A 70,439-nucleotide genomic window follows, 5' to 3' on the forward strand; every position below is an offset into this window, starting at 1 on the left:
AGCCCCGGCGAAAACGTGCAGCGCAGTGACAGTGTGGATCCGATCAATGAGCAACACTGCCGCCATGCTCAGACTCTGTCAGAACTGGCCAGCTCTGGCATCAGTCATTACATTACATTATTGTCATTTAGCAGATGCTCTGATCCAGAGCGACCTACATAAGTTACAATTTTTTTTCCACATTATTCATTTAAACAGCTGGATATTTACTGAGCCAACTGTGGGTTAAGTACCTTGCCCAGGGGTACAGCAGCAGTGCCCCAGCGGTGAATCGAACCAGCAACCTTTTGGGTACAAGTCCTGCTCCCTACCACTTTGCTTCACTGCCGCCCCATCAGTTAGAGATCCTAAATGAAGGGGATGTCCCCCGAGTCAGTCAGAGGATTTACAGGGACACCGAGACGATCTGCCGAGCGCTCTGCTGTGATCTGAGCCTCTGGTTATTTCCGGCAGGGACACCTGCCGGTGGGGCTCAGAGAGGCAGGCGGAAGAGCGGGGGACCAGATGACGGTCCCCTGTCAGCACCCTGTTCATCTCAGCGGCTCAGAGTAACAGAATCAGGCCTGCGAGACCCAGAACCACATCCTCACACTGTGCAGAGAGAGCATCTCACACTGAGCCTGGCTTATGAGACAGGCTCCCACACGCTGGCCAGCCACCCAGGCACCAGGGCACAAGGCTGTGCTACAAATACCACCGCATTGGGCTATCCTAAAGATACCAAGGCATCACGGTACTGTACAGATACGAGCACATTACATTGTCATTTAGCAGAAGCTCTTATCCATACCAGCTTATACAGTCCACAGCTTTTACATGTTAGCCATTTATACAGCTGGATGTTTACTGGGGCAATTCTGGGTTAAGTACCTTGCCCAGGGATACGGTAGCAGTGCCCCAGCGGGGAATGGAACTGGCTATCTTTCAGTTACGAACCCTGCTCCTTACCACTATGCTACACTGCTTCCACAGAGGACATAGGGCTACCCTGTAGGCATCAGGACATAGGGCTATCCCAAAGGCACCATGGCATAACATTACCCCAGAGACATCAGTGTATAGGACTATCCCACAGGTACTAGGGCATAGGGATATCCTAGAAGATATCAGGGTATAACGCTACACTAAAGATACCAGGACACAGGGCTGTCTTACAGACATCAGCAGGCAATAGGCAATATCAAGCCCTTCCAGACTGACTGACTCACACCTCAGTCTCTTGGCCTGGGTCACAGTCCCAGGGTGAATACATAAATATCATCCGAGGTCTCATGCTGTAGGAGTGTCATCACTGCAGGTCTGAGCAGGGAGGTGGTCTGGGTTCAGGATACCAGATTCCCATCTATAATCATGGGTTATTTAATCACACAGCCCTCAACACTCACCTGTCAACTAAACTGTTACCACGCGATATAACTCCGGCCTGACATTTATGAAAGCTACAGGGTAGCCAGCTACACTGCACATGGGGACTCTGGTTTTACACGGGCAGCTGGCCTATTCTGTTTCATGCACACGTCTTCAAAAGCTAACTCGCCAGCTACAATCTGTTTATCTGACGACATCAGGAGAGATTAACAGCAACTATCTTTAAATCCTTTTTTTTAAAATATCACAGCTAATAAATCCAGAAAAACTGGGTGAACAAAAAAGAGAAAGAAACATAAAGACTTCTGTCTGTTGAGTCACAACCTGTTATTGCAATCAGCCACTGTTTTCCACAGGGAGTTCGCTCTCACCTGCGCAAAATCAAAATGAAAAACAGAGCCCAGTCTGGTGACGTATTCACATTCTGAAAGGGCTTCAGCGCCACGTACACGGCCAGACTGAGAGAGAGAGAGAGAGTGAGGTCATCGAATACCCCAGATCGCAGCGCAACAGCAGGCGTGCATACCGAGCGAGTGAGAGTGTGAATGCATGTACCTGCTCTGTGACTGACGCTGGCGGCCCTCTGCTCAGGGACAGCACCTCCTCCTACAGCAGCCCCCGGGGGCGCTGCCAGAGGGGCCAGAGCTGTGCCGCTTCCCCCTGCCCCGTTAGGGCTGTGCAGATAGGACTGGGAAGCAGCGGAGATGGGGTGCATTACATCATGTTACATTATTGCCATTTAGCAGACGCTCTTATTCAGAGCGACTTACATCACATCGTTTTTTTTTTTTTGTCAACGTTTATACAGCTGGATATTTATTGAGGCAACTGTGGGTTAAGTACCTTGCCCACGGGTTCAGCAGCAATGCCCCGGCGAGGAATCGAACCGGCAACCTTTTGGTTACGAGTTCTGCGCCTTAACCATTATGCTACACCGCACTACCCTCAGACAGGGCTAGGGTGCAGTGGAGCCGGGGTGCTGACAGGGGGAGGCCCACCTCTTCATATCCTTATCCCACCTCCTCACTGACCCATCACACCTCCCCACCACCCCGAAACCAGCCCCCGCACCGGCTGAGCAGAGAGGGTCCAGGGCAGTCCTGCCTTTCAACACCCTAATGCCGGGGGGGGGGGGTCCAGGCACATCTCACTGTGGCAGACTGACAGACTCCTGAGCACAAATCCGCAGAAGCGCCGACTACCTACAGATAACCTCTCAAACAGAATTATCTACACACTCCACTCGACCCGCCGCACTCCGACCGAGTCATTCCGCTTGGCCCAGACTGACTCAAAGAGCTTGACCGCACATAACCAGGCAGTCACTCACCCCAAAGACTCCCTTCGATGACTTTTTAAGGGTATGATTTACAGTCATTACAGACCTACAGTTGCACCACTGAAATTCCCACAACATTGGGGCTGAAGACAGAATTGAGGGGATCTTGGCTGAGGGCATATTGCTATAAAAGATAAAAAAGAGAAATTAAGCATAGTTTTCTCTTTGTTTGACCAGTTCTGTTCTCTTTACCATGATTTACCTGGATTAAACGTGTTCAAACGTGTTCGAGCCATGCAAGATAACCCACCAATCCCAGATCAGGTCACTACACTCTATCCAAGGCCTGGCCCCTACTCCCAGAGTCCCTCTCTCCCAGCCTGCTGGGAGGGGGCGGGGCCTTGGAGAGTCCCGAAATCCAGTCTCCTCCCTGGAGGTTAAATATAAACAGCCTTCTCCCTGTCCGCAGTTCACCCTTCTCACCAAACAAGGAGCCCCTCTGCGGTCCCCTCCCCCTCTCTCTCTCCCTCCCTCTCCCTCTCCCTCTCCCTCTCCCCCTCCCCTCTCTCTCTCTCTCCCCCTCCCCCTCTCCCTCTTTCTGTGAGTGCGCTTTATTTATACTTGAACTCAGGATTCTTGTGTGCATCTTCCATTTCCTCTCCACTGGCACAACCAGCACTGTGGCCATCCCTTTCTCACACTCCCTCTAACTACCGGCACTCCCACAGACCACACACATGCGTGCGCGCACACACGCGCACACAGGCACACACACAAACTCACGTGGACACACACACACGCGGACACACACGCACATGCACACACACTCAAATAGAACACACGTGGACACACACAAGCACATACACATGCATGCACATACATAAACACACAGACATACACAAAAAAACAAATATACAAACACAGCCGAAACAACATGGGAATCGGAGACTGGCTCAATAACTGAAGTCTACAGTAGCCCCTTATCTAATGCTTTTTTTAGGTTTAGGTTACAGTACAACTCTAAGTAAACAGGATATCTCAAAATATTAGAGAGAGGATACCAGCCCTTTCCCAAGGACATCTTAAAATCACATTCATTTTCAGTTTCAAAAGCAAGATGCACATGTTTCATCTCACACCTCAAAAGACATTAACTGAAGGCTATCAGGACGGAGCTAACAGATTAGCAGCATACTCTCTCTCATGGAGCAGAGGGCTATGCTGGCACTGTCTGCATTTCTTAATGTCTCTCATTTCGTTAGGCCTGTTATCGAACGCGCCATCGTCAGGAGGAAGCCGAGAGGAAATGAGAGCTGCTATCGACGACCACAGGGGGATGGTCAAAGGAAACGCGAGGAATTACCAGGAGAAAACGATACTGCTGTAGTGTCCCCTTATGCGTTCCCTCAAAAAATACCCTAACGTGTCCTCTGTCTGTCTGTCTGTCTGTCAGTCTCTCTCTCTCTCTCTCTCTCACTCACTCACACACACACACACACACACAGAATCTGGCCTCTGTTTCAGCCCTCTCCCCCCCGCTCTCTTTCTCTCTCTCTACACACACACACACACACACACACACACACACACACACACACACACACGCAGTCCGCCCTCTGATCCACCCCTCTCTCCCCTCCCTCTGACTCTTGTGAGACGCAGACGGTTCCCCTGAGGTTTGCATGTTATTCCATGTAAGGAGATTTTCAATTCAGACACCGCTCTCTGTGTTCCGCATTCATACGTACACAGAAACACTGGCAGAAATATGTACTCACACTGACACGTGCTTTCACTAGCGGGGGGGATAGCATGGCTATTAAACCCATAACTAATCAAAGGGATTGGAGGAGCTGCATGAATGGATGTGTTTCTCCCATTGGCAAAACACTCAATTACAATGGGAAGGATGGCAGGCAATCAGCTAATGGACTACACAGCTGTGCTTATGTGGATACACACACGCAACACACACACGTCCACACACATACACCAATCACCAATCAAAGCAAATGCACTCTTACCACCTGTGTTCATATGCTTGAATTACTTAACAGGCTTACTGAGGTACTAGCAGTGCAGAAACCAACACCAGCCACATGCACAACACACTCTGCCACACCGAGCCAATGCACTGCCCCACAGATCCACACGATTGAGCCCACATTCCAATAAACCAGAGGGGAACTGTTCATAAATCGTCCTGTTTCTTTCAAACAGCAGGAGTACGCAGTACGCCTGGGCTGCCAGCACGGTTCAGTCGTTATTTACACCGCGTGCTTATCCTTCCCTATACGGTGGGCCTAATCTTAGGGCAGAGGGGACGAGAGAACGACTTCCTGCAGAAAGGCCAGGCACATCCATCTCCAGCAGACAGGCCCTCTGCCCTGCCCGGGTCTGAGAGTCACACAGGGTTATGGCAGGGAGATGCGTCTAACACACGCTGGTGCTTTATAATGCTCAAAAACACAGCCCCAGGTCTCCTAAAACAGCAGTCTAACATGACAATACACAACTCTAAATATCCAAAGGAACAGGACTGCAGACTGGGGGGTGGTTAAAAACACAGACAGACACACAGACAAAGACACAGACACACACAGGCAGACACACATACACACGCACGCACGCACACAGAGACGTAGACACACACAGACACACACAGACACACACTTCTGCAGTAGGGTAATTCAGGTCAGTTTCTTGTTGCAAATTACGTAATTGAGAAGGAAAACAAAAAGTGGAAGTGTGTGGCAAGGCAGGCACACGTGTGCTGGTTGCAGAGGAGGTGCAATGTGGAAACCATTTGTCCTCACTTCACCAGAACAAGCTCCTGGCTCCTCAGACAGCCCTTCTGCAACAGCCGCATGGCCCCCTAAACTACGCTGTACTCCCAGGAAACCAGACCACCACCCCTGCTCTGCCATCTGCCACCTTCACCCCCAAACAGCAGTGCAGCATAGTGTTAAGTAGCAGGGCTCGTAACCAAAAGGTTCTATTCCCCGCTGGGGCACTGTCACGGTAGCCTTGGGCAAGGTATTTAACTGTCAATGTAAATATCCAACGGTATAAACTGATGTAAAAATTGTAACCTCTGTAAGTCGCCCTGGATAAGAGCCAAACCAAACCCTTAACGGACACAAGCCAGTGCAAACTGACAGTGTAAATGTACTGACCATGGTTAACACAAACGGCAAAGTTCAAATCACAGCTCACTGGTCACATGACAACAATAGGGTAGCTTCTAATCTCATGACACCACTAATCTGACCAAACCTCTGGGAATTCAGAGTTCACGCTACACGGCTTTCCACTGCAGGTACAAATCCAAGTTCACGGGTCAGGCAACCCGAAGGAAACGGGTTCAAGTCCCAGCTGGAGATGACACAGGCAGCGCTTAATGCAGTAAATGACAGAGAGGAAAAAGGTGGTGTTAATCTGCTCCAGCGTGTGTCAGCCGCTTGTGATTACAGGGTCAGCCGCAGAAGATACATATTCTCGCGCTGGCCACGGAAAAGCCACACAGAGAGGCTCTGGCTCTCTCTGGAAGCTTCTCTGCACCCGCTTCAGCTGTCTGGAACCAATTATCCCACAGGAGACTCCGGGCTGACAACTCACAGTGGCTTGGCAGAGAGCGGAGGGCCAAAAGTATAAATAACCTTCATACATGTAATCGTGTGTGACTGAGGTGGCCATCCCCGCGGCCACAAAGCAAAGCCAAACTGGCTTTATTTTCCTCCATGCAGCTGTGCTTGTTCTGCCAGTCGTGTCTCAGTGTGCATCTGTCTTTTGCCAATTCATTGATGAGTATGAGTATGTTTGCACAAGGGCTGAATTGCCACTCAACAGTCTCCGGAGAGCCCTTTAAGTAGGCTGACGTATGGAACAACCTCTTTTGCCTGCAACAGGTGACAGAAACTCTCAGCTGTTTCCCTAGTTCTAATCATACTGAGGTGACATCATGCCTTTACACACTGTTGCTGCAAAGCAAGCTGGGGACTAAGCGTCACACCTCTACTGACTTCTCACTTGCATTTTAGCATACAATTCATTCTCCTATTACTTTCAAGGTAGTGTTAGAGTTCCGAGTTGTCTGCGTTTGAAAATTTATAACAGTAGTCATTTCCAACAAAGGCAAAGTTAATATCTTGCTCCCTTCCTTTGCTGGGTAAATTTCCAATTCCTTCCAATGCCTTTAAGAGCAAAAGAACCACTTACGTGTTTGCAGCACAACTTTAAACAAATCCTGCGTCAATAAGACCGTTGGAGTGCTGAAGGGCTCCAGCGAGAACCGGGTCTTGCTCTGCTGGAGCCCTTAACCACCTGATTCAACTAATCATCATCGTGACTGAGCCAATTTAAACTGCCGCAACGGCTCCAAGGCCACATAAACACACTTAAAATGGTCTGGGGTCAACCCTTTCACACATATTAGCGCTAAGTACGGCTTTATCCACATTAGCTCATTTCCCGGCCTTGGCTACCTCCTCGGAGCAATAAGCAAATAAAAAAAAAAAAAAAAAAAAACTTTAATACAGCTTGCTTTGTTTGGCTCTTGTGCTCATTTGTCAGCGACCAGACTCTACCGGACAGCTATAGGGAAAGCTGCTCCAGACCACACAAATATGCTGCCACAGCAAAATACCAGCTCACCTCTCCTCTAATACTAAGACTATACAGAGAGATGCAAAGGAGAATCTTTCCCCTGCACGTTTAAACTCCACTCATTAACTTCCACCAGCCTCTGGGTTACAGTTTAGGACACCTGCGTGGTTTGTTTGGTTTTCACATTAAAAAACAAAACACTAAGCAAACACATACGTTGTACCGGCACAACACTTTTGGTCGAAAATATTAAGCATATGGACATATTTGCTATTACGCTGGTGACAAAAAAGGAACTTTGAATTCATATCAGCTGCTTTAAATGGCAGTCCTGAAAGGTGGCCCTTACTTCGAAAGCTCCCAAAAAATGGCAGTAAACATACCAGTTGAACAACATGCTGGCCCTCTCCCTCTGGGTATCCCTGCTCCTCAATAAAATAAAAATAAATTAAAAAAAAAAAAAGACATGCATGAAGCTCACCCCTGGTTGAGGTCGTTCTCCGTGTTGTCCAGCCACAGACGGACAGCGACCGCGTTGCCTTCCCGACATTGTGTGAAGATGTCATCCATTATGGCACCCCTCTGGTTTCTACTAACTGAAGCCTGGGTCACTGGAGGCCGGCGTGGTACTGGAGCAGGAAGGCTGGGATGAGCGTGGCAGGCGGAGAGCGAAGTTCCGGAGGGCTCTGGAGAGCATTCGTCCACAGGAAGTGACAGGAGGGAGGGGAAGAGGCCACAGGGGGAGAGACGCTCAGAATTGGGACTAGAGGGACTGTGTCTCTGTCTCTCTCCTATCTGTCTCTCTCTCTTGCCACAATGCTGAAAGACAAACGTGAGGATGGTTAAGCAGAAGCAGCAGGACAAGCGGAACTGCATTTAGCATCTTCAATTCACCTACAGCTGTGTCCTTATGTGGCCATATCATTCCCATCTGACTTCACAACTTGAGACTGCAGCAGACGTTCAATCCATTTGAGCTGGTAGAAGGTGGTGAAGAAGGCTGTGTGGATAGATTACAACCCCAAACACTGGTCCTGGGTCAGTGTTAGCTTATTCTCCACTTAATTGCTAGGGTAACAATTAAAGCTGTGCTTTGATGAACTGATGACAGATCAGTTACTGACCACCTATAAAAGACAGGCACAATAGGCCTGTGTTAAGTGCGATCAACACACCACACCATATGTTCCTTAAATAGACAAGCGCACTACTGAGGCCAAACCATCCGCCACACTGCTCTTGCACACAGTGGTGCCTAATGACCAAATTAAAGCCTGCAGGTGAAGTTCACAGCCCCGAACACTGCAAGCCTGTGTGAGCGTCAGCAAGCCGGAGGGACGTACCCATGTTGGGCAATCTTCAGTACTGGCGTCTGCACACACAGGCTGGCCGTGACTCACCCCCGAAGCCTGGGCTGTGCCTCATTGATGACAAACTCTCTCCGCCTGGCCCGGGCCTCTAAAAAAGCCAAGCCTCGCCAAACAAGGTTGGAACCCTGTCAATTGTATTTTTTTTTTTTTTTTGTGGATCTGCCACAAGGCTCTCTACTACCTTTAAAGCAAGTCTGAGGCACATCTCCCTATGAGATCAATCAGGGAGTGTGCTGTCCATTTCTGATCAAGGATATTTACTGCCTTGAGGGTTTTAGAGATGCCATTCAACCATCTGATTCTTAATTTAAGTTCCCTTCCAATCAATAACTCCAGTGTCAACACCAAGACCTGCTTTGTAGTGAAGATTGTAAATCCATACATGTCCAACAGACAAGACTGTTCCCGAAGTTACACCGCCTACTTACTAAACACCAACAAGGAGGAGTAATCTGTGTACAGAATTAACAATTTGCGGAATGCCGCGGAGTTCACGCCGAGTGCAGTAAGGGGGGGGGGGGGGGGGGGGGGGGGCTTTGTGCAGATATGCCGGTGGATCCTGTCGGGATCAGCAGTGCAGACGTAAGAAAGCAGCCACAGTTCTGCTTTCAGAGGCATGACATAATTGGATTGACTCCCTAGGAGTCCTTCCCTGTCCTCTTTAACCCCATCGTGCCCCAAAAACTCTTTCACCAAATACCAGAGACACCATCTACGAGGGCAGTAGTCATTGCGCACAAACTGAATCTCGAGCAGGACAAGAAACTGAATAAACCGAAACTGAGGTCCTACGGGTTTCGTTAAACATTCATGCTGGGAGTCAGAAATAGCTATAGAGCAAGCAGGTGATACCCAAACACACACTAACACAAGCTATGTGGCTACACAGGCCAAAAATACCGTGGTTAACTGGTGGGAATGTAGTTAGTTCGCAAACTTTGTTGCAAAATACAAGCAAGTTTCAAAACTAGAACGTGCTACATAGCGCAGCCCAAAGCTCTACATGAGGCTATGGTGCAAAAGCAAGCATTAAACGTGTATATTTTTAAAGCAATCGTTACTTTTCAAGATCAAACTGATGAAAATATCTATCACGACTGTGGTCACTTGTGAGTGAAGAGCGACAGGAAGGTATCATAGTAAACCCCTGTGCTGTCATCAAGACCCAGCACAGCTAGCTAAGAAGCTTCTGATATTTACAGAATACCGTCTATTACAGTCCAGCGGGCTAGCAACCCAGCAAGTTACAGAATGCAGCTGGACTAACACTGGGACACGTCGTTAATGTCGACATCCTAAAAGTAGCTACCTAGCCTGGGAGCACAGCAGACAGCAGACCTGATCCGGCCACATTGGTTATATTGGTTTACGTGGTTATATTTGGCAAGCAAGCTAATTACCTGTGGTTTCCTTTGAGTTAGTTAGCTTACTAGCTATGAAGCCAACTCAAAGCAAAATCATGCAACTTGCACGACTAACATAATATGAACCAGCGGAAAAAACGTTTAACTAGCTATCATGGATAGACTACCTTTGCGATCGCGCTTTTAACTGGTCAGCTCCTAACATTTCCAAACCATCTGTAACTATACCTCTACGACGGCCAATTAAATTTATCTATCTAGCTGCAGGTGTTATCTGATATAAATTAGCTGACGGTTATGTATCAGATAAGTTGCGCTTTAATGGAAATGAGACAGACCGTTTTCGAGGTACGAGTGTTACCAGTAACTATAGTCTCTTTAGTTAGCTATGTACTGATTATCCATTTACCTAGCTAACATTAGCTAATTCCCCGCCGCAAACTTCCAACAAACCAGGCAACTTAGATAAGATAGCTAAAGAACTGCTCTAATAAGCTAGTCTATCTAACAAGTTAAAACTTGAAACCAAACTCTGCGAACTAGCTGGCTCAAATGCCCGATGTTACTGTTGAATTTACATTTATTTTAACCACCCAGCGAACCGGACGAGCGTAAGAATATCTACCCGAAGTTCGCTTTGCTCGAAGGAGGAAAATCTGAACACTCAGTCCCCGTCTCTCCTGAACCGGACGCAAATACTTAGCTAGCCTGTTAGCTCGGTAGCACATTTTATTTAGATCAAAAATAAAGGAAAAATGAAGGAAAACGCTGAAAACTAAATACAAGTTTGGGTTATCAAATGTGATCGCTTACCTGTGGATTCGAGCTATTTTTTCAGTTTAGATTTCTCCGAAATATTTAAGTGCAGATCGCCCAAATACGTCCCCTGATGTCCACACCCTCGCTGAGGCGAAATTTCTGTCCGTGGGGGAGGAATATTTTCTCCGTCCCTCCCGAGTGAGTTCTCCGTCACAGCGCCCCCTGTCGGTGAACAGGCCGCTGTGTTCCTCGCAAACCTCGCCGGGGATTTTTTTTTTCATTCTTCCCCAAGAACGCAGTGTTTTTTGTCTTTGCGAAAACTACTACACTGCGCCTCCGGACGTGTTTTTTCAGCTGTGAAATCTGAGATCTAAGGTAACGTCACCGCTGAAGACGTGCTTGAGTTCAACAGACATCGAGTTTGCGTTTGGTAAACGAATAAGTTAAATAAATGCAAAGTAAAATGCATTGATAAATACATAGATCCGCTCAGAGGGAAATAAAATAAATCCTTCTTACTATGCAGATATTTTAATAGTAATGGTAAGGTATTTTTTTTACCATAACAACCATGGGCAACCCATATGATATGCATTCTTGTCCTCATGAAAGATGAACGATATAGGGGAAAAACAGGTGGGAAGTAAAAGGTTGTAAATGGGGTTTGCTTTCACATGCAATCAGCCATAAATAACCCGCTCCGTTCTTAGGTATGTCGGCACACACAACATAAACTGTTCAATTACATTTCAATGTCAGAGCCAAGTCCAACCTGTACTTGTTTTAGTCCATGTTTCTTTTTTGACAGAGTAAACATAATATCTGGGGATATACCTGTACTGAAGTATTAATTGGTGTTGGAAGATATTTTATTATTTGTACATTTGAAAGCAGACGAATCAGAATATATTGCAGCCTTACTGGGTTTTGCTTAAATACTTCAGTGACTGCTGGCAGAAAAGTCAATATGAGTGATCTTCTAGCAGCCCTTTATTAGATTTGTTTATTTAGAGGAGCTCCATAAAACAGCACTACCCACAATTTACTCAAAATGTGGCAGAGAAGTGCAAAAAATACCAAATGACAAAAGATGCAGTCGTAAAATCATTTAATTGTAGTGATGTATAGGACATTTACACTTACATTTTCAGACAAGTCCTGAAAATGGAAACGCAGGTAATGTAGTTTTGACAATCATGACGGATTTCCAGCATATACTTGTATCTCATCATTCCACATTAGCTGCAATGTTGTATCCAAAATGTGTTACAATTTTTTATCATTTCATATGAGGCAAACAAATATCAAATATGTCAAGTTGCTGTCTGTGTGCATTTGTGAATGCATAATGGAATTATGTGTGTGTACTGCAGAATATTTCATCTGAAACTATGACCTAAGGTCTGTGCTGTGATGCTTATACCCGTGTGATAGTGATTAATCACACTGATTGGCATCTATAATGCGTCACCACTCTAGGGTGCTCTGCTCTAAAAGTGCCTAGCAACGTATTGTATTTGTTTAGATTATTTTTAGTAGTAGGTATAGTATTAGTAGTAGTCACACCTAATAGTATTACTATTTTAGGTCCTTCCATAATATTGACTTGTTAATTGAAGCGTGCACATGCGTCTGTGAATTTGCTATTTTTTAAGAAAGCTTTTCTTGTGATGAAAGTATTGGCCAAGAGTTAACTGTAACCGCGAGTAGAGTGCATATCCCCAGACTTCCAACCAGTGTTGGGTTAATGGACGACGTCATTGACATGCGCCAGCCGCTTCCTGCAGCTGGTCCTTCCGAAAAACATGTGCAGGCTCAAGTCGAACGAGGCTGTCTGCTGTTCTTGCAGAACCTCCACACGTGTTATGATCATTTAGAAAATAAATCTTAACTAATTGTTTCTGACTTTACGTCTGGGCTAGTGGTATATCAGGTAAGACGATTCCTTGTCAAAAAAACCAACCTGGCGACGTAAAACTTACTGTATTGCACTACTAACTGTGCGATTCGGGGTATAAGTCTCTCTAGTTCTGGCTATAAATTATCGAGTCTAGCTATAATTGTCACGAAATCACTAGGGCGCACACCAGCTAGCCAGTCTGATTCTTGTTACTGGTTGATGCAACTAGTTAATGTTTTTCATTGGTAGCTAGTTACATAGCTTCTAATTTAGCAAACGTGATTACTTAGCTGTTCTGTCGTCTTAAATGTTCTTTACATGCAAGAGTTGAATGATTGCTTTATCATTAAACCTTTAAGGTAGCCGGCAAGCCAGTTGGTTGATGCTTAATTATAACAAAGGTGGCTAACCGTAAGTATCGCAGGACATTGCGAGTCCAAGCGGGATCAGGCGCCCGGTGCGTACCTACTTGCATTGCTGTGTTGTTTTCGCTAGGGAAAGACATGTTTGCCGAGGAGGACGAATGGAACGATGACCAAGAGGCTAAAGCTCTGACGCGCGCCGTCATCCATGGCACCGAACAGTCGGACAGCACAAACGTCACGGTCGGTTTTCAGTAAATCTGATTGTTTTCAAGTGAAAAACAAACACGAAAAGCATAAAATAATCACATTACTGACTAACCGTGATATTCTGCAGTGTATTCGCCAGATACTGCATCTCTTTATCAGTTAAAGAGATGACTAGGCAAAGGGGATTAGGTGAGCTATCTTCAGATGACAAGCAAGTCAGTACACGTTCTTGTCATTTTTTGCTGCTCATTGCTGCTACTCTTTACCAGCTTTTACTGAGTGCATACATTCATAGGTCAACACGTAATATCGGACTCTTCTAGTACAGTTTACAGTGTCACTGATATTTGTCCCAGTGTAATACAGCGAGTCACACAGCAAATCCGTTCAGGTACAGATGAGTTTCTGCAAATAGGAACTCTAGTTGTAACCATTCTGAAGTCACCAGTTTCTTGGACAAAGAAGAGTAACCATTGCTCATCACTTTCTCGAAAACTGTAGTGTAATGTAGCTGAATAGTGTTACTGAAATCACAGATTTAGAATGCTCAGATGCTAACAGAGCACATGATAAACTGGTGTGAATGCACCTTTGTGTCTTACTGGGACTCTCTTCTACTGAATAGCAAAAGGGGGTTGGCAAGAAGAAGAGCCTTTTGCGAACTCTTCAGACTCTGGGGTCGATTCCAAACTGGGACAATGAGGCCCAGCGTGGGGGCAGCGACAGCGACACCGAGGGGGTCCCCTCTCACACCAAGAGGAAGAAGAAGAGGTGCAAGAAACGAAAGAGAGGTCACGCAGCCGGGACTGAGGCCGAGGCGACGGCGAAGCAGCAAACCACGGAGGAACATTCGGGGACTGCTGTGAAGAAAAAGAAGAAATCTAAAGAAGCAAGTGAGTGCTCATGTGGAACCTGTTATTGCTGACTATTTGCTGAGTTTACAAGGAGGCTATAAATTACTGATATGGAAGGGTGTGACAGACAGATATGTTGTATTCTGTGTTGTGTCATGGTCTAGGTACAACATGTTTATGTATATTTTTCCTGTTTCTTGTGGGTGGAAAGAGCCAGGCAAACCAGAGCTTGCAAGGGACAGGCAAAGAAAAGATTCACAACCAGAGAAGGAGAAGGAGGAGGAGAAGGAGAAGGACAAAGCAGAAGGTGGGGAGAAGCTGAGCAGACAGCAGTGGAAAAACAAGATGAAGAATAAGAGGAAGTGCCATAACAAGTACCGGCAACAGGGGCAAGCGACGCCAAACGCCCCCAAGGCAGAGACCAAACTGCAGGAACCAGGGGGCGGGAAGCAGGCACCTCCTGTCCTAAATGGTGAGAAGGAAGCTGTATTGGCACAGACTCCTAAACAAGAAACAAAAGCGCAAAAGCAGAAGAAGCTGAAACCAAAGAAGAGGAAAAGGCCTGAGGAGGGGGAAGAGGAGACCAACTCCAGCCCCAGCTCTGGGAACACTGAGTCAGTCATACCCAAAAAAGACCTGGCAAATAAAGAACCCAAGCTGAGAGGTGAAACAGAAAGAACTGCTGAATCTGCTACAAAAGATTCCGTTCCCGAGGAAAAGATTGTCCAGACAGAGAAAACGGAGAAGGACCCTGAGGTCAGCGCGAAGAGGAAATGGCGGGAGAGCAAAGAGAAGAGAATCCGGGCCGAGAAGCTTCGGCGGATGTTGAACAGCGAGGGCTTGGACAGCAAGGAGAGGTCCACCGAGGAGGAGGAGGAGAAGGAGGTGGAGGAAGACACCCCCAGCGGAGCAGGGGAGGAGGGGGTCGTCCCGGATCGCTCGGCCGCCCTGAGGTCCCGCATGGAGCAGCGGCTGGAGTCGGCCCGCTTCCGCTACATCAACGAGCAGCTGTACACCTCGTCCAGCGGCGAGGCCCGGCGTATGTTCCGGCAGGACCCCCAGGCCAGGGGCATCTACCACCGCGGCTACACTGCACAGGTCCAGCGCTGGCCAGCTAATCCTGTGGATGCCATCATCTCCTTCATCAGGAACAAGTGAGTTACATGATCCACACAAAGATCAAAACAGTAATCTGACCGACAGCTTAAAAGCTGATACTGAATATTTGGTCAAGAAGCAGGTTCTAACTGGGCAAGAGAGGAAAAAGTCTTTGGCTGGTTGTGTGTGTGTGTGTGTGAGTGTGAGTGTGAGTGTGAGTGTGAGTGTGAGTGTGAGTGAGCACACTCGGTCATCTGTTTTGTAATCAAAGGGAGTGTCATTGTTTTCACCATTAACTTTGTAAACCTTTTAAACTTCACAGTGCTCTACTTTAAGATCCAGACATTTGTATTATCCTCGGCAGTCAGAATTGTAATCTTCTGCTTTCAGTGTTAATGAAGTTAGTGGCACACATAAATGCATTGGTGTAGTTTTTGTTAAAAAGTTTTACAAGTTGAGACTTCAGCTCCCTGCATGGAAAAGGTCCTAAAACTTTGAGGTGTTAGACTGTAGGCATGGTAAAACTAAAATGTGTGAATGCTGACATCATCCTGGAAAAAGCAAGTTTGTGTAACTGGATGAATCTGTGTGGACATGCCCTCATTTAACACACCAGATAAAGTCAATGACAGATGGTGTTAAAAGGACAACTCCCTCCTTAAGCTTTAATATTCCTAAGGTGTGGATCATCTTTCAGGTTGTCCTGTATCCCTTTTTCAGTTGTTTGAGTAAAATCTCCGTGCTCAGTTTTACCCGTTGACTGCAGCGTTTTACAGATGTGTGTGCAGCAGTTAAGCAGTGAGACATTTGCTCTCGGCTCCTTTTGGCTTTTAGGCCTGCCTCTTTGGTGGTGGCAGACTTCGGCTGCGGAGACTGCAAGATTGCGCGCAGCGTCAAGAACAAGGTGCACAGCTTCGACCTGGCGCCCGTCTGTGACCTCGTCACCGTCTGCGACATGGCTGATGTGAGTCTGCGTGTTTTTTATGTTCTGTGAGTTTTTATAATCACACATTTATGATCACACCCGAACAAGCACTGGCTACAGTTTAAAGGGCACAGGCAGAACACTGTAAACCCCACTCTCATACTGCTCCTGTGATCATTGGTCTTTCTCGCCGTCTCCCTCCATTTCTGGACAGGTACCGCTGCGCGACGCTTCTGTGGACATCGCTGTGTTCTGTCTCTCCCTCATGGGGACCAACCTCCGGGACTTCCTGGTGGAGGCCAACCGTGTGCTGGTGATGGGGTGAGAGACTGGGTATAGCGTCTCTGAGTGCTGGAAAGAAAACCTTTACATCGTCACTGCTTTATCACTGTTTAAAGCATCTGTCTTATGAAATGGAACATATTAGAATATAATTTTAGATCTGTAATATAAAAAAAAGATAAGGTAACGTTGTATGGTTAGCTCTGACTTACAATCCTGTGCACTCTGATATTTTAATGAGTTTTCAAAGTCATCCATGAAATAAGTTTGAAGAAGTTAAAATTTAGGACATGTTCTAGGAGTGGCACCACAGAAACCATAGTGTATAACAGTACTTACTGAGATCTTCCAGAAGAGTGATGTCTCAAGGATGTCATTCAACTGCTTTTCCATCTTTGTGAAGATCACATAAGACAGTCAAAGACATCAGTGCTATTGAATTGTTTACCTGTAACTGAACATTCATGAACGTGAACATTTGAGTTGAACATTTATGAACATTAATGAGGAAGAGGAATAGGAGCATATTTATGGGGGGTTTGACCACTCTTTGGCATAAACGTCATGGTTTCTGAAGGCTCTTCAGTGTTGACCTGCCACTCTCTCTCCTCCTCTGTTTCTCAGGGGAGTGCTGAAGATTGCGGAGGTGGCCAGCAGGTTTGAGAACGTGCGCAGCTTCGTCAGCGCCCTGTCCGGTTTGGGCTTCAAGCTGGTCTCAAAGGTACGTGAAAATTGAGGCTGCATGCTGATTGGTCTGTATACGGGGTTTCTGTAGTGCCTTCTACGGTTTCCCTTTCACCATCACTTGAGCTTGTGCGTTGCCTCCTCAGGACACAGAAAACACCCACTTCTACTCGTTTGAGTTTGTGAAGACGGGAGATGCGCCGGAGAGCTACAAGAAATCCGGGCTGGAGCTGAAACCTTGCGTGTACAAGAAACGATGAGAGAAGCGACGAGCAGTGGGACGTGTTTAGCATGGCAGAGGTGAGACAGAGAATGATGGGAAATGAAGTTCTCTGAAGACCACTCCCAGCAGTGCCTCCCAAAACCAGAGAAGAATCTCAGAGGTTTTTACTCAGTCCTGGGCCTGAACTTAGTCAAAGTTTCATGTGACAAACTCTGATGCAAACTTTGATGCTGAAAGTTGAGTTGAGACTGGTTTGTTCTTAGAAACACCTCTTGTTTCTCACAAACTGAAACATGTTCACTGATTTCTCTCATGGTATTTTTTTTTAATAATATTGTTATTGTGATTTTATATATACAGTTCATATGGTAAAAAAAACTGTTCTTGAAATTATTTTCTGTTATACAAAAGAAGTGTATAATGTTGTGTAATTGACAGCCACGAGTCAATTAGACACAAATTATGTTATGTATATGTACAAAACATTTTGGTGTTAAAAAGAAACATCAGAAAACATCAGCCAAAAGTCTGCTTAAATTGTCTGTTGATCCACAACAGCTATGAAGCTGTAATTGTGTCCAGTGTTTCTATCAAAGTGCCCAGCCAAATGGCATCAGTTTTTCCTCAGTAGTGCATTAGTACAGGAAAATGTATCCCATTACTGGAGCACTGAGCATTGTGGTCGATCTTGCAGAGAACTGACCAGCCTCACTCTCCTCAGTGAACACAGCACAGGATCCAGTTTGGCTGTCAGGGGCACACGGGTGACAATGTGACCCTCTCCCAAACCCCAGTCACCCTCCCCAGACTCCGCCTCCAGGTAGAGGGGGCAGTAGTAGAGGGGCAGAGAGGTGGAGGAACATGCAGGACCCTCTGGGGCTTTTACCTGTGCTGTGACCCAGATGAGGGGGAAGGGGCAGGGCCGGGGAGACAGGGTGTCCTGCAGGGCACCCAGTCTCGTGTCCCACAGCGCCCCCTGCAGCTCCAGGCCACACAGGTACGCCCCGTGTGGAGGCAGGGAATCGGGCAAGGCCGCAACGCTCAGCACCTGGGAAGAGGAGGGCACGCTTTTAACACTTCAGTTTAATGTGTCCACCGCAGCTTGGTGACCTGGGATCTTTTTTTCCTCCTGTAGCCCAATTGAAAGCCTGTAATCAGGCCACAGTTCAGTTAACCACAGTTCAGCTTTTTTCCTTCCTCCTTACCTGTACCAGTGATGCAAAAAAATTCTAAACTGTAGTTAGCCCCAGGTGTCAGAGTGGTAATGAATGAGCAAGTTAACACTAAGCTAGGGCTTAAATAGTGTTACGCTCACACTCATTGGTCTGGGAGTTTTGTTAGCCTGGTCTGACACCGTTGCTCATTCAGCTTGAATGGATGCACTTCTGTTCTTTTGTGCTGGAAGTCGCTCTGGATAAGAGCGCCTGCTAAATGAATGCAATGTAATGACAGACCTTGTGAGTCGCAGGTGATCATTCGGCTCGTGTGTAAACACCTGCGGCTGAAAGCTGATGAAATAGCGGAAGGGGACTGCGACAGCGGCTGTACCTGGAAGTGGAGGCGGGCGTCACTGACGTCCCCCTGTTCGGTCAGGGCAGTCTCCCTCAGCAGGGCGGACAGGAAGCCGCGGGGGTTGTGGAAGGCGGAGAGCTGGTAGGCATAGGGTGGAGCGTCAGGGCCGTCTCTCCGCAGGTATGCCTGCAGCAGCTCCGCCCGCCTCTCCAGCCGGGAGAGGGCTGAGAGAGTGGGGAGAGGGGAGGTGGAGAGGGTGGGCCTGCTGCTTCTGATTGGTCGAGTGAGATTCTCAAGAAGGAAGGACAGTGTCTGGACCAGGCCGTCCCACTCCTGCTGGAGGAAGTGGCACAGAGGGGTTTGGGACATGGTGCCCTCCCCCACGAGGCTGCGGCCTTCCTTCTGTCCCAGGCTGTCCCACAGAGCCTGCAGCCTGTCATGGATCCGTGCGAGGTCACCCTGTCCCTCCACGCTCTCCCCCACCCCCACCCCCGCCGCGGGACTCTGGGACTGCCGCAGCAGGAGGTCCAGGTTTCGGCTGCGCATTCTCACCAGCTCCCCCTCCATCCCAGCGCCGAGGCCCAGCAGCAAGGGGTCACCGCTGTGGGACAGGGTCCAAACGCGGTACTCCAGTTTCGGCAGCAGGTCCCCTGAGCCTGGGGACACACACCAGAGAACAGTCTGTATGCAAACACAAGAGTACAGATAAAAGAAGATAAAAAATTTGAGCAAACGATAGACGTGAAGTGCATGCGAGGGAGGACAGGAGAGTGGGAAAAGGTGTATCAGTACGAACAAACAGAGGAAGAGCTGTGTTGCAGTTCTCTAACATTTCAAGGTTAAATTTGTAAAAAAAATTATATCAGAACATCTGAATTAAAAACAAAAAACATGTAGAGAGTCTTGTCTGGCATTCTCTTAGCACATCGATGCACTGACATTTCCAGCTGGAAGGGTCAGCAGTATTGTGCTACCATACCAAAGTGCCCATGGATGATGAGAGCAGAGAGGGTGTGTGGTCCACGCCCCCACGTAGGAGGCGGTGGTCTGAGGCAGGCTGTGGCCACGCCCCTCACTGTCTCCAAGTCTGCGGAGTCCTCCACATGACCACCGTACACCAAGGAGGCTGTGGAAGGGAGAGGACGTTAAAGAGTTAACGGGGCAGGCAGGAAGGGAAAATACAGGAGAAAAGCCACACTTCCACAGACACATCTTACCGGTTTGAGCCAATCCTGCAGGGAAGCTTGTCAAGAAGATTTTAAAAAATGATTTGTCATTGTTATTTCAAGGAATAAAGATGAGTTACAGAATCAAACATTGTATTTGAACAGACATAAATCGGTGGATATTTGGCTTCAGTATTTGATTCCCCTGGAAGCAGGCAGTATTACCTGCTATGTACTCCAGTGCTCCAGCTGGGTCATCACACAGACTGCCTATCCGCACATGGGCCTCCACCAGAGCCTGCAGATCTTCCTGGGTCCTGCAGACAGGAGCCAATCAGAACCTCAGGTACAATCTGAGCAGGTTTAATGGAAGAGCTGTCTAGAGCAAATGGTTTCCAGAGGTCAGGACATGTGGTACACACTGTGGGACCACTGACTGCCCTGCATAAACGGGCTCGACAGTATGTCTATACTGCTCTGTAGGAACCCTATCCCAGATAGCTTTAACCTTTTCCCTGGTGATAATAATGTCCACTGAGACACTGTATTGTATGCCTAGAAGGCAGACATTGTCTGAAGACTGAGAGAGTCTTCAGAGTCTACAATGTGTAATGAGACCCAGAGATGCCTTCCAAAAACAGGTTTTGCTGGTTTTTATGAAAGAAAAATATACAGTTGCAGTTAATTATAGTCAGTGATGTTTTCTACAGAGCCCCTGCTGTTACCACATGACATTTTCCCCTTTGGCGATCACCCAGCTTGGTGCAACTTCTGTCGTATCAGGATTACGGCAGAATCTACCAGGCAGAAATTGACTTGCAAATCAACCCACTGGTATGGAAACGCAATGCGACCATCATAGGTCGCATAAATGAATTGCAGCATGTGAATTTCAGTTAGGGAGGCATGTGACTGACTCGGCCAAGCGATGGGGGGAGTTTTTGGGAAGCGCTGGCCCTCACCAGCTGTAGAGGTTCCCCTGTCCTAGGTGCCTATATGCTCCTCTCTGCAGTAGGACAGAGTGCAGGACGGCACAGCACAGGAGCCCTGTGGTTTCGGGGGTGCAGGGGCCCCCGCCAGGAACAGCATGCGACAGAACCTGGCGCAGAGAGCCGCACAGCGCCTCCCTAAGGTCCCAGGGGGAATCGCATACCAGACGGAGGGCAGACGCTCTCACCGCCGCTGCAGGACGGGAAAAGGAAAAACAGGAAAGAAGAGAATGAAAGGAATGGCTTTTCATAAGAACCAGTTCCATTCCAAACGGGACGCTGCCCCTCGAGGAATTTGTGGAAGGTCTGTGTTTGGTTAAACATGACACTAGTGTGTCGTCATGGAATATAATTAAATTTCTTTAACCACCACAATTCTTTCCACATTTGAAGTTCATTTTTTTTGTTTTTGTTTTGATGTTAAAAATGTCTCCATCTGGTTAGTGAACTTGCATGCAGCCTGCAAAGCTGACTCAAAAGTGAACTGATAGCAGTATTGTCGGTGTGCTGAGCTGGTTTAGGATACACAGCACAGGTATGTGTGTGGGGTACCTGGGACGGACAGCGGTGAGGGGGCTCGGGTGACAAACCACAGCCTGAAGCAGGGGTGCACCTGTCTCCCCTCACACACCCCAGCGGCGATAAGGCCTTCCTCTGTCTCCGCATCTGTCAGCTGACCTGAGGGTCACAGCAGAAAGAAGAGTCTGTCTCTTTACGCACAACTTTATGACCCTCAGAATGTGGGAACATGCCAACAGCAGCACTTTGCCAGACAGCAAGTGAAATATAACTCCTCTCCTGTAACCCCTCTTTTGCTACTGTTGTTTGTCTAGTTTTGGTGCTATTGCTTGTAACACATTAAAGTCATTCTCTGCTATATTTTAATGTAAGCTTTTAAAAATTGGATGTAATTTTATTTGTTTCATGATAACCAGTATGGCACCAACATCTAAAAACTACACCTCAGTTTTAACAATTAAATGTAATGAATCCTTTGTGTTTTTTATGCTGAGGTGATAGAAGAGAAGCCAAGGTTAGTATCTTATGTCTCAAAATTCCTTATGGCAACTAGCATTGTGACTCACCTCTAGCTGTGCAGGACATTAACTGAGTCACCTGACACAACACCTCCTCATCCCATTGGTCCAAAAGATGACAGTTATTAAAGACTAGCCAATGGCCTTCCTGGACAGCCAGGTCCAACGCTGCAAGCACCTCCTCCTTCTGACACTCGGCCCCAAAGGAAATGACTTTCACCTTCACCTGGAAATGGTATCAACATTGTCATCACTGTGGCTGTTTCTGCAAATCAGACTGATAAGAGTGAAAAGGAAGCTGAGCCTAGCTGACCCCACTCAAGAGCATAACAAATCCAATCAGTACAAGTGAAATCTATCCCTGTTTTATCTGCTCCTGTCATATTGCCACATTCTCCTCCAGCCCAGCTCACCGCTGCCGTGTCCTTTGTGCTTTGGGCAGCCTGTTTCAGCCAGTGCAGTGGGTGGACCGACAGCGGTCCTGGTTGCTTTGGACCCGGGAGGAGAAGAATAACAGGTCCCTCAGTTTTGGCAAGGATTCCGGTGAGTTCCTCTGGGTTACCGGATCCGGCGGCCACCGGCGTCCATCTCAGACACCCCAGCTGACAGGCGGCCAGGTCGTCGGCCACGGCAGCCAGCCAATGGGGGAGCAGTGTCCTCCAGAGCAGGGCGCGCTGCAGCATGGAGAGGTGGGAGTGGGATGGGCAGGGCACGGGGCCCACCACCGTGGAGGAGGGAAATCGCAGGTACTCCCGCCACTGCTCCGGGCAGGACCCCAGCGACGCTACCAGGCCCCCGAAGGGCGGGAGGCTCTGCAGGCGGAGGACCTCACTCCGGGCGTGCACGGGAACCCAGCTGGGCAGCTCCGGGAGGGGGGCGTGGGGGTCAGAGCGTGGGGCCCTGGGGAAGCCCTCGTCCCCGAGCCCCCGGAGGAAGGCGACCCTCTCGGCCTCCCCGCACACCTCATCGCGCTGACACAGGGCCACCGACACCAGCAGCTGCAGCACGGGGGCGTGGCTCTGGAACAGGCAGGGCTGGTAGCGAGCCATCAGGTGGGACACGAGGGCCTCCTCCATGACTGTGCCAGCCACCTCCTCCCCGCTGCACCCAACATCCGGGAGCCCCTGCAGCGCGAGGGCCTCCCGGACCACCTGCAGGTACCGGTGAAGGGGGAAGAGGTAGAGAGGACAGAGACGGGCGACGTCCTGCAGGGCCTGGTAGAAGGCCGAGGCCAGCTCTGCCACCTTGTGGAAGCCAGCCAGCAGAGGACTGTGGCGGTCCAGCTCCTGGTCCAGCTCCAGCAGCTCTGCCTGCAGGCTGGAGACGGCCTCCTGACAAGCAGACACGCGCGGGAGGAAATGGGGGTCCTCCAGGACAGGGGTGCAGGACTGGAGAACGTACTCCATCAGGGAGACCTAAAAAAAAATAGTGAGTTGGACAAATTACACCGTACACATCCGACCAACACCTTTAATGTATTGACTGAATTGCAAGAGTGTGGCAGCAGTGTAGCAGAGTGGTAAGGAGCAGGGCTTGTAACCGAAACCAAAAGGTTGCTGGTTCGACTCCCTGCTGGGGCACTGCTGTTGTACGCTAGGGCAAGGCACACAGAATAGCCTCAGTACGTATCCACCTGTATAAATGGGTAACGTGAAAACTGTAACCTATGTAAGTTGCTTTGGATAAGAGCATCTGCTAACTGACAAAAAGGTAATGTAATGTAACAGAGAGACAGGACAATGGATCATTCCAGGGGCCACTCCTTGTCCTTCCTCCTTACTTCCTCCTGCTGCAGTCTGTCCAGAAGCTTCTGTCTGTTTGTCTTCAGAAGGCAGCGCTGCCCCCACAGTTTTGGGCACTTAGCCTGCACCATCTCTGCCAGCATTAGCTCCTGCATCTCTGCTGCACTCCAAGAGAGGTCGATCACCTGCACCTCCGCCAGGATCAAAGGGTGGATCTCTACAGGAAAGTGGGGTAAACAGGGAAACAGCCCACAACATTTTTAACAATTTATTAAGGCATTTGTTTTATTTAAGACTAAGTGAAGAATTGAGGAATGCACAGCATTCTCCAGAGCTTAACTGGAGGGGCATTTCAGACGTTTGTGAGGATATTTGCATTAGGATGTTTTCCACACTCTGTCTCTCTCACCTTCGAGCAGTTTCCTGACAGGCAGAGGGGTACTGAGGAACAGGCGAAAGTCAGGGTGACCAGCCGGTCTGCGTTCTGCCAAACCCTGTATGCTGGTCCCTGCCTGGCGTGTCAGCAGCTCCAGAAACTCTGGGCTCAGCCTCACTCGCTCCACATGTGTCACCAGGACTTTGAGGCCTGTGGACACCAGGAGGAGGGTGGCATAGGGTACATACATCATCATCAGAGCAAAGCGATCAGAATGGGGTTATATGCTGCAGCGTGAGCCAGAATGGAAATACAGCGGAATCAGCAACTGAGAAAAATGTCCAGTAGGCAACAGAATGGAATGTGGTGCTACAAGGACAACTGTGAGGATCGTATCTAGTCAGGACAACAGTGAAGCACACAGTGAGCTGACAGAGCACCCTCTCACCTCTTTCCACCCCCTGTCTCAATCTGACCAGCAGGGCGGGGTCATCAGCACAGACCACGAGGTCATACTCATCCTCCTCTTGGGATTTCTCCTCTTGCACCAGGGGTTGGCCTGCTAATGACACGTAAGTATGATGATGATGAGGATTATTATTATTTTAGTTAACATACACCTTTCCATAGAGTGATTTATGAGGCATAGGTCTCAATGTGGTGTATTATCATTTTAACTATGGCCTCCCATTGGGTGATAATCCAGTCAGTGAAAAACAACAAAGAAGAAGAAAGTAGAGAAGTCTGAGAGCTGCAGCACGAGAAGCTCACCTGACAAAAGTCTGGTACAAAGCCTTCTTTCTTCGCGCTGCTGTGAGTCTACCAGCAGAGGGCACTGTCGAGCCCTTGGGCATCTGCACCCCCACAGAAGCAGCTTCAGCAACAGCTGGGGAGCCACGCCCTGGGGCGTGTCCTGAACCCTGCCCACCACCCGGGCCAGGGGAATCCCCAGCTCCTCACTCATGGGGATGGGGAGGAAGGGAGAGGTCGGGGGAGGGACGGAGGGAGGGGCAGAGAGGAACTCTGCTCTGGGGTCCGTGGGGTCCATGTCGATCTGTCCCGTCAGACACAGCTTACGCCACTTGGCCAGCAGCTCGGATCGCACGTCGGGCCCAAACGGGCCCAGGTAAGTGAGGGCGGCGGCCAGAATGAGAGTGTCCCCTGGGATTGCCCGAGTGCTGGTCACTGTCTCCTGCAGACAACAACAGGAGGATATTTTAACATGTTATCACATTATATTATAGTACATTATTGTCGTTTGGCAGATGCTCTTATCCACAGTGATTTACACAGTGCATCTAGTGAACTGGCATGAAGTGTTACCTGAGCAGGGCACCACCAATCATGTAGGCGCAAAGCAATATGGACAACTTAGAGACTTTCTCATTCCAAATACAATGTGTATAATAACACATGGATACACACATCCAAGTAAGCCTGCACGTGTCCAAATACATAAAACTCTGGAAGAAACATACTTCCACACATATAATTGCACGCAAGAGAGATAAAAAGTCATGTTTGAGCAGGGGGGGGTTCAGATGTACCCTGACGGAATACCTTTACAGTACGTCAACATTCAGCAAGCAACTACAGGAACTATAGCCACGCTTACACTTGCGTAAGTGGTCTGGTTGGTTAATGTTCTATATATATATTCACATTGATGCATCTCTCAAGTACACTACAGTAGAATACCTGAGTGCAGGACAAAGTGCATCTTCAGCTGGAACGTATCATTTTGTCAAAAAAACTGTATGAAAGACCATGGTTCAGAGTGTGAGAGGTGCCTGAATGTGGGTGAACCAGTCTTCATCTCTACCTGCGCTGCGGTGTTCCAGTCAGCGACGTGCTGCGCCACCTGGTGGACAGCAGCGGCGGCGCCTCTCTCCCTTGCCTCGGCCTGCCGCAGCTGCCCCTCCAGCTCCTCCACGCTGCGCCGGACCCTCCGCAGCTCCGTAACCGTACCCTCCAGCCAATCGCGCGCCTCCTCCTCCTGCAGCCGAGCCTCCCGCAGGCGGGCGCGGCTCTCGGCCGCCCGCTCCTCCAGCTGGCACCGCCAGGCCTCCCGCGGGGCCAGGCGGTGCCACACGCTGGCGTAGCGGTGCACCGCCTGCACCCAGCGGCACAGCGACTCGCAGGCCCGGCTCGCCTCCCGCACCGCCTCCGGCTGCAGCTCCGGCCGCCGTACCGCCGTGGTCAGCGCGTCGAACAGAGCGCCCCGCACCAGCGAGCGGTCATAGAAGCCCAGCTCCTGGGACACGAGGAGACAGACACAATGAGACAGACACAGTGAGACGGACACAGTGAGACGGACACAGGGAAACAGACACGGTCACTTCATTTTAATGCACATTGGGGGTACAGTGTGTCCACATTGGGGTCAGGGGTCACTTTAGTTCAGCTTCAGTTCTTCAAACAGAGCAATTCATTCAATTCTGGCTTTTCAATTCCACATGCAAAGTTATCAATCCAAATTTATTACCAGTTTATTTTCCACAGACGTATACTCTTTGGTGGGAATATTGCTACAGAAATTCAAATGTTTTTGTTTTTGCCTTAATCCTTTCGCATAAACACATTAAAGGCCATTACGTTACATTTATCTTTGAATTATTTTGCAGATATGGGACCCTGAGAGCAGTCAAAATTGTATTGGATGTTTTGTAAATTATTAACAAATCATTACCTCACACCTGTGAAAAATGCAGTTATTTATGACTGCATAGACAGTGAAATCCATTTTTATTAGTAAGATTTTTTGAAAGTACTGAATCAATTTAGCCTTCCCACAATGCCCTTCTGTCTCAGGCTGGAAGCATACTATCGGCCTCTGAGAGTTTTGGTGTCTCACCTGCAAGAAGTTGGGCAGCCCCAGCAGCTGTTTGGCGCTTTCCCAGTTGCATGGGCGGTTGAACAGCATGCAGATGGTGTCCATGACAACCATAATGCCCTCAGGGGGGCGTCTGTAGCGCCGCACCTCGTCTAGGTCCGATTGGCTGAGCGACTGCACCGCTTCCAGGGCTGCCTGGTAGAGAGGGCTGACCTTGGGGTGAGGGGAGGGACATTAACAGCGTGAGACGGTGTACACTGTGATGCAGTGAGGCAAAACTAGTCTGAAAGGATTCATTATAAAGTGTCATTATTAATTACTATCATCATTACCAAATGAACATTAATCAACACTCAGACAATAATAACGATAAGCAGCCCGTTCAATTTAAAGTTTGCTTTTACACCCAGCAAATATTAAAAATTAAGGTGAAAGTAAAGAAACAGGGGAATAACTGTAGTAATTAAGACAGTTTGAGAGCAGGGGGTTGAGAGTTTGATTCCCAGGTGAGGGAGTAGGGCGGCCGCTGTAAGGCGAGACAGGTCCTTCAGTAACAGGTTGTGAAAAAGAGTTGCGTGAGAGGATGATCTGGATGAGGGGCGTCCGACCTGCTGAAAGGCTTCATGGGATTCCTTCTGTGCCTGCTGCACCTCCTCCTCCAGCTGAGCGAGCCGGTTCTCCTCCTGAAGGCAGTGCTGCCGAGCTCGGTCGCACAACGTACGCCGAACGTCCACCTCCTGCTGCAGCCGAAGCAGATGCTGCAGGAGACACGGCGGAGTTACTGTGCGTACACACAGGGCAATGCACTCACAGACACACTTCCATGTCACTCAGAAGAGACTTGCTGTGCACACCAAGTCACAGCACACATGAACTGGAGGCCCACACGATTAGTTCTACACTGGTCAGATTTACCTGCTGCATTTCAGTCAACTTGGTCCTCAGGCTCAACACTTCCTGGCTGTATTGGTCAGCCTTATCAGTCAGCTCCTTCATCCGGCCCAAGACAGTCATGTCCCTACACAGAAATTAGAAAGCTACGGGAATGTTTTCATTCCTCAATTATATCTTTGGCTGTTCTCCCATCAGTTTATTTTCATGCTTCAAAGAACTGCTTGATTACATTGAAATGCACCACTTGTGATTATGTTTGTCTTCTGACCTCCGGCTTTCAATTACTTTGCATTCAAACACAATTATGTTTCTTTTAAACAAATAACACTGAGTACAACAGCATCATTCCAATGCAATCTAATTAATCCCAGAATGCTCCAGGCCATCATTTTCAAAGTTAAACTCAATCACTTGCATCACACACCAAACAAACCCCCCCCCACCCCGCCACCTCCCCACCCACCTACCTACCTGTTGGCCTGACACCTGCTCTGATCACACAGGTGTGCGCACAGGTAGAGGAAGTGCGTCACAAAATCTGCATAGGACTGGGGACCGAAGGGGTGCAGGTCTGGAAGGAGGACGGAGGCGTATCTCCATGACGACCGGTGAATCCCGGCCATGGCTTGGGAAATACTGACCTCAAGGTCAGCCCGGTCCACTGGGGGAGAATAACATAACAATAAAGAACAACATACACTGTGATTAGACACAGGAAGATATAAAATTTTATACATAAAATTGGATCAAAACACATCATATCACCAAAGATATTAGTCAGAATGTGTGTGAATACATATCTGTTTTGTGTGTGTGAGTGTGTGTGTGTGTGTGTGTGTGTGTGTGTGTATGTACTGTATATACAGCATGGCATTATGATACAGTAACCTCTTATATCCAGGTCAGACTGATGGAGATAGTCTTTCAGGTAGTAAGTGGCCACGTCAACCAGGGACTCTGTATCCCAGGGCTGGTACACCTCCACACAGCAGCAGAGACTCAGGACCCTGGCCATACTCCCGGCTGCCCCCGGGCTCTCTCCCGTCTGCGTGCCGCAGCCTGGAGTCAGGGGCAGCAGCAGGAACACGTGCACGTTCCTCTGGATCTGCTGGAAGTACCTGAGACACAGAGCCGGGTCATGCTCATGACCTCTCTAACGGGTCACGGTACCATGTGCTGTCAATCACAAAAAACTACATTTGTGCCATGTTACATGGCAAAAAAATGTAACATCTGAGTAAATTAAGTAAAAATAACAGAAATTAAATTAGAATTTCTGTCACACTGATGTACAGACAATGTTAATTATTATATACATACATATTGTATTATACAGCTAGATATTTACTTTACTGGATATTTACTTTTCTGGTGTGTTCCTTACCTCTCTGGCCCACGATCATTCTTAACGTGTTTGCTAGAGTTCTTCACCAGGGCGTTGATCCTCTGTATCACGGTTTTCCACTCCTTGGCGGAGTAGAGCCCTGGGTACGTCCTGTTGGCCATGGCAACCACCAGCTCCTCTCTGACCGCCTGGCTGGTGCTCTCATGCACCAGCACCACCAAATTCCCTCCCTGCACCCCTGCCTGGGCGGCCTCTTCCTTCAGGACCTCCCACACGGTCTGCTCATTCCCAGAATGCACCTCCAGCAGCCGGTACCCCATCAGGTTGGCTGCCAGGCGCAACGTGGTCTTCCGGCCTGTGCCCTTCCCCGCCCCAAACAGGGCCCCGTGCCCGCCGGGTATGAGCAGAGCGCGGAGAACGTGTGCCAGCTGACGCACCCCCTGCCTGTGCACCCCGTACCCGCGGGTAAAACTGTCGGCTTCTTGCGCCCGCTCTCCGCGCTTCATCGTGGAAGCCAGCTCCTGCACCAGCACCCTCAGGTCCTGCTTCTGGTAGCGGGGGTTGCACCCGAGGCTGCGGATTGGCTCAGACAGGTCTGGGCTGAAGACCACATCACAGAGGGTGGCCTTCATATTTTGCAAGACATGGAGGGGTGTGGTGGTGCTGGCTGTGCGCTCCTCTGCCTGGACAGTTGGCTCAGAACTGGTGCATTGTGGGAGCTGGGCAGCCAGCCTCCCACTCCTCTTCCTCTCTGGCTTTTCTGCAGGCTTGGCCTCTTTTGGGGGAGAGGGCCACAAGGCTGAAGGAGTCCTGGTGGTGTCAGATACAGAGTCTGGGCTGGACAGAGACTCGGTCAGCTCGGGGGTATGAAGTTCGACCTCTTCTTCCCTTTGGGTTAGAGCGTCCTTGTCGTGCTCTTCCGAGGGAACGTCACTCAGTGGGTCCTCGTCGCTAGTGCTGTCCCAGACACTGGAGTCTGAACAGCTCCCCCCATGAGAGGACTCCCCAAGCCCACCACCCTCTGTGTGATCCTCACTCTCAACCCCCAAGGTGAGCACGGTGGACTGGGCCCCGGATTGGCCCCTCTCCATTCCCTCTCTGCTCACTGGAGCTGTCGAGTGGCGCTCGCTCTCCTTAAGGGATCTCGCTGTAGCCGCAGCTGATCTGGCAGTCCGGGACTCATCCTCCCCTCTGTCCATCAGGGGCCTGGAGCACAACCTGCTTCCAAAGTTCCCCTCTGCCACCTGGGACAGCAGGGTCAGCAGCGCCTGGCTCTCCTCCTCGGCGCACAGACGGTCCCCGAAGGTGTGCAGGCACTCGTGCATCCAGAGGAGGGCGATGTTGAGCACGCTGGTAACTGAGCTGAGGGTGGCGGGAGCGCAGGCAGGCAGGCCGGAGGGGGCGTGCGAATCTCGGCGGATTCCGCGGCTGTTGCCTCTCCACGGTCTCCACATACACACGCCCTGGAAGACCTTCCGCAGGTCGTGCGCCGAGTACAGGAAGTGGGGCCTGTCCGGACGGGGCGGGAACTTCGCCCGCACGGCACGGTACAGGTCAAAGGTCGCGGCGATGATGCAGCCGGCCATGTCGGCGTGCTGGGGTAGGGAGGGAAGCCGTCCCAGCCACAGCTGCAGCCTGGGGGCGTGAATGGAGAACAGTAGCTCCTCCGACAGGCTGGGCAGCACCAGGACGGAGAAGAGGCGGAGGAGGCGGGGGGAGAGCCCTGCCCAGCCGGAGCCTCCCTCTCCAGGTGTGTCACAGGTGGCCAGGAAGCTGACCGCCCCAGAGCTGAGGAGCTTAAAGCGGCAGCCGTCGGAGGTGGGCAGGCTGCCTCTGGACATGCACTGGCGCAGGGTCTCGAGAGCCATGGAGGTCTTCCCAAAATCTGGGAGGAATGACACCAATGTCCAAGACTAGCTGTGTTATTAATTACATACTTAAATAAACATGAAATGAAAATGTCAGTTATGAGGATTAAATCTTAAGGCTACTTGTATTACTTGCTGTCTATTTTAGGTGGAGTGTCCTGATGCCACGGATACACTTGTGTTCTTTTGTGCTGGAAGTCGCTCTGGATAAGAGCGTCTGCTAAATGACCCTGAGTTTCACTGGAGGGTATCATATATCACGTACCAACTGGATGTTCAACAGTCACGCTTGTTTCACACTTTAAGTCCTTATAGGGGCAATTGACTCTCACCACAGGGGGCGTGATGTAGGTCATCCAGGAACAGCAGCAGCCCCGGTTGCCTGGCGACGGTTCCCACGGCACCCGCTCCTGTCGCCTGGCAGCCCACGCTTCCCAGCAGGTCCCGCAGGTCGGCAGCCCGCAGACGTGAGCTGGCCGGGAGGCGCAGGTGAGGCTGTTTCGGGCCCAGCAACGACTGGCACAGCGTGGTCTTCCCCGAACCCGACTCCCCCGCCACCAGTGCCGGCTGGCGAGCCTTCAGCATCGAGCGCAGCAGGTATGCGTGCGTCTCGTACTGTATGGAGACGGACAGGTCTGCAAGAGGTCACTCGGGGACAGTGGGATGAGGTCACAATGCATGCAGGGGAACTGCATTAGCTGTTTGGTAAGAGGGATTGATGGCAATAACAAACAAGGTGCAGGCGGAATGATAGAAACCAGTCTGACATAAGCGTTGCTGAAATAGTGATACGATCTTGTTCAGCTATGGGGTTTGTGTTCTGAAACGATCTCGCTAGTTCCTGCACTTTCCAGCACAGAGGCAACGACAGTGACAGTGACAAACCTAATGGGGAGAAGCCTGTTTTAACACATACTTCATAGTTTACCATGAGGCTGTTAGGCTTGGGGAACACAGACCTGTGGGATGGTGGTGTAGGACACCTGGAGACCCCCATTCTGAAGCCTGTTATTGGTTCCGCTACACGTGTCCCCCAGTGGCCCCTCGCTGAGATGGACGAGGTGCTCAAACACTAAGCCTTCTGCCGGCAGCACCACCCTGTAACGGCTCTCGTGCAGCGCTTTGCGGGCGAACCCGTCAAACTGCGGCCAGTGCCTGAAGGGAGCCCACAGAGCAGCATTAAACCCTGCCGAAGCTCTGAATGAACCTCTGAACCCTACCCATCATAAAATTTGTTAAATCATGTAAAACAAATTAAAAATAGGTTCAGGAAAATTAATTAAGTTTAAAGGTGGGTTCGCCCCATTTTTGCATCATGTGTTTGCATCATCACTCTTTTGATGAGAAACACTGAAATAAATATTAATAATAATAATAATAATAATAATAATATAATAAATATCCCTTCCATGTGAATTCTGCTTATTTGTACAGTGCTTTGGGGGTATTTAGGGACACTGGGAATTACAGGGATATTAATGTCCTGGGTTTTGTTTTTCTAGTTTCCAAAAAAGTATTCTTATCAAACACAAACCCAGTGGAGAAACAACAGGTTACAGTGTATAGAAGCATTTTCCTCATATCAAACAGGAAACCATTCAGAACTGAATAGATGATACAGCACCTAGTGAAACAAACCTCTACAGAAGTCAGAATCCCTGACAGTACCTGGGATGCAGGTGTCCACCAAAGCCCCAGATGTAAGCCATCACAAATACATTCCTAGCACGTTGCTCCTGCAGGGCTGAGGGGATCAAGGGGTCCAAAGGGGGGTGCTGACAGACACTGGGGGTCCCCTCTGTTAGCACAAGGTGAGAATAACAGGAAGTGGTAATAACTAGGATTCAGTGATACACTGACACTGTACTTACATGCTCTACTTCAAAACCTTGTATTTTTCCACTCCCCTAGCCACTCCCACTATGACTCTGTTATTGTCCACCCGTCCACAACTCCCCTCTGATGTTCCATGGTTATAACCTTTACTGGTAAAATCAGGGAGGTGAAATTACAATATACTAATGGACACTGGTTCATCAATCCTTATTGAAATTTATACCTACAAGTATTTTTTCAGAGACCCTGAGACTTCGATACAGAAAGAAAAAACAAACAAGCCAGACAAAATGTAGACACTGGGCTAACTAGGGTCATTATCCATTCATAATAATTCAGTAGTACTAATTACAAATATAACTGGAGTTACCCGTTTTGTCAGTGTGCTTAGGTGAGGCTTTCAGCTTGCTCTTCCCAAACTGTTCTAGCAGAGCATGGAAGATCCTGATGAATGACATTACTTCCTGAACCCCGTATGAGACCTCATCGGTTGATTGGCTGGCTCTTGCCCCTCTCTGGGGAAGGACGGGGCTGAGCATATTCTGCCTGAGGAAAGTTAGGGTGCTGGGAAACAGGTCCTCTGCCAGCCGGCTCCACAGATTCAGGGGCCACTGGTCCAATGCTGGATCCCTGCTCAGGGTTCCCAGCTCCGCTTTCCAAACATCACTCCACAGCTCCTTCACAGAGTGGTACACCAGGCCACAGCGTGTGACTACTGATGGGGATGCGTCCTCCAGGTCGACCGCCTCGATCAAAATTTTCAGCTCTCTGCCCCACAGGTGCACTTTTTCCCCAGTGGGGAGACACAGGGATGGGTCCTCAGGGTTACAGAGGGTACTGAGGCGGTCCAGCCAGCTGGGTCGACCCAAGGGCTCCCCGTCCAGCACCAGCCACTTCATCTTTGACATCTGACGATTCCTCTTCTGCCTCTGGGAGGAGTCTGGGATGGAGGAGTTGTTGGTGGAGCAATCAGAGGTGGAGGACTCAGAGGTAGCGATGTCATGGGGCTCTGAGTCTCTCAGTACTTTTGTTAGGGCTCCATCCCACCAGGAACTCGGCTGCCCATGGTAGCTGCCCCAGAGTTCTTCATCTGACAAGGTGTTGGGGAAAATCACCACTGTGTCAACTGAGCTCCAGGTGAGGACTGGAGAGAGGGTGTCCCTGTCTGTGCCTTTATCCATACTACAGGGAGGCTGGACAAACCCGTCCTCCACAGCCCTGGATGCCAGCTTCCTGAGCGCTCCAGCCAGAGCTTGGTGGCAGGCTGTCTTTCCACTCCCTGCAGGTCCGATCAGAACCACGGCTCGGGAAAGCTTCATTGAGTGGTACAGCGACAGAGCACTGGAAAGCATGCAAGGATTAGGGTGGAGCCCAGTCTCCTGGAGCTCCTCCACCATGGCTTCCTTCAGGGTGGCCTCTTCTACCTCCTCTCCTCCTTGCAGGGCATAAGGAGTGCAGCGGGCAGCCTGAAAGACTTCCTCAAAGATGGCTTGGAAGTGGCTGGCCTTGCTGTGGTTGGTGATGGCTGACAGTACAACCGACGTCACACCTTTGATGATCGCTTGCTCCTCAGCTATTGCTTGCAGAATGGCAGCACACTGATTGGTGCGTTTGAAGCAGTCTGACCGGACGCCTTGAGCTCCACCCTCTGATCCCTCGGGTGCTCTCAGAACCATATCGAGCAGCTGCCTCTGTCTCTCCAGATCCCCCTTCACCACCTTGTCCTTGCCAGCTGGTTCTCCTCTATGTGTGTGGTGCAGGTACATCCTAGCAGCAGCAATTAGTTTGTTCAGAAACACTAGCCATGAAGTTGAGCCACCGCTAACACATTCAGGGAGGCAGCCTGAATCCTTGGCCAAGCTGAAGAGAGAGAGTAAGCGGTGGCTCACAGAGCCGGCCTCTGAGAAGCCCAGGGCAGTCAGGGTTACCTCAGCCATGACCTTGTAGTCAGGCTGGACCAGTGATATGGGCCTGGTGGCAACCCGCAGGTTCTCTGGTACCTCAGCTGTGTACCCAGCCGATGATATAAGTATGCAACCATAGCCAGATTTGGCCATAATTGTTTTCCCGGCCAACGATATCTGCACCTTGTCAAATTTTGTGCAACCTTTGTTGCTGCCTTTGGGTGTAGACATAAAATCATCATTTTGAGAGGATAAATGAGTACAATGCTTGGTCTGGAGCTCGCCACCTTGCCGTTGGGGTTGGATAACATTGAGTAGAGAGGAGAGGGAGTGATGAATTTCAGAGAGGTGCTGTCCCAGGAGAGACAGTGCTCCCTGGGTCATGGAGTTCACAGAGTCTAAAACCAGCCACACTCCAGTCTGCAGGGCACCAACCAACATCTGCAGTACAATGCTGGGGCTCATCTCTCGGCAACAGTGCAGGGTTACTACCTGTCGGCCAAGGGCTTGCCCTAGGTATACCACAGTCTTCCCTTTTCCAGACATACATGGCCCCCTGACGAAACCGCACCTGTAACAGGTGAGAGCCAGGAGGATCCCAAGAATCGCTCGATCTGAGGAGGGAGTGTTGACCATCATCCAGTGCTCTGGTCCTAAGTATTCATAACCATAAGGCAAATGGGAGCCCAGGATGTCAACAAAGCAGGAGGGGTCATTACTTTCAGAAACTGCAGTCAGGTGGCTATGACCACTTTGGTCATTAATGCTCAAGTGGTACTTCATCATCCGGTGCCACTCAAAAGAGGACTCCAGGTCACCCTTCACTTCCATGAGCCCAGAGAACTGATGCATGTGCTTGATGGAGAGCAGCACCATAGCATGCAGCACAGTCACTGTATGATGGGACTCCAGCGACTGCCCTCTGCAGCCCATAGACTGCTCCTGGACCAGCTGGCACAGGGTCTGGAGCTTGGTGGCGTAGTGCTCTTTTAGACAGACCCGCTTAGCCGGTACTGGGTCCAGGAAAGCCTGTTGGACTTCTCTGCACCACTGAGCCTCTTCTACCACCAGGAGGCACTGTAGAGGGAAACCAGAAATGTAGCTCCATGAAGAAGGTGGCTCTTCTACCTCCCTCACATCCTTTACACCATCCACCTCACTGGAGCATGAAGGAGACAAGGGGCACTGGGGGGTGTCCTCGATCTTTTCATCTTGGTCCTGGTTCTGGGTCTGGGTCTGGTCCAGACTTTGGTTCTGGTTCTCCTTCTGGCCCTGGGCGAGCTGTCGGGCTACAGCACATTCTTTCATGAGCCGCAACATGGCAGAGTGGAGCCGCTGCTCCAGCTGCTTCAGCCAGGCCAGGGAGTCAGAGCTGGGCTCCAGGGGGCAAAGGAAGGGGATCTTTTCCCCAAGGCCCCCCACCACACCGCACACCCTCTGCTGAGCATCAGAGAGGTCAGTTTCATCAAGGTCAGGGGACTTGTTTCTGTCGCTGTCGATGTCTAGCCGATGCACCCCCCGGAAGCACTTTCGCACTGTCCGCAGCAGGTCAGAGGGTGTGGGGTTAAGAGAGAGGAGCTCCGTGACCTCCCTGTCACTGAGGAAGCAGAGCCGGGGGAATTCCCTGCGAGGGGAGTCCAGGAGGTGCAGCAGCTGTTCGGATATGCCCTCCATGGTGGACAGCCCCTCACTAAGGAGGACATGTAGACTCCGCCCGTGGACACGGCCGTGCGTCTCCTCGCTCTCTCCCAGCTGCACAAAGTTCAGAACACGTGGGTCGCCTTTCATAGCCTGAACCACCTCCCGGTACGTCTCATCCACCGGACAGAATGTCTGGAACTGTAAGGGAAGAACATCACAGACAAGCCTGCTTATCCTGTGAGCTATGGATGACGCCTGGGACCATGCAACTATTCAGTCAATATTTCAGCCACTGGTTTGAGCATGCCGCTCCAGGCAATACAAATATTCCAAGTACAGCTAAACACAAAAGGTTCACCGCATGAAAGATTATTTTTAACTACATCTTCAACATTAATAACTAAATATAATGAAAATAAAGTGAAGAATATAAATGAAAAAAGTGAAAAAGCCGCCTGTCCAATTTCAACAGTACAAAGAAAATGGTCCAAATTCCCTCAAATGGCTGATAAAGAAGAGAACAATCACACAGATACATTTTTAATGGCCAGTTATAACTCACCAGCTCTGGTTTCTGAATCATGACTCCTGACTCATGAAACACCTTGCTCAGAAAGACCCATTTCAGCTGGTACCTTTGCCAGAAGCCCAGCAGTTTCTCTGCATGGTTCAGAAAGAAAAACTGAATATGTCAAATCAACACAAAATTATGATTAAAAGAAATGTTTATGCAAAGCACAACAAGGTCTTCAGGATAGGTATGGAAAGCTGCAACTGCTTCTATATGATGCAGTTGTCTTCAGACAATCTGTGAGCTCTCCATTGTAACATAAATGGAAGTAAACATAGCTTGGATATATACACTAGCCATGAAATCCACCCAGGCTACATTTCACAAAACTCATAACAAGCGTCAGAATATTATATAAATATACAGATGCCAGATTGTGTACACAAATATAGATCTACTGCTTTATTTTGCCGTTTTCATTGGGTATTAAAAAATAGCGGCCTGATATTTAATTATGCTCTCTCCAGACATACAATACATGGTCATATATTTTTGCAACCACAGAAACCAGGGCATTGCATCCCTCCTGATTTAAAGTATCTCACTATAAATCTAGGCTGTAAAGCCTATCCAAGCTACACCCCCAAGTCACCATAAAATTTCAGCAACTCCTCGTGAATTGTCCGTTAGTCTACAGTATACAGTACCGAGCTCCTGGATCCGCTGAACCCAGTGCTCCACCTCCTGTCTAAGCTCAGTCACATGGGGTGATGACAGCAGGCTGGAGAGGGTCATTACGCTGTCCTCTGTCTGAGCCTGTAGGGTCTCCAGCCCTGGGAGATGAAGAGAGTAAGTGTAAAGAGAGAGGATCACTACTGCTGTTATTCCTGTACCTATAATAAAACCATACAGACATATACATAAATTATGAGAGAAGTGCGAAATATGAAGTGGACACTAATATAAACTCTAAATATAATATGGCATTAAAATACCTTGTCTTATATGTGGATCAAATGTGATGAAGTACATTTGATTCATGGTTGGGACCCCTATGCCCCCCTCCGCCCCCACGTCCTCCTCACCAATGACAGTGAAGGTGCCACTGTCACGAGAACGCTGCACACGGGCACTGCGCTTCCTCACATGGCCACTGGAGGGAGCCCTCCTGTACGCTGACCCCGGCTGCAGGCTCTCATCCTGCCACACGGTCAGGATGAAGTTTGCCAGGCGGAAAAGTGTCCCTTCCCAGATGAGCTGCAGCTTTCGGAACGCCTGCTCCACATCTGCCTCGGACTTCGCCTCCTGGCAGACCTGCAGAGGAATGTATGACGTCATGTCGCCTACGGTGTTTTGGTAAGGTGTGAAGCACAATGTATCTCTTTGGTGGAGTTTAACATTTAATGCAATGCTGTTCAAATGAGAGAAAATCATGGAAACTGGTAGCACAATAAGAAAAGATAAAAAGGAGAGAAGGAACTCAGCTGGTCTTAATGGGTAGCACTACTCAGATAGAAGAAATGTTGAATTGGGGTTTAAAGAGCTCTCCAGCATCAGAACACTAGGACTGGACTGTGAACCCTGCTCTTCTCCTTACATTACAGTATATTATTGCCATTTAGCAGATGCTCTAATCCAGGGCGACTTACATAGATTACAAATTTAAATGTTACCCATTTATACAGTTGGATATTTACTGAGGCAACTCTTGGTTAAATACTTTGCCCAAGGGTAGCAGCGGCCCAGCAGGGAATCAAACCAGCAACCTTTTGGTTATGAGCCCTGCTCCTTGCCACTATGCTGTACTGCCGCCCAATGCTACTCTCACCTTGCTTATCATGTTCCAGTGGTCCGGTAGTTTTTTGGATATAAGGTCTGCGACAGTAAGGTTCCACTCTGGGGCGTACGACAGCCCCATGCCTGCAGAGAGAAGATGAGGGAAGCATGGAGAGGCTGTGTGGAGGGGTTGGGGGCTCTGTGTTCATGACAGAAGCATTAAGGGGGTAAACATGGACAGGACACTGCGACTGAACCCCAAAGTTAAGTACTGCAAATACACTTCTGTACTGAACATATAAAACAACATGCCTGGAAAGTAAAAATGTCTTTAAGGCAAAATGACTAGCCCTGGAAATATATGCAGGCTATAAAAACTAGACTATACTATACTATAAAACAAAAAATAATGTAATTAATAGATGCAGTGTGTGAGATGTTTCCACACCTATGCATGTTGCCCTTACCCGTACCTTGTCCGTGTGCCAGTGTCTGCGAGTGTGTCTATACTTGTCTCACTAGTGTGATCGTTTGGTCACCCTGACTGCACTCTGACCTTTGAAGATGGCCCTCCAGTGCTTGTGTCTGAGCAGAGGGCTGCTGAGTTCAGCCAGCAGAGGCAGCTGCTGACTGAAGCCCTCCAGCAGCTGCAGGGTCTGCTTCAGAACTGCGTCACATGGAAGGAGGGTCCTTTCCAGCACCACAGCCTGCTGCAGCCACTCAGCCATTTTCTCCTGAGCGTGGAGCACCACAAACTACCACCAGGGGGCAGAAGTCAGCGATCCAATGTCTTGAGACAAATGTCTTGAGATTTTTACATTTAACACTGAATACGGCATACACTGATATTCTATTTAATCAACAAATTATTTGTGAACTTACTGTCAGACTAAAGAAAAGAGCAGTATGTGTGTTTATCACTAAAATATTGTCAACAATTACATGTAACCTTTTTCACTTTTGCTTACATATTGCTCACTATTAATAATTTGATCAGTTTGTTTTAACACTTGCTTCCTACTACATTATATTATCGTCAGTAATAAACAATACGATTGCCCCTTTTGGTAAATCTGTGTAGGGTACTTTCTTATCATTTTCAATGTTACTCACAATATGAAAGCCCTGTATTTGTTCTTGTATGAGTTTGCTGCTGGACGTGATTTCTTGTACCCCATCCTCACCTTGCTGAAAGACAGCTGACTCCACTCCTGGATCTGAGTGGTGGACACACTTAACAGCTCCCATAATCCTTTGCGAGCTTCCAGCTTCTGCCTCTCTTCATCCACTAATGACAAATCCAGGCCCTTTCCTAAGGAGACAGAGGAGGTATTAGGTACACAACATGTACACACTTTCTGTCATCTTAACATGACAAAATAAATACAAATCAAAATGGATCCAATTAGTTTTTAGAAGAAAGACAGAGCTTCAAGAATGCCTTCTGTCTGTGTGTCACCATCTTATCTCTGCAGAGGTGGGCTCTACTTTAGGCTTTGACTGCAAAACCCTATTAAAACAATCCATAGAAAACCTTACCATACATTGTCAAAATTCTAAAGGGCTTCATGTGAGGACCATCATGACTCAGACATTTAAGCTTTAGTTTTAGTATTAGCTTTAATGCTAAATCAGTTTATATTCAGTCTATTTTTGTCACATTCACACGTGGGCAGCGTTCACCGCTGCTAATGAAAGATCCCTGTGTAGTAAGAGATGTAAACAAGGCTATCCTTCTATGACCCTCAGGACTCATTTCTTGTTGCCTTTACTGAGCTGCCTCTTCCTCTGCATCACATCTCAGAGTTAACACAGCTCTGATGATGCAGTCAGCTAAATAAAACAAAACATTTTTAGTAAGCAGCCAGCTGGGTGTAACTCTTCTGTTATTTTGCTGTATTTTTTTTTGATTAATTAGCTAATTTAGTCTGATATGCACATTTTTCTCAGTTTCTGATGCGCTGCTGAAATAATTGGCTATGTCATTGTCCAAAATCAAACAAAACTGCAAACAGAATTTCAAACAGCATTCAGCCTCAAAGTAACTGTGAAAGCACATATAGCTCCATGCTAAAGCTAACGCTCCTGGCTAACACTACAGCCCTCTCTGGTCCACCCAGGCAACGCAGCCCCCACCTTTCTGACCTCTTAGATTTGCGCTAATTCCGCTCAGCTCCTCCAGCTGTGCAGCGGTCTTCCTGAACTTCCCGCACATGGACGTGAGCTGGGCCACCGTGAGGGTGGCCTTCTGGGAAGGGTCCACATAGGGGCCGGAGGTGGCCTTGGACACCAGGCCCCGCAGCTCCTGGACCAGAGAGGAGAAGGTACTCTCCAGGGTGTCCACCATAGAGGGCAGCCGCTGGCTAACCGTCTCCCCAGCTCTCCTCAGCAGTGGCACAAAGTGGTCCCAGAGGTTCACCACCTGTGTGTGTACAGACAAATCACGTACAACTTCACCACAGCAGTACAGACACACACAAACAGGCGTTATGCAGAGGGACAAAGCAAGCAAAGAGCTCACAGAAATATTGACACGAACACTAACATTTAAGGTCCATCAGACAGGCATAAAAATGGGTTTGTATGAAGCAGGAAGCTGGAGGCCTGAACGCTCACCTGTGCCTCCATCGCTACTTCCTCTGCGCTCAGGTGCCTGTAGTTGACGCAGATGGTCTCCTGGAGAGACTGCAGGTACGTGTGCTGGTCCTGCAGATCACCTGACATCCTCTCATACTGCTTCACCTGAGGGAGGGAAGTGAGAAGAGACAGTGAGGCAGAGATAGGGGAAACTCAGGGTGTTATGAACGATGCGACAGGTGAAGGAAGTTAAACAGCAATGAATAAAACCAAGTGAGAGTATGATTTGGTAGGATGGGGAGGGGTGTAATTGCTCTTTATTTCTCATTTTTTTTGGCCATCCAAACACATTCTCAGTCATTTATCCTTTTGCAAGGTCTGCTCAAAGTCTGGAGAAAGCCATTGAGAGTATCCTTAAGTCTCAGGGTTGGAACAAGAGGAAAAACACTGTGATTCATGGCTGCAATTTAAAATCCATTTAACGGCCAAGCAGCTGCATTTATCACTATTTATTATTTATCTAGAATAATACATCTGGTTTCAGCAGCTTAGAATTCAAAGTGCTCTACCTGACATTTTAGTCAAAAATAAATTATTAAAAGTTATTAAAAGTCATTAAAACTTTCTTTCCATAAACTTTAGTTTGAACAGCTAAAATCCTTTGTCAGACAAATAGAATTTTTTTTTAATTATTCAAAATGTTATTGGCTTGGAATGACCATATAGACTAAAGAATTTCAATAAATACATAAAATACACGACAGTCACATGAAATTCTTGCAACAGCGTATTAACAAAAGGTACGAAATGGAAATGGTAAGCGAGAGATGGGCCCAGTACCCTGTCAGCGTATTGAGAGAACTCATGCAAGTCGCTGGGTTCTGCCCACAGCCAGTCCAAGGCCTTCTTCAGCTCCGACGCTAAGCTCTCTGACCGCTGCTGCAGCTCCCTGGCCAGTAGGGTCAGAGCGTCCTGCTCCACAGAGGAGAGGAGCGGACCTGCCAAACAGAGACATTTATTAAACAACAACATAAACATTAAAGGGCACCTAGAGCTGCTCCACAAAAAAAAATTACACTAGTTTATACACCAGCCAAAGACAGGCAATCTGCCTGGTGCATGTGTTTGATATGACCAACCAAGGTCTATCCCTTTGTTTTCAGTTTCTAGTGCACATTATTACATTACATTATTATCATTTAGCACATGCTCTTATCCAGAGGGACTTACATAGGTTACAGTTTTACCCACTTATACAGGTGGATATTTACTGAGGTAATTGTGGGTTAAGTACCTTGGCCCAAGGGTACAACAGCAGGGAACCAAACCAGCAACGTTTTGGCTACGTGCCCTGCTGCTTACCACTATGCCACACTGCTGCCTACACATGTACGTGCACTCAAGCACAGACACATAAATGTGCACAGACTTACTCACCTATTTTCTCCTGGATGTGGGAACAGTGGATGGTGATCAGCCTGTTGGAGGTGGTCACAGAGGCAGGCACTGATCGGACTCTCTCTGCCCAGGCCCGCACCTTCTGGATGTGCTCATGGTAACGCTGAGATGGCCAGCCCCTCATGGTCTCCAGGCTGTCTGAGCTCCACTGACTGCAGACCAGGTGGACATCCACCAGCCAGGAGTACCCCTCACACAGCCTCTGGACCTCCAGCAGGGCCTCCTGCCCAAGTAGGAGTGGGGGACCATATGGCCATTACATGTTCCAGATCCTGATAACACTGATTCCTCCAGCAATATTAGGTAGTGTGAATATAAACATGGAACAGTGTTTTAAGTATGGTCAAGGTTGACAAGAAATTTCACAATATTGAAACAGGGAACAAATGTATCAATATTAATACCAGACACTGATGGAAGCTGTACATTCACAATGATAATATTACCTGAGTGATCCTGGCCTGCTCTCTATCGGCCTCCTGTACCCCGGCACTGACACCGAGCTGCCACTCCAGCTGCCGAAGGGAAAAGGGGTGGTATTGTCCCCGAAGTCTCCGCCCCTGCACCCCCAGAGGACACACCTTAGGCAGCATCAGTCCAAGGAGCGACATGTCGAGCGATTTCAATCTGGGGGTGAAGCAGGTGCCCCGCTCCCTGTTCCCGGGATCTTGGAGGAACATGGAACATGCTATGGAATACACTGAGTTGTTTCAAAGGCACATGTTTCTGTTAAAGCCTGTTTGAATGAAAGAACCAGTACAAACTCAACCTGCACTAAGCATGTAATGCCACAGTGGAAGTGACCAGGAACTCAAGGGGCCCCTCCCCTATGCCTCACCAGCGGTGCCAGATACCCCTTCACTACAGGCTGGTCTGGGATCAGCAGTCAGATCCTGAGAGACACTGGCAAATGAAGCACTTCCTGTCACCCAGTCCTTTGATCCTGGAGACCAACTGCAAGAGTCAAACACCTGCAAGGACAAAACAGGATAGAAGAGGCCATGTGTTTCAGTTCATGGTTTGGGGAGGGGGTTTCTCCTGACACCCCTAAAGTGTGATGGTCTTAAAAACAGGTGGACAACTCCCTCACCATGAGGATGGCTCTGGTTCAACAGGTGAGTTGAATGAAGCAACTATTTGGATCTAAAATCTCAGGGTATTTGTGATCACATCAAAACTAATATTTTATTTAACTGGTTAAAACTGTAAAACCAGAAACCTTTCCTGTCTGTTGAAATAGGTTACCTATTTTTATGCTACGGCTTCTTCTCTGTCCTAATGCTAAAAAACACAAATTTGCATACAAACAAGGTAGTGCTGTTGTATCCCTGACTAAAGTGCAGTACCCCATTCTGTTCCAACATCTCCCATTTGTAGATTTTGCTGTTTTAAATCAGTTAAAATGACTAGTCATTTTAAAATCATCAGAGCAGTGTGCAGCAGGACTATGTGCTGTGAGTGCAGCAGGAATTCACCTGCAGGACAGAGTCAGCCACTGACAGGATCACCCCCCGCAGGGTCTCCTGGAACAGGTGCATCGGAGGCAGCAAGGTCAGCTGACCATCTGCTCCGAAAAGCAGCTCCGCCTGGAAGAGGCTCCCCTGCTGAGGCCTGGCTCTCTGGCAGGACCAGCACAAGGGGACACCGTTACCGCCACAGTCAATGCAAACGCCAGGCACAAAAGTCACAAAGGAAGAAAAATCTCTAACCTAGACAGAGCACACTTACATGCAGGTATAGATACGTGCATGAGGTGGAATATCCAGACATTACTTGGCATCCACACATCCAATAGATGCAGCAGTAATGGCCTCAGATATTACTGCTACATCTACTGTTCTGCAGCAGCAGGTCAGTAATTTGGAACTGTGCTTAGGAACCTTGTCTTTTGACCAGAGGACACAAGTTAATGAGCAGGATTCTTTATCTGAATAATATCAGAAAATATCTTGCTTTATTGTTCTGTTTAACATATGCAGCATATGCAAGAAGTAAATCAAAATAGGACAGAATTATTATTATTACTATTATTATTATTGTATTAATAATAATAATAATAATAATAATATGGACTAACTCAATAACAATTACAACTATTACGACTATAACCATTACATTACTTGTATTGTATAACCTACGATCGAACATCCTCTACACTTCACAGTTATCTCTATCATCGTGGTCATTAAATCTTTCATCATGCCCCCACTGCCGTCCTCTCACCGTCATGACGCTGTTGATGAAGGAGGTGACCTCTCGCTGGACGACAGTGACCATGCCCTGGACGATCATGTGGTCGGCGAGGGCGGCCATGTTGCCCAGGTGCTGCAGCGTGTGATTGGCCCAGTCCAGCTCCTGCCTCAGGTCTCTCTGCAGAGCCAGCTGCAGGTGGAGGGGCTGGCTGGGGTGGCTGGGATGGATCTGCTGCCTCTGCTCCACGCTCTGCTGGAGGTCCTGGTGCGCCCCGTAGCTGTCCTCCTGCACCTAGGGGTAGCGGGGGTGGGGGGGGGGTTATGGGGTGGCTCCACAGAATAGCATTTGTCTGAGACCTGGAGGGAGTCTAAGGCTTTTTCATTCATGGATTATTTGTTTGTAGCTATTTCGCTTCCCTGTCTGAATCTGTAAATGTACTGTGTTTGAGTTATTTGCTGAAACCAAAAACACAATGTGTTAATTACACTATGCAGTTGAGGTTGGGCAATAAAACAAACTTCTTAGACTCAAACTCTAGCTGTCAGGTTCATTAAATTTAATTGCAATGTGTAAACTTCTTTTCTTTCCATCCCATGATTTAAAGAGAGATAAATGCAGCGTACCATGTTCAGTATAAGAGCCCGGTACTGCAGAAACGTCTTCAGCAGCTCTTGAGCTTCTTTATTCCTCCTCAAGAGGGCGCTCTGGAAATCCACAAGTGTGTAGGTCCGGGAGTCATCCTGGGGCAGCCAGTGCACACTCTTAAGCTCCTCTATCAATCTGGAACACATCAGACAACATTTACTCTCCCAAATCATATTACATCCTTTACCCAAACAGAACTGATGTTAACCAAGCTTTAAACTGTGCAGCAGGGTAAGTTCTTCCAATGCCGGAAACGCTGGTTATGATTTGCATTGAACTTTTGAGTAATCATAAAACTGACATCTCTTGGCAAGGAGGTCAAATCAAATTAGATGGCATTTTTATAACAAATAAATAGCTTAAGTTTGAATAGATCTGAATAGATTTGCAAGGAAAACAGCTGAGTCAGACAGTAAATTATGGATTTATGTAAAAGATTAAGATCAAAGCTGAACGTTAAGGGGAAGCACCTGGAGAGATGGAGGAGGGCCTCCCTGAACTGGGGCACCACCATCAGCAGCCGCCCGTGCAGGATGTTCCGAGAACGCTGAAGCACAGTCTGCCGCACATTCCTGTGCCACCTGCAGAGGGCAGCAGCGCACATGTCAAGCTCCGCACAAGCACCAGTCCTGGCTGTGTGCGCAGCACGGACAGAATTTCAGAAAAGAGGCCTCTTTGTCCTAGACTCCGAGAAAAGAATTTATGGAAATGTTCACTGCTTAATATTTACAGAACACCATGAGCTTGGCAGTCAGTGTAATTCAAAAGAAATGTGTTTGAATAGACTGCCACTTACTTAAAGTCATTATTCAAAGATAAGGACAAAGCACATTCAGTTTAAACCGACTCACAATGATTCAGGGAACAGTCTGAGCAGTAGAGGTATTTAAATCTATGAATCTATGAATCTATGAATGGTGAAAAAGGTCATTCTCAATTTGTTTTCATTTTTGTAAACTGCTAGACAATTATGAGTTCAGCAAAAAATTATAGTTACTGAATATAATTTCATGCTAATATCTGCGTTCTACAAACCATGTTATTGGAATTTATGGGCCATAGACTTTAAACGACTGTGTTAGACCAAAAGGACACACAGCGGGGTGGCAGCGTAGCATAGTGGATAAGGAGCCGCACTTGTGACCAAAAGGTTGCTGGTTCAATTCTCCACTTGGGCACTGCTGCTCTTGGGCAAGGTACTTAACCCTGCCTCAGTAAATATCCAGCTGTACAAATGGATAACACTGTTAGAGAAAAAACTGTAACCAATGTAAGTCACTCTGGATAAGAGCGTCTGCTGAATGCCAATAAAGTAACGTAACGTAAGAGTAGTGTAAGAGCGTGCGAGCGGTCACCGGCTGAAGGGCTTGCGCAGCCGGTAGTCTCTGAAGAAGGGAACCCCCTGCAGCAGCGTCCACAGCAAGGCCTCCCGGTGCCACTCCGCCAGGGTCAGGTGCCCGACGCTGCAGCCATCCCGCACATGCAGCACCGAGGACGGGGAGAAGATGTAGTGCTCCGCCCCGGCCTGGTCGTGAGGGACCACGCGGAGGTCGTAGGGCCTGGGACGGCGAGACACACGGCCGGGCTTACAGACAGACAATCAGACATGTTAACCTCAAAGAGAGGCTATTGCAACCATCTATTCAGAGGCCCCATGATGTGATCACTGCACTCAGGCATGAAGAGTAGATAATGATGACTAGGCTGTAATCACCTCGAGTGTGCTATGTTCACACTTGTTAATGTGAAAATGTATCAGTGGATACCTGTGAAAGGTATTTCTGTGTGTGAAACAGACTCATATGCCATCTTCAGTGAAAATTTAATAAATGGGGCAGTTTAATATTTTGAAAGGTAAGTACAAAAAAGAAGTGCTTACGGGAAATGATGGGGCAGAAACATTTGCACAGTTCAATGTAAGAATATTTGGAAATACCGTCTTTTATGGGACAGGGATATGGTTGGAAATTTAGGACAGGACATAAATTTGACTTAGGTTTGCATGACGTGCAGAGACAGAGGACGAGCAGAAAATTAAATCATTAAATGAATTAAAGTCACCTATAAGGGCCCCCTTCCACAGCTTTCAGGTGTAGAAACTGGAGCTTTCCGAGGTGTTTCTTCTTCGTAAAAATCTCCACCACTTCCATGCCTGTCAGTGGCTCCAGCCTGGGCCTAATCTTTTTACGTGCTGTATCAGTGCCAGTGGACTTCTCAGGAGGTGGTTCTACATCTTCAGGACTGGATAATGGATACAACAAAGACATACGCCTCTTTAACCCTTTCCAGTCTAAATGATGCAGTCGCAATACGAATATTAAATGTATATGACAACATTTGGCATATAATACATTAATACATTCAACAGGGATGTGTGGTTATTGATATGGGAACATCGCAAAATAGAGGTTACACCAGGTTATGTAAGAACCACCAACTTAATCAAATCTTTTTTTTATTTTTTGGAAATTACAGATGGAATATTACACTCACCTTTCCACTGTGGACTCCTCACACGAGAGTCGAGTGGCAGCGACAGGAACGTGGACCCCCAGTGCGGAGGCCATCAGACGGGGCCCCTCCGACCACAGCGCGTCCCTCTCCGCCACTTTGGGGCCGACCTCCGCCACGAGGCGGGGGAGCTCCGCGACAGACAGGGGGGCAGGGGGAGGGGACAGGGTCCCGGCGGAGAGGGGCCGACCCAGGCGCGGCTCACGCATGAAGGCTGGGGTTGGGCGTGTGTAGGGAGGCCGGCTGCGTGATTCTGCTAGCGGTAACTGAGGTAAGGATCCCATATTAGGAGACCTGATTAAGTCTGTCCGCTCACTCTTCTCAGCAGGGCTCGTTGTGCGCACTGGGACAGTGAGGGCCCTATGTCTGGTATCCCTCTTGGTTGAAGGCATTGCTGTCTTTGTGTCTATAAAATTAGCACTCGGCAAATTAGCACTTTGAACTGAATTTGAGGCTTTATACGTTTGCATTCACGTTCAGTGATATGCCAGGCCTTTCTTTCAAGCCATCCTGCTTAATGTAAAACGCAAGACAGAACACTATCTGAGATGCTTCCACGGGAGTCTGATGACAATCCTTGCAGTCGAGGCTATGGTGACTGTCGTTTCCTTCACTTTATTCAATTGCAGTTTCTGTAGCCATATATAGCTTAAAATTCACAAGCCACTCTTAGCAGCATTGTAACCCACTCTGTTGTGACTGTTTTAAGTTTCCAGATGGATTATTATTTATCATCGAACAAATCACTTAATTTTATTGAGCTTATTGTCACATTATGAGAGGCCCTTCGTTGCGATAGCCACAGCTTATAAGATAATTGATGAAACTCAACACATACGCTGCAACAATCACCAATTATATTTCCACTGTGTGATCTAATTTATTTCCATTCTTTACACATTTTTCTCCTCAATGCACTACAAGGACCTGTAAATATTGTTCTCACACGGCGCGAATTTGGCTGTAGGGCAAATGTTAAGGATTACTGCGCGCGCCAGGAGGTCTGGGCATGAGCGTTAAATTATTCAGCTACTGTAAAGCTCTGCTGTTCCAATTTAGCTGCATTAGAAAACCGCGATGATACATGGTAAACAAGAACTGGGAAACCACAAAGCATCTTCATAAATACAGAATTTACAGCCACGAGCTTTACTCGTAATTATTTCACAGCTAAATATAATCTACCCACAGATGACACTACGCTTTTAGTGTGAGTTAAACTCAATCATTATGTGTTATGCGAAAAAATTGAGCTCTGTTAATTTTAATGGAACAGTATCTGTTTGTTATAAACGGCCCTGTAGAGGCGTATGAAACAACTCTCCGACAACAGAAAATATACTTTGTTGTTATATCACTAAGAAAATAAGTTTTAATATTAAATTACTTTACAATTTTCCTGTACATTTAATTTCTGTTGAGTCTCGACTGTTGTCTGGCAGAACTGTGCATCTGCCATGACAAACAACTAATTCGTTTATCATTACTAAACCCGGTCAAACCACACGACGTTCTGCAACTGAATTAAGTAACTGCGCCCTAAAACATAAAATTTCATTACTTTTCGTAGCTCCGGTTGACCATCAGCGACCTCCCAATACCTAATGTTGAAACAAAAACCAAAAATCAATGCAGCTTACTGAGCCATCGGCCTACAAACGTACACAGCTGAATCAGAGAACACTGTCGAATGCACCGCTTCGTTGCCAGCAGCGTTATAAAACACAATCACCCCACAACGCAGTGGAAAGGAGAACAAACTCACCCCGCGTCCTAAGTATTCCTTTCTACCACGTTCGCTAACGATACAGGTTTTATTTGCTGTAAAAGGGCTTGACTTGAAAGCAGCTAGTTCCCTGCCTTATATGATTAACCCTAAGTGGGGAATAATTACATGTTTAAACACGAATACTGTCCCTGTTAATTTTACTTTGTATTCATCCGTTTTTGTTTATTCTCACCGTACAGCTCAAATCTGGGCGCAAGCTCTTAAGAGTTCACTGCAAAAAAGTTTGTTACAGTTCCCATGGTCACGGACTACGCTACGGCAACTCAAATGGCCAAGTAGATTAAGGGAAGTTAAGGGAAGTGTATCAGAGCTGCAACAAGTGCGCTCCAAATTTACAGCAGGGACTTTTTGCAACGCAGGACCTGTACTGCCATAGAATTTTTAAATGGGTATTCCATATATTTTCGGTTTGTTTTTGATGTGTTTCGAGAGCAATCACGCGCCCCTTTTTCCTAAAAGGACCAGAATGAGCGCCGAACGGTGTCATATTTGTAATAAATATATGTAGTTTTGAAAAGGAAAAGCCAAACTGAGATAACATTTATGATATTTTAAAAATTCACTATTTTCTTTTTCGGTATTTATACACTCCAAATTCCTAGCAATGTCGGTACTGTTTTTGGTATTCAACACTAGAGGGCGTAAGAACATCACCAATAACTTAGAGGAAACTCCTCAGCTAAAGCGCTCACAGGAGGCATTCTTGAAACCTCAGTATGTCAGAGTACCCCCCTCGTGTGATGGGTCTGTTTGCTCCGTGACTGAGAGGACTTGGCTCAGGTCCAGAGCAAGCGAAAACACAACAGCGAGCCCCGTCTCAGTACGTGCAAGTGCACAGGTGCGCTGCACCGGCAGTGACGGGAGGAATAAACAAGATGCGAAACAACCACAACAATCAAGCGAGAGATTGTTTTATTGGTGTCGCTATACAGTGCAGATCGAGGAAATGCTTCTGTCTGTGCAGACTGTCTTCTAGGCCGCTTTGCCTGATTACACTGAGGTGCATATTTTCTTAGCAGAGGCCCTTACAGAAAGCGACTTGCGTAGTTTAAATAGCTTACATTTTTACACGTTATTCATTTATGCAGCTGGGTATTTATTGAAGCAATTCAGGTTAAGCATCTTCCTCAAGGGTATCATTGCACTGCACCACTTGGGTATTGAACCTACAACCTTAAGGTTACCCCGCCAACTCCGTCACCACTCTGCCATACCACATTGCATATTAACTGTAAGAAGCAGGTGAAAGTCCATCCTCACTAGGTTATTATGTCATTTTCAGGCCCAGATTGGAAAATCTATGGGATATAATGCCTACTTTTGTATCCTAATAAATATAAAGTCTTAACTCGGACATTTTGGTTATGTGATGACATCAGCTGTAAAATGGAGAAGCAAAATGTTTTCACACACACACGCACACACGCGATAGGTAGCACTCTGTACCTCTGACCTCCAATCAGAATTAAGAGTGTCTACATATCTATTGATATGTGATTAAAATATCTTCTGAATCAATGCTGGCTGTATTCTGATGCCTGCAGCAATTGCAGATCCAGCGTTGAAGGACAGGCAGCTGAGTTTCAATTACAAAGCCCTGCACGTTTGACATTTACCGTCTGCAGGTAAGAGAGGACCAGAAGAGTCCCAAAACAAAATGAAGACACATCTGGCCTCTTCGTGGCCCTGTAATCAGTCCCCAAGCCTACTCCACAGTTTCACTGTCTATTTATTAAGTAGTGCTGTGCAATACAAAGCCAACCCATAATACCCCTGTGAGCCCAACAGCAGCCACAATAAATCCGTGTCTCCAAACATATTGCGCCGCTCTGTCCGCGGGTCAATTTGTCCTGACGGGGGGAACCGATAGCGCAGAAGAATGGTTTGACTCTGGGCCAGGCATTCTCAATCAATCACCGCACGCTTCGTCCCAGAGTCCACCCCGTCGCTGTGCCTTGCAGCTTGCGCTGGCTCCCGTGCAACAGGCTTGCATTACCCGCCTCTTCAATCACGGCGGACATCAGCGCGCTGGAAGGCGGGTGACAGGGACGACGCAGATGAAAAATAACGTTCACAGTGATGCCCCCCCCCCCTTCCTGTCGCAAACCCGTTTTTTTTTTTTTGGAAATTCATTCCTTTACAGAAGCCAGCCCATAAAGCAATACATTACTGGATCCGATTGCACGTCTCGCCGTAATTGAATTTGATCTGTGATATTGACGTACGGTTTATTAACCCGAAATAACAAATTCAATACATAACAAAGACGGAAGGTCAATAATAAACCTGGAAGTGAGTCATTTTTTGCTGGCAGTTCATCAGTCAATATCTTGACATTTAATCTGACAACAGAATTTGGACTGGAGTCAGCCTGCTGTGGGTGACCTACAGTACTGCGCCAGCTGAAACTGTAGAAGTGCTTGTCATCTACAGGAAAAATTACATTAATGGATGGAAAGGGATGTGACATGAACTCAGGACAAGCTGATATTAGCTTCCCCGCCCTCACTGCATTGAGATAAACTGTGAGATGCTTTTCTGTGGATTGAATCTGTGAGCAGCAGCATACTGTTGTCTGGGGAACAGGAGGGGAAGCTGACCCAACGCCGATCCCTGAAATCTTTCCTTGCTTGTCAAGTGATAATGGCATTGAACCATCGTCATCACCATCACCATCACCATCATCACCATCACCATCATCACCATCACCATCACCATCACCATCACCATCACCATCACCATCATCAGCTAACAGAGAATGAGGCTTCATGAGCCCCAGGGTTAAGACTTAGATTTACAGAGCATAGGCATGAAGAATAAAGAATGGGTATAAGTGAGAATAAAGGGCTACTATGTGCTGACTTAACACTGGCCTGTAGGAAGCACTCAGAGGACTGTCTTCTACATAGCCAAAAAAACCCACAATTGTTTCAAAACAGCCCATCGCTGACAGCGGATGGTAGCTCCACCCAGTTTGGGGTTTGGAGGCCTCTCATCTCCACCTACCCCACTGACAGTTGCGCTGGATGTACCCCTCCCCTTTGTCTACCCACCACCCCTTGGATATTCTCCAGAAAACAGTCAAACTTGCAGCACCCGGGCTTGCTGTGCAGACCTGGCGTGCTAGGATGTTAGTGTGAGAGAGTGTGCGTGTATACATGTAGGCACGAAAAAGAGCCAAAGATGAGTAGCTCTGTGCATGTGTGTGCGTATGGGATTATCTCTGAAATATTATTAAAGCACTAAAGTCATTTCCTGGCCTGAATTACTCAGATGGTCAGAGCTTATGCAGAGCTTATCTGTGGCAAGAGGCAACTTGATATATGCAAGCATTCTTTTGGGACAGGATGTCGGTCTGTAGTCCTCTTCCAGGCCGCATGCGGTGGGTCCTAAAGTTTTAACATACCATACTGTCAAACATCAAATAAACAAAGGCCTTCTGTTCCGAGGGTATGATTCCATCCAACATTGTTGTTTCAATGAAGTGTGATAGTCATGCAATGGATGCACAAGAATATTTGTGTCCATCTGTCATTAATGCAAGACTTAAAGACACCTTTTCCTTGAGGTATCCATTCTACCATGGCTGTATTGTAAAAAGTATATAATTGAAATATAAAATCCTTGTGTAAACAGGTAAAGTTTTCCCATACACACACACACACACAGATTGTTACTACTTCTTATCTTTACCAGATATTGATCTTGGAGAAGAGGGGCCCTGTTCCTTTTCAGTGGGGCAAGAGATTGCAGCACAGCCCCCCTGACCGACATGACATTGAGACACATAGGCTCCAATGCACTCAAGAAGGTAGCTGGGTAAAACAAATCAGGCAACCATGATGACTCACACTGGGAGGAGAAACAGCCAATTACAGCACTGCGGAATCCCAGAGACACAGTGGACTGCCGGCGTGAGAATGGACTGGCATTGGCTTCATTACCGGGAGGACCAGGCCATCCAGAAATGACTGAATGTCTCCATGTTAGGCAGCGTAGATGCCGTTTCAGAATGGACTCCCTCTTCACTCCCTCTTCACTTCACATCGATTAAAAAAAAAATGTACCTGTAATTACTTTCGCACTATTGCCAGCATCACCCAGGGGAACACAGTTAATTACCCTGCTCTCTCAAAACAATAGACCCTGAGCCGCATATCCATTGCCTCCATCAGAATGAGAGATCCCTTACTCGCGGAAGTCTGGGGAGAATTGCCAAAGCAGAGATTTTTATTAAGCTCATTATCGCAAAGGTGCACTCTGCATTGAGATTATGTAAATCATGATACAGCTTGATTTTGTTTATTCTCCTGTTTGAAAAGTGATATTATTGCTGTTTTTGTGCCATGTGTGGAGGTGCCTTCTTTTAAGTGAGCTTTATTTCATGATTCCCAGGATTAGTTTGTGACGAGGAGTGAAAGTGCTATTTGTTGTGTGCATGCATGTGTGAGTGTACGCATGTGTGCTTGCGTGTAGGTGTGTGTGTGTGTGTGTGTGTGTGTGTGAGAGTGTCTATGGTTTTTCAATACAAAAATGTAGGCAATACTGAAGACCACATTTGTGCTTAAATCAGAAACATGCAAGGTTGGGAGGAAAAAAAACATTTTATTTAAAAATCTTTCAAGATTTTTCAGCAAAATAGCAAAATACCATATAGTAGAGGTGAATATGTAAACATTTTAGTATGAGTAATGCTTGAGGTTTTCAATAATATGTAACAGTAAATAACTTCACACAGGACTAGTAAATCATTACATAAAACAAACAAAAGAAATCCCTGTAAATGTGAAGCTCATCTCTTCTCTCTCATTCTTTTCTTTTTTCATACATAAATGTGTTTTAAATGCAGGCAGGCACTAAAATGCTAAAATATTATCATTGCACATTTTTATAAAATTCTAACACAGCAAAGAGGGGAAAAGCTTCTGTACTTATTTGATGTTCTTGTCAGAATGAAGTCGTACTCGAACGCAACCTGATATGTACAGAACTTTCTGTCAGAGGCAAAGTGATCCCTTCAAACACGTGGAATGGATCCTCCCCCAAAAAGATGCCAAGTGCCGGGAAAGTTCATGTGACTTACTCCCTCAGGTGATGGTTATTGCCGTGATTATTGCGTTTTGTCATTAATAACCACAATGTGAAGTCATCTCAAAAAGCTGTCCCCATACAGCAGGACCACCTCAATGGCTGTGAGCTCCATTCAGGAAACAAGCTATTTTCTGCAGACAACCATCATTGCTGCCTCCATAGTAACACCTGATTGAATAACTGCTGCAGTGGCCCTGTGTGCTAATCACTGCTGTTCACAAGCATTTCCATTCAACCTTTTCTCCACCCCATGATTGGTTACCTGTTTCCCTGTGTCATCATTTGCAACGTTTCACAGGTGAATTCTCAATCGTAATTCCACAGAGTAGCACCTACATTCCGCAACAACGGGAGCCCTCATCGCTACACGGTGGTCTTGACGTCAATGACGATGGAGTACCTGACCAGCCCGGTGTATTCTGGGCATTTCCCCTCAGGACTGGATTGCTTCTTCAGCTGCGGGGAGCAAGGGTCGTGCAGCAGAGCTGTTAGGGCAGCCAGAGACTCCCTCTTCTTATGGACAGACTGGGGACCAAGAGGAGGGAGCACAGGAGAGAGTCAGGACGAGAGAAACCCAGGGAAACAAGAAAAAAAAGACGCAAAAGAACAGACAAAAATGAAAGTGAGAAATAAAGGAAGAAAATAAGCGATTGAAAATGAAACAGAGGAAGAAAAAACAAACAAATGAGAGATAGGAAGGAAGGAAATAAAAAAAATATGTAAACATTACACAAATACCCACAATGCATTTTGTAGACGTGTGAAGTTTCTGAAGCGTGTGCGTCACATCAAAGAGCAGGCAAGCAGGCCGATGCGAAATACATGAAGCCCACATATCCCTTTTATCTTTGCAGGAGAGCAGCGGGTTACAAAGCGACGCATATGCCTTCAATAATGATTTACCTCAGACTTTGAAAGATCACCTCCATGTCGTTTGCTGTGAAAACAAAACCAAAAAGAAAACAGGGTCATTGTTTGGGCCGCAATGTCAGCTGCTCAGATGAGGACGGCAAATTGTATGGGCTGTGGTTAGCTATGAAAGGGAGCCGGGAAACACGATCTGCGCCTCTCTGGAAGGAATGCCTCGTTCTTGACCAGAAACACTCAGGATGGAACACAACTCCAAAAACAAACAGCTATATACACACCCCTCAGCCGGCCTGCTGCAAACACGGGCTTCAAGTTCATCTTTGTTCTGAGGAGGTGGCTGAGGAGAAGGCAGAGGCCAACATTGACCGGTCAGAGTGGATTGCCAGATAACAGAATGATCTGGTTTCGGAGCGGCCCGATGTGATGTCTTTTCTCTCTCTCTCTCTCTCTCTCTCTCTCTCTCTCTCTCTCTCTCTCTCTCTCTCTCTCTCTCTCTCTCTCTCTCTCTCTGAAAATGGGAGGAAAGCTCAGAAAGGCACAGAGAGTGACGGCTGTAATCAATCTGCGGGGGAGCAGGGGAGGATGGAGGGCGAACAGCGGCAGGCGAGCGGAGAGAGTCGCACTCCGGCGCAGTTTTAATCTCCCGACGTGCGATGGTATCTGTGCCAGCCGGCTGGCCGGTCTGGAGGCGGGTCCACAGTAGTGCTTTAATCAAAATGCTCGTTACACCTGATTACTCCATGCAGGAACAAAACTTAAAGCTAATTTTTTTAATTAATATTTTATATAGGTCTCTTTTCTCTCTCATTTAACCCTTTACATGCTTCCTTCTGAAAGAAATCAACGTAAGGACACGTGATCAGTGAAAGCAGAGCTTGTATCTTTGATAATCCTGCCTCCCACACTGTGTCCTGTCTCAGATGGTATCAGATTTTTTTTTTTTTTGTTTTAAATAAGCAGCCCCCCCCCCCCACTGAAACCTAAGAACCATTGCACTTACAGCACTGACATTTCTGTAATCAGGTCTCAGTAGATACCTAGATACCTTTGGGTGAATTAAGCACATTTATTTGGTAATAAAATACATGTAATAAAGATTATTAATAACTGTTAAAGTCACAGGACTGAACCAGCTTTTCCAGGGACATAACCTTGCATTGCACCTAATTTCATATGGAACAAATAACACTGGTCTCCACAGTGATGACACAGGCAGATGACAGACTACAAATGGTTGCACTAAATTGGCAATCATCTTTTTAAACAAAAGGTTTCTTTTTCATTATCATGTCAAATATGCATTCTACAATTTTTGTACAATCATCAGCTTTCATTGAAGTTTCATTATCCATAGTTATGCTGTTGTTACACCCATAATAGCTGCATGTCAATTAAAAAAAAATTGCAAGAGAATCAAAATGCAATATTATTTGGAACGGAATGAAAAGCAATGGAGATGCCACGTGCATGTTGCATCTGTGGAATTTTTAAGAAGTCACAGATTTGTGCCTTTTGATACAAAGGACATAATACATAAAATAATATAAATACCAATTTCCCACACATTACGTGTCTTGAATCCTGGCCAAGTCACATCCTTGTAGATCCAAACTGGTACCCTCAGGGGGCGCCGTTGTCCGAATCACCATCCCACCGCTTACACATGAATTATGTATATAATATACTTTACTGCACATAGACATAAAGCACTAATTCCAAATCGCAGCATTGATCTCCCCCCTGTCAGCGGCAGTAGATCACCTGTGACATCTCATGCAGCCATCATGCCTTCCTCTCCCACAAAGACTCGCCCTCTGAGCACAGTGTCCCCTTGCCGGGTCGGTGAGATTAGGGTCAGCGCTGATCCCGAAATAGCCGGCCTACCGGAGGGACCGTGTCCGTACGCAGGCGCTCCCCAATTGACCTTCCCGAATTAGTCCCACGGTGTCCTCCCTTAGGAGAGAGGAATGATGGGACTGTGATGGGAGGTGTGCGCCTGGCCCAGTGGCACCTTGGCTGAGAGCTCTGGTATTAAAAAGCAAAGCTCCCCCCAAATGGGTCTGCTGGATCTATACTGATGGCCTGGATCATAGACGGTCCGAAATCCACTGTGGCAGAGCACTCGTCTGGGGTGGGATGACCGTCACCGCCACCAGTGCTGTCACTCATTCCCTCTCCAAGCGCCTTTCACGCACGCTGACAGCCGCACACGGTCTGGGGAAGCCGTTTGTCATGCTGGTGGGCGTTCTCTGGAACAATCCAATTAACTGCCTCTGCTCGAGGGTGCAGTGATTGTGTGCCTTCAACATCTTAATTCTATGACCCTCCCGGCCATGTGATCAGAGCACTAACCACTCTCCCGTGGACTAGTGACATATCTGTGTCAGCAGATATACCACCCTGTACCTTTCCCCTGCTATGTCTCAGGAGGGTTTACTTAGTGCTTGGATTGGAGACCTCCTGGGAAAACAGTGGAAATCAAGCAGCTGGAAGAGGGTGAGAAGAGGACAGTCTTCCCTCTTGATCAAATAAAAATGCAATGCCCTAGTGTAATGACAGATTCTCTACCACAGGGCATGCAATCCTTCGAATGAGACATTAAACTGAAGTCCTAACTCAATGGTCATTAATTAAAGATCTTTATCACCAGGAGCAGGGGGTTTTGCATTGTTCTGGACAAATTCTCAGTCTGGTTATCTCATCGTCCCACAGTTTAATTGGCTAAATCGATCCCCCCCCCCCCTCCCTCTTAGCTGGTGTGTGGTGAGCGCTCTGGTGCGAAATGGCTGCCATGTATCAATGAGGTTGGCACTATGCACTGGCGGTGGCTGAGGTAAGTCACCCCTTCCTGTTTGCTTTCATCAGTAACTGCTGACAGGGAGAACGTGAAAAGGGCAATTCATCGTAATATTAGCATTGCCGTGACAATAAGGAATTAAATCAAAAAGGGATTTGAATTTACAGCAAAAAGGAAGTTATATGTTTAAATCCCTCAATGCCTAGTCCCTGCCTTTGACTGATAAAAGAAGGATTCCAGACCCAGATCAACCAATGCAAAGGGCAATCGCAGAGGAACGGCCGGCACATTTCCCTGAACAGGATTTGAGAATGCATTTCTGATCGCATTGCTATCACAGTGAGTGACAGCCAATGGAAAAGCCAAAGGAATCTGGACTGATGACAGCAGGCAGACCGCAGGACATGCAGCAAGCAAAGTCCAGCATGCCGAAGTGAACCAAGACTTTCTGTCATTTTCGCTCGTGTTGGCCGTCAGATATAAGGCCATCTCTCTTTTAGCCGCTCTTCACCAGTGTGTCCTTCATGAGTGTCAAAGACTGAAAAATATGACTGATGCAAATGACTCTTGCAGTACCAAGACCCTGCGGTTCTCATCACAAGCAGATTCATGACAGCGGATGTAAAAAAAAAAAAAAAAAGCAAAAAAAAAACACATCCCAAGAGAGAGCAGAAAGTGTGATGCTATGCCTCATCTCAGCCACCTCATGTGTTAGACATGCTCGCAAATCCACAAGAATAAATAACGGATAAATAATGCAAAACAACTGAAATATGTACAGGAGGGACGTGAGACAAACGAGAAATCTGACTCTCGCACTACAGTTCCTCTGGTAACGGGCAGATTGCGGTCGATAACGAACGCGTCTACTCTAACCACACTTCTTCCTGTTGATGAATAGCAAAAAGCAGCCGTGGTCAAGGTGAGCTCGCTGCGCTTCCTGTTTTCTCGGGAGAGCGCCGCCGCCTCCTGTGTTACCTGTCTGCGTGCTACCTGCCTGCCTGCCTGCTCGCTCGCTACCTGAGTGGGTATGGCTCGGACCCAGAACTCACCAGAAGATGCAGAGAGATACGGCGAGGATGAGGATGACGGCAGTCGCAGTGGAGAAGCAGGTCACAGTCATCAGCCCTGCAGTTGCAAACACAGACAGAGGAAGTCTGGATAATGCAGTTGCATTCAGCTCGCGTTAGTATTATAATATGAGGTTTTTTTTTTTCATTTGCATTATTGTCATTTAGTGGACCTTCTTATCCAGAGCAACTTGCACACGGTGGGTTGCATTTTATCCATTTACACAGCTGGAAACTTACTGAGGCAACTGTCCAAGATACAACAGCAGTGCCCCAGTGTGAAATCAAACCAGCAACCTTTTGGTTACGCGTCCTGCTCCTTACCACTAAACCACACCACTGGCCCATTTAGTACAAAACCTTTTTTGAAGCACAAAAACAACCGTACCAACTGTCAGTACTAACTGACGCTCCAGTGTCAACACTCTGCCTGTTACAGAAATAGAACCCAGGTTCTTCACAGGTTCTATTAAAAACTGAAAGCAACTAGTGGTTTATGACTGCTAAAATTGTGGGATTGGTATAAATGGTTTCTAAGCGATTCAGGCGCAGAGACTTTGCAAGCTGCATGCTACAAGTCAGACAAAGGGCAAAAGGACTTGTGGGCAACTCATCCATCAAACGTGCATGTATGTGCGTTTGTGTGTGTGTGTGTGTGTGTGTGTGTGTGTGTGTGCATGTGTGTGTGTATGTACATATGCCTACATCTGCAGGTAGTTCTATAAGTTGTCTACAGTAAGCATGCACTCAGAAAGTGTTGCATCTGACACTGTACAGGCACCCAACTCACAGAGATTGAAGTCCTTGCTGGTAATCTCCACCTGGATGAGGACGCTAGCGCTATGGTGATAGAAGGAGGCGTGGCAGGTGTACAGCCCAGTGTCACGCTGTGTCACCTCCGACAGGAACACCAGCGCCCCGCCCTCTGCCCACACAACTGAACCGTCACTCCTGTGTCACAAGGGGACAAATGAGACAGGAGGTACAACATCAGCCACATAAACAGTAAAATCTGATAGGCACATTTACAAGAGCAAAATTTTTTGTGACCATGCATAAGTCAGTAATTAGGAGTTTATAAGGTGTTAATTCATACCCTTAAGGGGTAAATAACTGTTAACCTTTAAAAATGGGCTTTCCTTAATGTGCTCCTTGTTATGTAAAGCATTGACAAAAATAAGCTTAACCTCATAACTAACGCCTAACTGGATGCAATTATGTGATCGAATGATTGCTAATTTGCTGCTAACCAACACTTAATTAGTGCCTTCTACACGTGATAATCACTAATTAATCATTACTTACAGAACCACTCACATGGAAAGAATGACATTTTAATGCTCTTGCATTAGATCCATGCTAAATTTATTCAAGATGTTCTCATTGATTTTTTTCTCCCATTCATGCAGCCCTCCTTATGCTGTGCAATATAAGCGTTACACACTCCACTCTAAAGTGCAGTGAGTTTGCCTAATCACATCACTGATGGACCATTAAGAGGGATTTAGGAAAGAACCAGAGAGAGAGGCTGCTCTGCTGGCATCAGCCGGCTTGTTGAATATGGGGGTGGTGTGGGCAGTGGGTATCTGGGGGCCATTTGCTGTGGCTCAGGATGGGGGCCCCCTCACCCCTGACAACACTCTATGTTTTTATGTGTTGCTCATTTTCTGTGATAAAAAGCTTTTAAACCGCCCCCCCCCCCCCCCCCCCCCCCCCCCCCGATGCAAAGCCAGTGGGAACAACCCCCCCTTCCAACAGCAAAGGCTTCATAAGGACTTAATTGCCTCTAATGACTTAAAAAATGACTTAAAGCTGCTTTAGAATAATGAATGGTAATACTTCCATCCGGGTGAAACCAGAGTGGTCATCATTTACTGTACGGTACAGCAATGACACAGACCCTAAGTCACTGAGGTGAGGTTTTGAGTTTTTGTGGTTTCAGCTGTTGACCTCCTTAGAGTTATGAGTCAGGGTAACATTTCATCAATTTTGAGCTATGTAAGTTGTCCCAAATAAGCATGCCTGCTGATCAATTAAATAATGGGAAGTATAATGACAATGACAAGTGGGAATAATTGAGTAGACACCATCTTCATGAAGAAGAAACAACAAAAGTTACTGTTAATAAGATGGTGCTGACACACCAAATCAGTAACATCACTCACACATCCCTGTAGCTGGTTTGCAGTCCACGGGAGAGATCGTGAACACATGTATCCATGCAGAACTTGCAGTCATTGTCTCGGAGAGTAGCAGCCGGCGAGCTTACCTGACGCAGGTGATGTTGTACTCTGGCACATTGCCGTAGGCTCTAAGCAGGATCCTCTGACTGCGCAGGTGTGGCTGCAGGGCTATTCTGTGCACCAGAGAGCCGTCGCTCTGGGGCCGCTGGTACGGCGTTGTTTTGTTTAGCACCCTCAGAGACGAGATATCTGCGAGAGGCGAGAGGAGTCGATCAACAGGAAAAAACAACAAACCACCGAATCAAACAAGCAAGTCAGAAATAGCGCATGCCCCCGTTAGCGGTTTGGAGTGTACTGTGCGACAGTGCAGCGACGTTTTGTGTTTGGCTAGGTGATGTACAGTCACACTGGTGACAGCTGCATCATTTGTTAGTAAGAGCCCTCACCCCCTCACTGACCACTTTGCAGTTCCTACTGGGTGATGAATGTGGTCTGGGACAGATCACTCCCAGTATGAGATTATTCATACCAGCACACAACCACACCCTGGAGGATAAACATAGTTTAACAACAAATAATGGGTCCAAGTTTTGCTTCCTTGCTTGGACTGTGTGTTGTTTACCTTACCCAGAATGAAGCTGAGCCACATTAAATTGGGTATAAAATCTAATAAATTATGTTTATAATGAGCTGGAGGTAAGGTAAAATAGTTGCCCCAGAGGGAGGATTAGATATATGTCTGTGTACATACTTTGCAGCATTGGAGCTAGAACATTACATTGAATACTCGCCAAAGCTGAAGATGTGCAGTGTGGGGGAGAGTTCATTAGTCTGTCCCATGCAATGAGGAATATTTATTAGGAGCATTATTAGGAGTATATACAAGACCATAACTGTTTGCAACAACTTCACTAGCACTAGATAACAGGCACGCCAGTGAACTCACAGTAATGAGGGATGTGGAGAATCTTCTCCTCTAAACCGTATTCATTTTGCAGCAGGCAGGTCAGGTTCTCCCCCTCGTGTAGAGCCAGAGTGAACTCGTAAGTGACGTCAGCCCGGAGTCGGCCCCCCTCGTGCCAGGAGCGGGAGACGGTCTTCCCTGTGGCGTTCTCAGGAAGCACCCAGGAGAGGTTGACGCTGGCCGCGTCCCCTCTGAACTCGCAGACAGCCAGCCACAGCCAGGAGGCCTTGTGTCGACCTGCCGAGACCCCCAGCACCGAGGAGGCCAGGGGCGGTGCGGGGGGAGTGTGGGAAGGCTGTCGGCCTGCAAAAAACAGCAATGGTATTGTTCTTGTAATAAACAGAAGTCTGTAAGGCATGAATACATAATCCATAAAAAGAAGAAAACAAAAGAGCCAAGAATTTTTTGTCAACCGCTGCAAAGACACTGCTGTGTTACTAATGCGATGTACCAACTAAAGTAACGCTAAACAAATGTACTGAACAAGTCACAAACTTTTATGATTTTGCAAGTTCATTGCTGGTGTTGCCCTGAAACGTACCCGCTGGTACGATCCGAATCTCCCTCCTGTCTGGGGTCTTCAGTGCCGGGTGTTCGACCACACAGGCGATGTCCCGTCCAGACAGCGCGCCAATGGGTAGCCTCACCAGGATGCGGACGGTCTTTGGCCCGTTCTGCTGGGTCCAGTTCTTCATCAGGAGCTCGGTGAGCTCGCTGGTACCGTTGTCACCGTCGACGCCCTCCACTCCCCAGGAGATTTTGGCTGCAGGCTCGGCGTTGTCCACCGTGCACTCCACCTCGGTGTACTGCACACCCTCGACCCACACAGTGCTGGAGCGCACAGTGATGTCTGGGGCAACTGCAGGAAGACGGACACAAGCAAAGACGTGAGGGGGGGGCTGAGGTATGAAAATACCACATTACCGTCATTTAGCAGACGCTCTTATCCAGAGCAATTCACATCAGATACAGTTTTTTGATATCCATTTGTACAGCTGGATATTTTACTGAGGCAATTGTGGGTGAAGTATCCTGCCCATGGGTACAACGGCAGTGTCCCGCAGCGGAATTGAACCAGCAAACTTTTGTTTATGAGCCCAGCTCCTTACCACTATGCTACACTGCCACCCCAAATACTAATGGGAGATTAAATGTGACACTTCAATGGAGTTGGGGGACAGCACCTGAAATTTTTTGATCAAAACACGATTTCGCTGCCAGTGAATAAAATGACAGTGTCAGCTGAATGCACAGAGCACAGCTGAGCCCTGGGTTACACTCCAGCTGACTTCCTGCTCTTACCGCAAGCAGGAAGCGTTATCGGTCGGGCCTCCGCGTCCACAAGCGCAGGATGCTGTACCACACACTCCACCGTGAGCTCCCGGGTTAGGCAGACGGGCAGGTACAGAATGCTGGTGACAGAATGAGTTCCGTTCTGGAAGGAGGAGCTTGACCGGACGGTTCTGGAGAGGCCCGCGGGCAGATCCCAGGACAGGTTGGCCGCTGGGAACGCATCTGAGGCGGAACATTCTACGACTCTGCGATCCGCTTCCTCCCACGTCTGAGTTTTGATGGTGGGAGGAGAAACAGCTGGGAGAGGAAGGGAAAGAGAGAGAAATACTTCATTTCAATTCATTGCAATGATCATATTTTTGTGCATTTCCTCTGTGTTATTGTCTGTCATATTTTATATCTTGTATTTCTATACCTTTTTGTTTTTTAACTGCTCATATTTTTCATGTGTGTTTAATTTGACTGGGTCTTTGATTGTTTTCCCTGTTCCTATATGAGAAGTGGTGCAAAATAAAATGTATAACTGATATAATTAATGTATAATTATATTAATTGTTAGCAGAAATAATAATCTGTGATGATGTACTCTTTAAAAGGTGAAACTGTATCAGATGGTACCTGATATCACCTACAGCTCAAAAGACTAATGCTCAAACGCCTGCACTGATAAATGGCCCGGATGTACCTGTTTACCTGTTTGTAAAACAGCTGGGGCGAGCACTATCTCTAGCCGCACAGAGCTCCGGTGTCTGTAGTAGAAGGCATCGCAGGTGTACAGTCCTGCCTGAGAGGGCTCCACAGGCCCTTCCAAACAGAGGACACTGCCTGTCACTTCCACGCCCGCAGGAAGGGAATCGTTTTCTCTGGAGAGAGAGGAAACAAGCACGTTTAGGGCTGTTCCGTATTAGGGCAGTGGGACAGCCTCCTCACACCTCCTGGCTTCTTTCACATCTAATTAGAGCAGTAAGTGATGGCATCACATCTCACAAGAGCATCTCTGGGCCTGTTAGGAAAGCCCATGGAGGTCACTGTTCATGCAATGAGAACAGACCTGAGGACAGGGGGTAGTGTAGATTTTTGGGTTGTTTGTATTCGGCTGCTCTTTGCACAGGGAGCCTATTTGCTTCAATTATAGCCCCCCTGGCAACTATCTGGGCATCGGTCTGGTAATTAATTACTTTCGCACAAAAAAAAAACATGAGTCAAATCAGCCTCAAGCACAACTGGTACCTTAATATTTTACAATAGTTGCACTCTCTCTCCATAAGCATGACCTGCTCACAGAAATGGCTCTGTGGTGACAAAAAAAAAGTGGCACAAGGACACCAAAGACAAGCAGACAGACAGAGGGTGTCCTTTCCCCTGGCACATCTTTGCTTAGCCCAAAGAAGGATCCCCCCCAGAAGAATTCAACACAAAGAGAAACCAGAAAACATATGAGCACTTCTAACAATGCAAGCACTCCGGTTCACCCTCGATCTTCGACGTCTTTTACATAAAAAGCAGACGCGGGACCTCTTGTGAGGCAGGAAACAGACTGTTTTTGTGCAGTGAAGCTTTGATGGTGATGGTGATGTTTCTTAGCAGGGTGTAAATTCTTGTTCCTTTCATGTCTGGTGGTTTTTAACCAAAAGAACAGTGAAAGCACGCAATTGCTGCCACCCACGTCATATCCAATACGGGTCGTGTTTACCTCTGAAAAATAACATTGCACATTCATAGCTTCATATATTTCATTGATCTGAGAAAAGAGATATGACTGTTATTACTAAATATATGAACGTCAGCGGAGCTGCAACAACCCCACTATGGGTCCAGGTGTACATTTTCGGATGTACAGGTTTTGTTGCGGTATTTGGGATCAGACCCCAACCTCCCTTCTGTTTTTTAAGAATGTTTTCTGGTTTATTAACTGCCTTCCCCTCTTAAAATACTACACTACCAGCTTGAGCATGGTGACTTGTTTCTTCAGTTTTTGATTTTTAGTAAAATGCAGAGCACAGCTTTCTATCCCTCAGTCATATTTTATGACCTTTTGTTTGTTTGCACCATGCCTCACATTACATTATTTAATAGACTCACTTATCCAGAACATCAAACTTCATCCATTTATAACATCAAATATTTCCTGAAGCAATCTGGATTAAATACTTTTCTTGAGGGTACAACAGCAGCGTCACACCTCGATTTGGCAACCTTTAGGTTACAAGCCCAGCTGCTCCCCTACACCACACTGCTGCTCAGCACTCACACCTAGTGTTAACCTACCTCTTAAGATTTAGCAGGTTACCTCTGACACCTTACTCATTCCAAACTCTTTCGCTTTGACCACTAACCATACATAACATGACAACCTCACAACTTATGCTCAGGTAGTACTCCTACAGAAGGAACCACTTCAGCGTTTACATGTGCTAGGAAGAGTCAGCTCAGATTCTGCGTATTGTAAGTATGTTTTGATACCAATGTGTCCCGACACAACATGTGTCCCCACTTCCCGATGATTTTGCTATAACAAAGAATTGATTTTTTGTTGAATTTTCCCATGAATAACAATATGATCTCGCTGATCCAGCCAAACTTTGCATAAACATCAAGGCCATTCTATTAGGCCATTGTGCTTCTCCGTTAAGCAGATGCAGAACCACCCATCCTTACTTGGTGCATGTCACTTGGTAGCGTGGCACGTCGCCTGTCACTTCCAGTGCGATCTTCACATTCCTTTGGCCCGCCTCCAGGGTCACCTGATACACAGTCTCATTCTCAGGGCCAATTTCTTCTGCGTCTGCGCTCACCACCCTCACAGAGGACAGATCTGCACACGGGAAAGACGCAGAGGAGGAGAGGTTAGGAATTCCGGAACACTCCAGCACGCGTTGCGGAACTCTGAATGGCGCACATTGTCGTTCAGGTCTGGGTCGATGTCGGGTGGAATGTGGGCCTCGCTCAGTCCCGTGTGGAACACAAGGTGGAATGTGCAAATCTAGCAGGAGGTGAGTTATGCTGGGAGCTTGAGCCTGAAGGACCTCTACTGCACACAATGTGGCCATTCGGTCTCTATCAAGTGAGGCACCAGGCAACAGAAACATGCATTTCCCTGCCGCCCTCAGTCATAGCCATTGTCCATTAGCCATTGTATTAGCCATAATACTCACGATAGGTGGGCAGGGTGACAGTCCTCTGTTGCTCTTGGGGATGTTTTGGGTGGGTGACATGGCAGGTGATCGTCTCTCCCTCATACTGGTCTGGCTGGATCGAGACTGAGCTGATGACCGTCTCTGTGTCTGTCTCATTGTCCCGCCACACCGTGACCTCAGGTGAACCGTCAGGTGCGTCACCAGCTAGATCCCAGGTGATGCTGGCGGCTGGCCTACCACCTGCAGCCGTGCAGACGACCTCTCGAAGCCCTGCCCCTTCCTCTCCGGTCAGGGACGTCTCGATGGTCACGGTCGGGGACACTGCGAAAGAAGGCCAGATGTGGATCCCCAGGTCACTAACAGCACCATGTTTCCACACTCCTGCAGCTACGAGTGACAACAGCGGACAGCGAGAGAGAGGCTGAAATCCAGGTTAAATTAAGTGAATAAATTTAAGCGTGCTTTTGCATTGGAGGAGAGTGATTTTGGTCCTCGCACCCATCAGGCCTCGGGGCTGCAGATGGGACCAGATGTGACAGCCAGCTGTTGCTGCTCTCAGCTATGTCAGCTGGGGGAACGATTTTCGCAGTTTAGCAGGGTGGAGTGGCTCAGGCCGTGGGGTTAGAACCAGCAGTGCCGTGCTGTCACCACTGCGGCTGATGAGTCTAATAAACATCTGCTTAGATTAGGATAAAGAGAACATTTGCTAAACATACGGGGGGAGTGTGAAGACATGATTTATACAGAGTTTTGCCAACATCACCTAAATTGTCTCTTTTTCGATTTTAAGTGGACGATTCATTGTCATTGAGTCGGGAAGCTGCGCAAATGACAATAATTTCACCTTAAAGATGCATGCTGGTGTGAAGTGCATGGCCGCATGTGTGAGTGAGGGAGTGAATGAGTGAGTGAGACATGGGAAAGTGAGTGACCGACTGAGTGTTTGTGTGTGCATATATGTGTGTGCACACATACGTGTGCGTAAGTGCATGTCTGTGTTTGAGGGTGAATGGGTGTTTGTGTGTGTATGTGTGCTTGTATATGAATTAATGAGTGTCTGCATTTGCTTGTCAATGTGTGTGTGTGTGTGTGTGTGTGTGTGTGTGTGGCACGTGGGATGACTGACACAGAGTGACAGTTTTTTTTGTGAATCTGTGCTCTTTCAGGTGCTGATGTGCTCGTGTGATTCTGTTCTGTGGTCAGGCTGCTTCCGTGAAGGCAGATCAGGCAGATTAGACAGATAGATTAGACACCCAGCAGCAGCGGCAGGACTGACAGCTGGCCAGACATGAAACGCACTGGGAAAGAAAACCTGACTGGCAAACATCCTTCAACAGGCTTCCGTTTAACCACTCAGACAGCAATTCCTGGCATCCCTGCACAACAGCGCAGTCCGTGGGCATGTCACATGACAGGCCCGAGTGCCTTGTTTGTCTAGACTTTTAAATGGAATTTCACGCAATGAATCGGGGAGAATGAATTCAGCAGTTCAAGCTGTGTCTTTCTCTCACTGGGCAGCTGTCTGAGTCTCATCCTCGTGTATCAAAAGGGGACACCAAACACACACACGCACACAAGCACTTGTACGAATGTGTTTGCATGCACACAAACATGTGCTAAACATGCAAGCACAAGCACTGGCACTCACGCATACTCATGGGTACATGTACCGCCACAGAATGCATGCAATGGAGAGAGAACGTTCATATGGGCCCATTTTTCGGGAGAGGTGGATCAGCTTACCGAAGGTCTGTGCTTTCACAGCTGTCCTCAGGGACTCAGGTAAGGTCAGGTGACTGACGGCACAGGTAACCTCGCCCGCCTCCTGCAGGTGAGTGGGGAACCAGAGCATGCTGGTCTGAGTGGCAGTACCGTTGGGATGCTGAATCGTTGTCGTGGCGATGGAGTACACGTCAGCGCTGGGATGCCTGCCGTTGATCAGCCAGCCAATCACAGCCGCTGGTTTACTGAGGGCGGAACATGTGACTGTCTGGTAGTGGGTCCCATTCTTCATACTCTGCTCCAGGTCCACTTGTACAACAGGGCGAACTTGGAACAAAAAGGAAAGGGGTTCAATTATGTATAATAATAACAGTCACTAATGTCAGATTAGATGCTCAACAGCGCATTTAGACTTTTTGTCTCTTCCCTGCTTACCATTCTGTATTTCCCAATTGTCAAAAACACACTGACTTAACCTATAGCGGCACGGCAAAGAGCAGGGTGCAGACGGCAATGCATGGACGTGTATCTATGTTCTGACACAGTCATTCCAAGGTAGCCGGCAGTTTACCCATGATCCTTTGCACGTCAGACTTACCCAGCACGGTGAGGAAGACGCACTCTAACATCCTCTCCTCAGTAGTGGTGAAGCTGCAGCAGTACTCTCTCTCAGCCTCCAGACCGTACACCTGCATGCTCACGGTAAGGTTGCTAGGAGAGGCCAGAGGGCCAAAGTTTTCGTTTTTCTTCGAGGGCGTGTTAAAGTGGTAACCGGCCAGTATCTTGGTCTTTCCGGATACCGTCTGGGTCCACGAGGAGACGATGATTGTATCGTTCCCGGTGTACTGGCACCGGAGCACCGCAGCCTCTCCCAGAATCCCGGTCACGTTCCTCTCTACCTCCACATCAGTGGCGCCGCAGGCTGAGAGGCAGAGAGTACAGAGAGGACAACATACTTTTGAGGACAAGCCAGAGAGCATCTGTCACTTTGCGTTTGTTAAACTGGGTTTAATTACTCGGGATTGCGGTGACCATAAGTAAGGAAGTACAATTCCTACTTTAACAAACTGCAGCACAAACCCCAAACAAAATCCACATAGGCCTAAAGGCACTGAGGAAAGCTAGAGACTGGGCTAAAGTTCGTATTTTGCGGGAGCTGACCTCGCCTTGAAGTCATTTAAAACCTTTTAAAGCAACAGAACATGAATGTTTTCTCTCTCTCTCGCTCTTTCTCTCTCTCTCTCCCCCCATGCCTTCACAGTTTGTTTTTCAGTCACGTCTGACATGGTTCACACTGTTAACCACAGATGTGTGAGTGTGGTGTGAACCGAGCAGGCAGTTGAGCAAAGGGTGTGGAGCTCTCTGCCGCGGTGCAAAAACAGTCTGGGCTTCACAGAGGGGACCACCTGCTTGTGCCTCTGTGCAA

General features: G+C 47.7%; 4 protein-coding genes across 4 annotated transcripts in view; 1 reads left to right on the plus strand and 3 right to left on the minus strand.

Annotated features, from left to right (window-relative positions):
• Positions 1–10,899, minus strand: part of LOC118782855 (integrin-linked protein kinase-like) — a 20,143-nt gene extending 9,244 nt beyond the window's left edge. Inside the window, exons 1-2 of the mRNA XM_036536463.1 lie at positions 10,800–10,899; positions 7,734–8,071 (exon numbers count right to left, since the gene is read on the minus strand). Coding sequence (XP_036392356.1) covers positions 7,734–7,822 — 89 coding nt within the window. The 5' untranslated portion in view covers positions 7,823–8,071; positions 10,800–10,899. The remainder of the gene's footprint in view (positions 1–7,733; positions 8,072–10,799) is intronic.
• A 1,648-nt stretch (positions 10,900–12,547) lies between these two features.
• Positions 12,548–17,410, plus strand: rrp8 (ribosomal RNA processing 8). The gene is made up of 8 exons (XM_036537247.1): positions 12,548–12,678; positions 13,141–13,250; positions 13,843–14,110; positions 14,283–15,225; positions 16,004–16,133; positions 16,309–16,415; positions 17,001–17,097; positions 17,207–17,410. The coding sequence occupies exons 2-8, from the start codon at positions 13,149–13,151 to the stop codon at positions 17,318–17,320; spliced, it is 1,761 nt and encodes a 586-aa protein (XP_036393140.1). The 5' UTR covers positions 12,548–12,678; positions 13,141–13,148; the 3' UTR covers positions 17,321–17,410.
• A 491-nt stretch (positions 17,411–17,901) lies between these two features.
• Positions 17,902–48,306, minus strand: LOC118783782 (dynein heavy chain domain-containing protein 1). The gene is made up of 42 exons (XM_036537739.1): positions 48,080–48,306; positions 47,648–47,827; positions 46,942–47,145; positions 46,057–46,167; positions 45,565–45,721; positions 44,972–45,232; positions 44,224–44,367; positions 43,195–43,308; positions 42,728–42,971; positions 42,131–42,288; positions 41,330–41,455; positions 40,859–41,135; positions 39,898–40,025; positions 39,270–39,468; positions 38,766–38,857; positions 38,023–38,251; positions 37,645–37,770; positions 36,989–37,086; positions 35,073–36,624; positions 33,252–35,000; positions 32,714–32,843; positions 32,005–32,200; positions 31,378–31,660; positions 29,217–31,062; positions 28,721–28,950; positions 28,304–28,493; positions 27,854–27,956; positions 27,564–27,696; positions 26,960–27,147; positions 25,928–26,359; positions 24,966–25,297; positions 24,554–24,576; positions 24,139–24,315; positions 23,768–23,946; positions 22,401–23,402; positions 22,036–22,213; positions 21,503–21,628; positions 20,924–21,143; positions 20,187–20,278; positions 19,775–19,921; positions 18,734–19,451; positions 17,902–18,359 (listed from the first exon to the last, which is right to left on the minus strand). The coding sequence occupies exons 1-42, from the start codon at positions 48,304–48,306 to the stop codon at positions 17,942–17,944; spliced, it is 13,719 nt and encodes a 4,572-aa protein (XP_036393632.1). The 3' UTR covers positions 17,902–17,941.
• A 6,432-nt stretch (positions 48,307–54,738) lies between these two features.
• Positions 54,739–70,439, minus strand: part of si:ch211-149e23.4 — a 19,582-nt gene continuing 3,881 nt past the window's right edge. Inside the window, exons 2-14 of the mRNA XM_036537740.1 lie at positions 69,612–69,935; positions 69,035–69,340; positions 67,310–67,612; positions 66,813–66,969; positions 64,848–65,017; positions 64,164–64,451; positions 63,403–63,720; positions 62,844–63,164; positions 61,984–62,146; positions 60,505–60,665; positions 59,697–59,772; positions 55,881–55,914; positions 54,739–55,502 (exon numbers count right to left, since the gene is read on the minus strand). Of these exons, the coding sequence (XP_036393633.1) occupies positions 55,341–55,502; positions 55,881–55,914; positions 59,697–59,772; positions 60,505–60,665; positions 61,984–62,146; positions 62,844–63,164; positions 63,403–63,720; positions 64,164–64,451; positions 64,848–65,017; positions 66,813–66,969; positions 67,310–67,612; positions 69,035–69,340; positions 69,612–69,935 (2,783 nt within the window). The 3' untranslated portion in view covers positions 54,739–55,340. The remainder of the gene's footprint in view (positions 55,503–55,880; positions 55,915–59,696; positions 59,773–60,504; positions 60,666–61,983; positions 62,147–62,843; positions 63,165–63,402; positions 63,721–64,163; positions 64,452–64,847; positions 65,018–66,812; positions 66,970–67,309; positions 67,613–69,034; positions 69,341–69,611; positions 69,936–70,439) is intronic.

This window comes from Megalops cyprinoides, chromosome 9, assembly GCF_013368585.1.
Source record: "Megalops cyprinoides isolate fMegCyp1 chromosome 9, fMegCyp1.pri, whole genome shotgun sequence".
NCBI classification, from domain to species: domain Eukaryota; kingdom Metazoa; phylum Chordata; class Actinopteri; order Elopiformes; family Megalopidae; genus Megalops; species Megalops cyprinoides.

Excerpts from the sequence above, each read along its gene's own strand:
- rrp8 (XM_036537247.1), top strand. The coding sequence starts at position 13,149 with ATGTTTGCCGAGGAGGACGAATGGAACGATGACCAAGAGGCTAAAGCT. Across the intron at positions 13,251-13,842 it reads CGGACAGCACAAACGTCACG|CAAAAGGGGGTTGGCAAGAA; the intron begins GTCGGTTTTCAG and ends TCTACTGAATAG. Across the intron at positions 16,416-17,000 it reads AACCGTGTGCTGGTGATGGG|GGGAGTGCTGAAGATTGCGG; the intron begins GTGAGAGACTGG and ends TCTGTTTCTCAG.
- LOC118783782 (XM_036537739.1), bottom strand. The coding sequence starts at position 48,306 with ATGCGTGAGCCGCGCCTGGGTCGGCCCCTCTCCGCCGGGACCCTGTCC. Across the intron at positions 44,368-44,971 it reads TCATCAACAGCGTCATGACG|AGAGCCAGGCCTCAGCAGGG; the intron begins GTGAGAGGACGG and ends TGGTCCTGCCAG. Across the intron at positions 37,087-37,644 it reads TCAGCGGATCCAGGAGCTCG|AGAAACTGCTGGGCTTCTGG; the intron begins GTACTGTATACT and ends TGAACCATGCAG.